The following is a 59,926-nucleotide window of genomic DNA, read 5'->3' as shown; positions in this document are numbered from 1 at the left end:
TAAAGTATCTGATATTTCATTGATTTCATATTTGTAATTTTATTTTGTAAGTTTTGATTATTTTTATTGCTCGTAAAGAATTTACATGTTAAAGTGCCCTGTAGCCTATTTGCTGAATAAATGTCTGATGTTTGAATTGTTCATCAATAACTTTACGAGGAAAAATCAAAGTCATCTCGAAGTCCATAAAAACCAAACTCAATTGTCAACAGAACCTCCTAAGCCGGAGCGGCAACCTCAACGAGCAGTTCAAATGGGAAGCCATCGCCACAGCTCGAGGGCTCTGCACACTCACCGACAACTGCGCTTGCACGGATTGCGCACGTGCTAAATATTTAGCGGGAATGGCGGACGGCGATGGCGGAATGAGCGCGGCGCCTTTATTGAGCGTAGGGTGTGTCTTACAATAAGGTTATATCACAGTTTTGATTTAAGAATGTAAAGACTACCTAACCATGAAAAGACTAGCTATGCTCAAGTACTTAATTTAAAGGAAGGTCCTTCTGATGTATTATTTTTCTACAGAAATATCTCAAACAAAGTGTCTCTCCATTTTGGGTGTGATTTTTCATGGTATTTATGTTCCTGCTTCATCAGAATCTTCTACTAAAAGAGTAGATAGGTCAGACAAGCAGAGAACTATGCACACTCATTGTCAACTGCACTTGCATGGATTGTGTTGTGTTATAGTAATTTTGATTATAAGTATGTAACATTGAAGATTTCTGTACTAAAGTATCTTGGAAGGAAGCTCGTTCTTTTTAGTTTCTTTTTTACAAAAAAAATAAATTATGAAGTTGTAATATGTTAATTTGCATTTTATATAAAGTTGTACCTACCAAATTTATTTGTGTTAGAATTGGGAATTTTTATATTATTTCTACTCAGAAACTCGATTTTTTTTCTGAGTTTTACTGACAAAAAAAGAGTTTCCAATGTTTTTGGTCCATATAGCTACGGTTTTCAATATAACCTATAACCGTAACTAAACGGACAAAAAACGTTTGTGTGTAATTTTTGGGACACTATTTTTCTCGTATTAGGATCGATAGAGCTTGTTATTCTGAGTGGGAATAATATGAAAATTCTAAAATACAACTTTGAAATGACAGTTTACGTAGCATTAGATATGACACTGCCCACTCACTGACAACTGCACTTGCACGGATTATGCACGTGCTAAAAGTACCTAGCTGGGATGGCGGATGAAGACACGGTATGAGCGCCATCGCCATCGGTATCCATTGTTAAGTGTTTATTGCGTTTTATAGTAAAGTTATGTTAAGTTATGTACAGTAAGGTACGTAACTTTATTCAGTTTTTGTTAAAATTGTAACAATAAAAACACCTTGCCTGTACGTATTTGTTCATCACCTGTTTAATGTAAGCTTTTGTAGATGTATAACACGCATTATAAAGTAAAGTTTTAATAATTCTGAAGCTATTGTGGCTAAAAGCTCAACTCAAAATAATATAACTATCATATTGTCCCTGTCACACAAAGTTATACCATAGATGGTAGGATCGTATAGATGTGCTATACCGCGTGCGCCCGTGAGGGACAGAACATACGCAATAGGACAAAATTAAAAAACACGTGTTAACATTCTGACAACATACCAAAAACCACCTACCTAATTTGGTCTGGTTCGTTGTTACCGGATATAAAAACGGCGGGCAACAAAAAACGTATACGTTACTTAGGACTTTTTAGAAGTAGGCAGAAAGGACAAGTGAGACTGACAAGGACAAACAATAATACCGCTTTCTCTGCTACGCCTGCTGAAAGATACATAAGACTATCCCGTTCTGTCAGTTCCCCCACTCATGCCCAATCCATACTAAATACAAGGTTCATGTGTTATACTTATTTAAAATTTGTTGTTCTTTATATCTCTTTTATCTCACTTGTATTGATTGATGTTATGTATTTGTTGCTTAATATTGGAGTTCGACTAATTGTTTTCTTGGATATTAGTGCCACCTATAACTGTATCTTTAGGTATTTAAATAAAAGTGAACAAACAATTTGTACATTTTCGGGTACTTATAATATTTATTGGTTAACCAACCAAATACAACGCCGCCTGGATCTGTCACTGAACGACCTGACTTTAACCTACATTATTTGATCATGTAATGTTTTCATCTACCCTCAACTGGGTTAAGGAGCCATTTGAGGGTAGATTTAGTTTACTTTTATTTAAATACCTAAAGATACAGAGTATAATTCTAGTTTTAGTTTTAGTCTTACCAGGCTTCACTGAAAATCAGCGTCACGTAGAGTGTCCTTGGACCAAATATACAATGATTGAGTAAGATGTGTAAAATCTTAGACAATTTCGAGCTTCGAATTTAACTGGTAAACGCGATGGCGCTGTATAGCTCCATACATTTTCCGGTAACTCTGAATGACAAAAGTTTGACAATTCAATGACCCAAAAATATATGGCGCAGTACAGCGCCATCTGTTTTGGATGTCAAAATAAGATGCACGTTTTTTCCTTAGACTTCACCTCTCTATTACAATCAGTTCTCTTTGCCTTGGAGTCACTTCGGGACACAAAGCTGAGGACCTTTTAGGCAATTCTCTGATCGTTTAAATAATAATTTGTGTATCATGTTTTTTTTTTTGTGCTAATAGATACCTCTTATCTTACGTTAAGAAACTGCCTACTTTTATAACTAAAGTTACCGTTTCGAAAGTAAGTCTTAATGAAATAAATGGACACCTCTCAACGTAATTAAAACTAATGAGCTCCCATTAACAGGCCTCGGGGCACTAATTAAATCTTATTAATTATTCATAGGTACCTCTAAAATAGCGCGATATTCCATTTTGTCATTAATCAGCTGTAAAAGCGCATGGCGAATATACCAATGAATTCATTCATAATTTCTCCATGCGATAGCTCACTGTTGTACATCTCGCTCGTAGTTATTATATACCAATAGGTGCGAGCGAAAGGCACTGAGACTTATATATCAATATACATTTAAAAAGTGAATTTAAAAAAACCGAAAGCGGGTATGTGCTACTAGTGTCAAGATCGTAAATTTTAATATGATGTTTTTTTGTCTTGTATAGGGAGCGTGCATGAACTGTAGGAGGCAGCACAGGAGCCGTCAGATTTTTGGCGCGAGGCGTAAATGTGATGTTTATTGTTCCGATGTAGCCCACAAGATGGCAGAACCTACTATGCACAAGAAAACACGTGACGTGTAAATGTGCATGTTTATGGTTCCGATTCAGGCCACAAAATGGCAGACCCTCCAACGCGCACGGTCCCTATAATAGAAATAAAATGTATGTTTGAACACAATCAATTAGCCTCTTGGACTTGACCTCGATATAATTACGGTGGCTACCGCGTAGCGTAGTACAGTCGGCATTATTATATAGCTCGCATAAAACAAGCGTACGGCGTAGCGTAGCTGTAGCGGCGTAGCGTAACCGTAGCGGTGTAACCCTCGCAGCGTCATTTACACATTCAGTGCCAGCCGCGTGCTACGCGGTACGAGCGTAGCCGTTAACGTTGGAAAATACGTATACGTAGCGAAAACTGACTACGGACTGAGCGCCCCCCTGGCGGGTTGCTGGCAGTGAATGCGTTAACTTGTTAAAATGACTTATCAATTCATTTCAACGAATTGAGGTAGGTACATAAGTGTTTGGATTTTAACGCATACACTGGAAACGTTTTCCCGCTTTGTAGTGGAAAGCGACTACGAACAGAGCGCCCGCTGAGCGGGTTCCCGGAACTCAATGTGTTAATACACGGCCCGATTCGAACTCTAATATACATCAAATATTAGGTTTAGATACGATATAGATCGGATATGTCAGTATCAAAACGTTTCTTCAAACAAAAACGTCACTTTTGGCACTGACATATCTGTACCCATAGTGTAAATTTATTCGATGGCGTAACGTGACTTACGCGTTTGCGTTAAGTCTCATTTTGTATGGGATTTTGAGTTTCCAAAACGTTCCGCTTGACGCGCTGTTTCTAAATCCCAGACTTAACACAAACGCGTATGTCACGTCACGCTATCGAATAAATTTACAGGGCCTCTGATCCATATCATATTACCTAATGTTAAATATCAAAACAAGATTATAATTTCATAGTTTGAATGCAGCATCTATATATACACGCGATTGATGGTAAATAAAGATATAAAGCAAGATAAGAACATTAAATAACCACGCTACCCGCATCGGTTTATTAAAATGTCGACGGAATGTTTGAATAAATACAAGTATGTGGGGAAAAACCTTATTACATTATATTACACGTTTAGGGGATTGATGATACGCTCTTCACTGGCATCTCTTCTAGGTATACAGTGGCGTGCATTAAACATACCTCGCCGCACAAATTTGGACTTTTTGTAAATTTTGGGGTCAGGTAATAGACGTGATTTATCTCAGTAATTACAAAACTCATGAAAGTATTGTTTGGTGAACTGAACCCGTAGTGTAAATTTATTCGATAGCGTGACGTGACGTACGCGTTGGCGTTAAGTCTCATTTTGTATGTGATTTAGAAACAGCGCGCCAAGCAGGACGTTTTGGAAACTCAAAATCCAATACAAAATGAGACCTAACATAAACGCGTACGTCACGTCACGCTATCGAATAAATTTACACTAGGGGTACTGGTGACTCATGGCATCGATTAATTTCTGTAGTTGCCGTTAGACCATTGTATAGCTTTTATAACAGAGGAAAGTAACAAAGATAGGTACCTCTTTTCAAAACAAACATTTTCGTACAGACAAATGGCATCGATTCAAGCATTTAATGTTCCATGTAGATAATTCTAAACACACACTTCAGTTCAGTACCCCTAGTGTAAATTTAGTCGATAGCGAAACGTGACGTACGCGTTTGCGTTAACTCTCATTTTGTATGGGTTTTTGAACAGCGCGCCAAGCGGGACGTTTTGGAAAGTCAAAAATCTCATACAAAATGACACTTAACGCAAACGCGTACGTCACGTTTCGCTGTCGAAAATATTTACACTAGGGGTACTGTAGTTGTGATTTTTCGATTATTTCTTGTTTTTTTGACTTTAAACGGTAAAACCTATTTTGCGGCATACGACCTTATAGAAAAAGCTAGCGCAAAAGCAAATTAATTACGTGCGAAGTATTGGGATGAGCGCGGGTTTCGGAAAGCAAGCAAGCGCCACATTTTGGAAATAAATAATAATAAATAAATAATAAATTTTTAGACATTATTGTTTAACGATGCGACCTTTCGGAAGTAGCGAATTAAAAAATATATATAAATTATTTGCTACTCCGTCAAGTGGACAAAAACTAACGCAATTAATGACCCTATCTTATAGATGACAAGGAGAGTGACAGAAATGACCGAATGGGATGGTCTTATGGATCTTTCGTCTGTTGATGCATCGCACTCTATGAATAATATAATAATAACCAATGCTTATAATTTACGGAGGATCGTAGATAATTTTATAAATTAGACACGACATGAGAAAATAAAACGCAAACAAATAAATCTACAGAATATAATCCTAAATAAATCAACAGTATACATTTCAGAGCGGCCACAAGTGTCTCCCATTAGCTCGCTATCGCGGCTTTGTACACAGTATCAAATTATACCATCTCAAAGGCTAATGACTCTGTAACTGTATACTTACCTCATACAAGCTTCATATTAACCGCACTAGGCTGTGGTAACCTTGTTATGATTCGTATTTACTTTTCCAACAAAATTCGGGATTCACTATCTACTTGATAAATAATTCAATGAATTTCCAGTGTGTATCTGTTTAAATTCGGTTTACGTTCCTAATGCCTACCTACATATTTGTAATTGATTAACCTTTGTTTTTAGAAATCATTTTGCATGTTTTCAAAAACGTTTTTTTTTCTAGAGTTTGAATGTCGTGGATTCAATCCACGATTTTTGCCCACCACCATGGAATATTCATTGCGCCATTTTTAAAACTTTTTTTGTCAGGTGATTCTCAGTCTTGCTTTTGCGTCTACTTAAACGTTTAAAAAAAATGTTAGGGTAAAATTTTCTGTTTCCGGAAAATTGAGAAGTTGCCGAAAGCATTTGAAAACAAGAACAGATGATGAAAGATGAAATTAAGAAGGGTGCTTTTTGTAAACCATATTTAATAAGAATGGGAATGGGTGAGAGCCAACTGATGAGAAGTTGAGAACCAACCACAAGAGTTTTTTTTACTAAAACTTAAAAGACAGTACCTACCTATAGGCACTGCTCTGTTTTAACATTGTTTATATTTCATGTTTTTTAATCAGTATTTGTTTTATAACGATTGTAACTCATTAAAACTAGCTATCTAACTAAAGAGTGATTGTGCCAATATGGTCTGAATAGATGTAAAAGAAAAAAAAAAGTATTTTTACAAAATAAAAACTTTTAGATATAAGAGTGGATGTCTAGATTCTCTTCTAGATACTTAGAACTGTGTATTACAATTAAATGTATGTCTGTATGTTATAACATAGTCTAGTAATATGATAATGGAGCAAATTCACTACCACGATGTTTTCGAAAACTGGGCTATACCTAATCAGGAACTTCAGTATTTGAAGTTCGTCTATTTCCATCTCTATCGCTCTTGCAACAATAGAAAAAGACGAATATCGAAAATTAAAGTTCGTGATAGGCTCCTTGTCATAGCAACAAGAGATAATTTACACTGGCATACTTAAGGCGCGTTATCGCGTTAGATCGTGATTAATTAAGGGGCCTACTGATTACCAGTTCGCCGGACGATATCGGCCTGTCAGTTATTCCCGAAAGCTGACAATCGCGAATATCTGACAAGCCGATAACCAGTGTCGGCAGGTAATCAGTGGTCCTTTACGGTAAGTACAATTAAGTTTTATTTGGAAGTTCCGTTTTATCAACAACTGTTTTAATAATGTTGTCACAAAACTTTTGAATCGTCTACTGCTGATATTCGATTTCAATACCAAAGAGAGAGTTTAGGCAATTAAATAATGTACAATTAGGTATGTAGTTATAGTTACCTTCTAAGTATTGTTGTAATTACATAAAAATCAGAGGATTAAGCTGCGCTTTCAAATTACTTTTAGAAATTCAAACTTTGTTTTTCATATTCATAACAGTAACATATCAATAAAGGCTTCAACAGATGTTGCAACAAATGGCATGCGATTTGAGATAATTGCTGGCTCAGTGAGAGCAGTGAATTCTATCGATTATGCCAAATGCCTCAATGTATTCTAAATCCCGTTCAATTATCAATGACGCTTGGAGAGACCATTACGATTCCTACGCGTAGTGTGTTAAACCTCATCTTAATTACCGAATTTTTCCTATTGCATCTCTTTTATTAGTACACCTCTAGGTAAATAAAAGAGTTATTAGCTACATTAGTATTTGCGCAAATACGGTGAAGGAAATTTGATAGGGTTGTATTGATGTTAAGTACTTCCCCTCAACATAAAGAATAACCGAAGTACCGTTGACACTGGTAACCATTATATACTTTACTGCAACGGCATAAGGTTTACCAATGGACCGTTAAGATTATTGCTGTCTGTACGAAAAGCCGGAGGACATTATTACAACTCACGTACTGTAAGCCATAAACATTTTATTATCTTTTTATTTGAACCGGGACCCCGATTCAGATGTAACAATTTATTACGGTTTTGATCTCATTTTGATATGGCCATCAATTCAATTCAATTTATTTATTTGCCAGTACAAAACACAACTTAATGATAGGTGTACCTGTACAGTACGTGGACCCTGACTGGGCACAGCAAAAACCTTAGGTACTACATACAACTAATTTTAATCTAATGGTAAATATGACTAGTAAAATATAATGAGAATTATTTCACATTTTCATAAACATTCCATAAAAGTATTTCATAAAAATAATTTTATCGAAAAACGATAAAAAATGATATTATGGCCATTAATTAAACTAACATAAAAATATTATAAAAATCCTTATTAATAAAAACCCTTGAAGATAGCTCGCGCTGATCGGTGTATATATGCGAAATAAAATGAAAGGCGTGGGTGAGATGCGAGTCAGTCACCAAGACGATCATTAAGGTCATATCAAAACCAGTTGAAACCCAAAACAAATTGTGAAATTGGAATCGACCTCCCGACTCGTTGCTGGAAAACGATACTGGTTGTATCTAAAGTTATATTGCAAATGAAGCTTCAATATACCATGTTTACGATCGAAAAAATGTGAATCGTTTGTAAAGGATGATCGTGTAACTATTTTATTTTTATGAAAACAACTATTTTTAAACTATAACACTACTACAACTACTACAACTATCTTTTGTAATAAAGTATATTTGTATTGTATTGTATTGTATTTTTAATAGGTAACATAAATGATAGTGTTGATGTATTTATGAAAGTTTTTATTGAAAGTGATGTAAGTTCCTAATTGCAGTACTTCGATTGAAGTTTTTCGCATTGGAATCTGTTTCGCGACACAAATTATGTTTGATATTTCTTAATGGATTGGCTTGGTCTCTACAAACCTCAACGACATCGCATGCGCATCGCATTTTTGATACATTCCTTCGGTCAATTGGATTCGTTGCACATCTGTAGTCGGAAATTTATTGATGATCGCATGCAATTATATTTATAGAACCTATGTGATGGGCGAGGATTTCCACGGCATACGTATATCTTTATTCGTAATTCTATCTATACTGCGGTCAGACTCAACTTCATCCAACTTTTCATACATTTAGTATGGTTTGACGGAGTTTAGACGCAGGCACAAATTTGGAGAATGACCCAACTTGAAGTACTTACATATTTTTTTCAATTGCAAAGCTCATTGGCAAAAATATTTCACCGACGATTTTTTGATCAGCAACGAAACTAGTTTATTTTTAAAGATCTCGATGTTAGATTACTCTAGCATAGATAGTTGTGATAACGTAATCGATCAAAAATTCGACGGTTCTATTAAACTAAGCATATGGAAGTACATTTTGATAGCTCTTAAAGAAATCATATCCGTTAAGTTATAATTTAGGTACTTGAATAAATTATATCGGTACCTATATGACATTTAAATAGAGTCAGACCAAGACAGGACTGTAACAATTTTGATAGCACACGCAGTGCAAGTGTTATTTTAAACTAGCTGTTGCCCACGACTTCGTACGCGTGGATTTGTATGGTGGTTGGATTTGTGTGTACATGAGCATAGAACATTATGCAGCAAAACGTAGCAGTAGGGACGGTTAATCACTTGTTAATAATTATACAACGCATGAGATTTGTCTGACACAACACAACCTACGAAGTTTCAAGCCCTTAAGTGAAAAAAATTCTTCTCGATATAATTCATCTCAATCCCTTAAGAAGGCTTTCAAGTCCACTATTCCAATAGAATGGAAACTTTAAACCCTTTTTCACCAATTTAGGAGATTAATACAAACTTTCAATGAACGCCACGTTAACTCCCTTGGGGAATTTATTTCTAAAAACGCTGAAATCACTTTTCTTGTTTCCTATTATTGTGTCTTTTACGACATTTTAAGATCACTATTTACAAAAATAATTGTGCCCGATGCAAACTTACAACCCTTTTTTCACTAACTTAGGGAATGAATTTCCAAAAAAGGTGATATGTATCAGTTTTCGTCTATTTGATTATAGAGGTAATGCCCGTTTACCAAGTTTCAAGTTCCTAGCTTAAAAGAAAACTCGTACCACATATAAACTTCTATCCCTTTTTTAAACCCCATAGGGGTTGAGTTATCAAGAACGTTAAATTGACTTTTAAAATCTTACATTATGTTATTCTATGAAGTTTTAAAGCATTTGTAATGGATTCAAACTTTCAACCCCTAATTAACCCTTCTAGGAAAAGAATTTTTAAAGACACTGAAATAGTTTTTTTTTATTCTAATAATATGCCCATATACAAAGTTTCAAGTCCCGCACTCAAAAAATTTTTTGACTTCTATACAAACTTTCAACCCCTTTTTCACTACCTTGGGAGATGAATTATCAAAAACGCTGAAATGAGTTTTTCTTCTATTTTAATAAAATACCTTTTTACAAAGTTTCAAGTTTCTAGCTCAAAATAAAACTTAAGCCGCATACAAACCTTCATCCCTTTTTTAACCCCCCTTAGGGGTTGAATTTGCAAAAACGTTGAAATAACTTTTAATTGTAATCGGCTATTATGCCTTTATAAGAAGTTTTAAAACATTAGTAATGGATTCAAACTTTGAACCACTTTTAAACCCCTTTAGGGGATGAATTTTTAAAACGCTGAAATTACTTTTCTTGTTTTTTAATAATATGCCTACGTACAAAGTTTCAAATCCCGCACTCACAAAAATGTTTGATCTCCATACAATCTTTCAACCCCTTTTTCACCACTTTAGGGGATGAATTTTCAAAAACGCTGAAATTAGTTTTCTTTTATTTAAATAAAATACCTTTTTAAAACGTATCAACTTCCTCGCTTAAAATAAAACTTGAACCCCATACAAACTTTCATCCCCATTTTAACCCCCTTAGGGGTTGAATTTCTCAAAATCGCTTGCTCTTGTACACTTTATAAATGCAACCTAGTGTGTAAATTTCAACTTTCTAGCATTTGTAGTTTCGGCTCTGCGTTGATGAGTCAGGACACGTGCATTTATATATATATATATATATATATAGATGTCAAACTTCTATGAAATTATGACGTAAAAATAACACTTGCTATCAAAATCGTTGCAGACTTATTTGGTCTAGCTCTAGATGCTTTTATTTCTTCCACGGCGTACCTAGTTCAAATATAAATATGTTTGAAAGTGGATTAGGTAGTCAGTTGGAAAAAGGAGTAGAAAATGTTTGCCGACTACCTAGTCTACCGACTACTTAACTCCTTTCCTATTTAAAGATAAGGTGCGCTAAAAAAAAGTAAAAAAAAAAAAACAATTATCTCCCAATAACAGAGGTATCAAAATGTAGCCCTAGACTTTGATAGGTAGATATGAAGATAAGATATGCTATAGTCAAATTTTATAGTCAGACTTATGATGTAGTTTAATCATAGGTACGTTTTGTAACAGTAATTTATAACGCATATTTTATACCTACTCTGTAGCTGTAAGAAAAAGGGACTTATGATACTATACAGCCTTTTATAATCAGTTCCTATTCTATTTCTACTGTATTATATTCACCATATGTTTTTTTCTTGCAATAACGAGTCAATTGTATTGCATACTATTTATCTTTATAAATATAGAATTATTTTTAGGTTCGCTTGAGATATTATAAGATATTAATTATGTTGCTATAGTTGGTCAAACCAATTTGTCAGTAAATAAGAACAAAAAAAACTATACTCATCCTTTTCTTTTGGATGCTAGTACTAGTGTAAGACAAAGATAGTATGACTCCCTCTGTCTATGTTTGAAATGAGATAGCCCTTTGACAAACTTATAATTTGTGTACTTTTTCTTTGTTATACCTACCTACCAAAACTACTTATAAATTGTATTGCATACTATTCTATATATCTGTATCTTTATAAATATATAATATTTTTTATTTTGAATTGAGATATTATAAGATATTAATTATGTTGCTAATTTGAGTACTTTTTCTTTTTTATACCTACCTACTTAAAGGGCTTTTCCTATTTTGTAATTTGGTACTAAACTCATAACTATACTTCATCAATATTTATATTACAGTAGGTATGAATTTAAATATTTGTCGACTGTGTCGTGTTGTATTGAATGAAAATATTGATTCCACCATATTCTGTTTGTTAAAATGTTGTTCTTTCCTTTTATACTTTTGTAAATATGATAACTGCCGATAAAATTTATGTGTACTTGTCTTCGTAGCATTATAACAGAATGTACTAAGTACTATTATTATGTTTAGTGGAAATTGTGTTAGATTCTATGTTATTCGGTGTTTTGTAGCCGATAGCATTATACACGTGTCTGATGAATATTTGCGTTTAAATAAAAATTATTGTGGTGTAATGAGTATTTTCATTTTCCATTCGTAAAATAAATGCCTATAAATACTTATAAATATGTTTTTAGAGGCAATCCTTCTATGCTGACAGTACTTTTTTACAATTATCAAATATCATATCTATTACATTGGTGACTATTAAATCACAAAGTAATTATCGCATTTCACGCTTACATGGTTTAAATTTGCCGCCTTAATTAATGAGGAAAATGCTTCTCCAAGCCATACATATCAAAATTAGGCCTTAATTGCAGTAAAAGAGAAAGATGCCCGCAATTTGCGAACTTCAGTTATTTAACTGCCCTCTGATCTAGTAATTTCTGAAATCAACTAATTTTTCATAGTCGTTTTTATTATAAACTTTTACAGACCCACAAAACCTTTTTTTTAAGTTATAATTAAGTCTACTGAAACGCTATCCCAAAATATTTCTTATCTGTGCCCATAAAAACTGCGCAACGTTCTACGCATAAATCGACGCCACTATTCGGAAACAATTTATTTTTGTAATAGTTTTAAGTCATTAATTATTTTCCGGATATTATTAATTAGTTATTTAGTATAAATTATACATTTTACTTATATTACATAAGACAAAATAAAATTAAATACACGACGAAAAATGCCTGTTACGTTCCATTTCACCCAAAACTAATCAACTTACGCATCGTTTGTCATTAATTGAACACAACAACGCGCTCAAGTCCGTGAATATTTTGATTTGATTCATTATTTTTAGTATAAATACGTAAACTGTGTGCAAAATGAGTGGCCCCAACGGCATGTTGTACGGTGGAGACGAGATCGGTGCTTTAGTGTTCGACCCAGGGCACCACAGCCTGCGAGTAGGTTATGCTCAGGAAGATACTCCGAAAGCCGATATCCCTGCTGTGGTTGGTGTAGGACCGGCTACTCATATCCCGGAGAGCGAGGAGAAAGTACCCGATGGCAATGTTACACAGAGCGGTAAGTATTTTCCGTTACAAAAAGATTAGCCATCATATACTAGCTACAATGATACTGCGGTGCTATTTTGTAGTGCATTAAAAATATAAACATACATCGGGGTTTTCGGTGTGTGATAATTTGAGTAAGAGTAGAGATAAACAAATAGGTTAGTCTGAGGAAACGTCATATTATGCCTAATGAATAACAATACAATTTTATTTACAGTACACTTTCAGTGCATATGTCGAAACTTTAAAGAGCCATATGTACTACGTATGTATGTGTGTGTATGTATGATACACATGCTAATTCGTAATTCGCAACTCATGTCAATTTAAAACACTCCCTTCGTCTTGTTTTAGTTTATCACTACTCATTGCGAATTTCCTATTTTCTGCACTTTTATTGTAAAGAAATATTTCACTACACAAGCCCATAAAGACCCTTTATATCTTTCAAAAACGGAAGAAAATTTGCATTTTACCCACAAGAGTGGCAGAGTAATTTGATGCAAATTTTGAGTTGATTTCTGATGTCAATTCTACTTGCCCACATCAGAAATTAACTCAAAATTTGTATCAAATTAGTACACGACCGAAGGGGGTTGCTACTGTCTGCACTAACTGTATATTTGATTAAATAGTAGATCATAGTACAAAAATTTTAGTGTTTAATTTGCTTTCTTTACTTTCCAAAAAGGCTCCAAATTCTTATATGTGCCCCAGGGCCCCAGCATAATTTAAGACTGCCTTGCTCACATGGGGTGAAATTTGCCCTGTGCCATAGCAAACCTGGTAATCCACCTTTGGTACATAACTTAATACACCTCATATCACATTAAATATCGGAAGATCAGTGCTGGAAGTCCCCTTTAGAAGTTATAAAAGTTAGTTTTTGGTAAATAGACCCACCTGTTGCTATCTTTATTGCACGGTATTATAAATATGTTGCTGTCAAGCTTGCACAGTAACTTTGACAACTGGCATCATGGGCAGGACAGCAAAATAAATAAATATTATAGGACATTATTACACAAATTGACTAAGTCCCACAGTAAGCACAGTAAGCCTTGTGTTGAGGGTACTTAGAAAATGATATATATAATATATTTATTTATATACTGTATCTATAGTTTTTCTTAATCTACGATAACCGATTCTGTGTGCCTTTGGGCAAAGGCCTCCCCCAATCTTCTCCACTCTTCCTCATTTTGCACTAATATATAATATATAAATATTTATAAATACTTAATTACATAGAAAACACCCATGACTCAGGAACAAATATTCATGCTCATCACATGAATAATATCCCTTACCAGGATTTGAACCTGGGACCATCAGCTTCATAGGCAGGGTCACTACCCACTAGGCCAATCCGGTTGTCAATATATTTTTATTATTTATTTATTTATTTAAACTTTATTGCACAAACAAAGAAAAATTGAAAGTGTCTTTACAAATAAAACTATTACCATATTCTATTTCTGTATGTCTGTACTGTTCCATCGTTGCAAAAAATTAATAATGAATTATGGACGTGGGAAGTTTTCCCCACATTAACTTTAATTTCCAATTTCGTAAAAAAAAAAATCATTATAGGAACCAAAGCGGGCGGTGAGCTCCGCCACTATATTGACGTCACTGAACTCCATGTGCCCCGACCGGGCATGGAGGTGCAGACATACATGAAGGACGGACAGGTCGACAACTGGGATCTGTTTGAGAAGATGCTGGACTATTGCTATGCTAAGGTAAGCCTGAATTTGTTCCTTTGCCTGTTAACCAGATAGTGAATTAATCAAGAGTGTAAACTCCAAACAATACATACCTCATAGGTGGCGCTGTTAACTATGTTTTCAGTTTAGCTTTATGTGTATGAAAACTAGACATGCAACGAATATTCGGCCACTATTCGGTATGCGGCCTATTCGGCCATAATTTCACTATTCAGCCGAATACCAAATAGTAGCATAGTTTTCGGCCCGATAACGAATAGTACGATAACACGTAGATAACGGTAAACGAGGGGTAAAAAAAACATACTACAAGTAATTAATTATTAAGATCAGTATAATCTTTCTGGCTACCATTTTATTCATAGATAGTACAGAAACATGAGAAAAAAAATAAAAAAATGATATACGACGAATCTAACGCACCACCAGTCCGCCATGTCAATGATTCAATACGCACGCAGTGCAGAATAAGCGCAATTTCTATCAGACTGCCTACAGCAAGAAACAAGTTGCAACTTGCACAGCGCACGCATGCGCGCGTTCGAATATACTTAATTTTAGGTAAAACTTCTATCCGAATATTCGGCTATTCGGCCGATGGCTCCGCCGGATATTCGTTATTCTGCCAAGCCACTGTTCTTTGCATCTCTAATGAAAACTTTGTCTGTTATTAATTTCAACCCTAAATATTTTCCCTTAAAGTTAATATTGCATGGATCGGCAAACTTTTGGGAAAAGTAACTAGCAGCAATAGAAATTGCCGATATTAGAAATCTTAAAGACCCATATTTACTTCCAAGTTCATTGTCTTCGATATATTTAGCATCAAAGTTGAACAATTTTAACATTTTGAAGTCATTTTAGGCCACTAAACTTTTTCCTCTGGTCATAACTTTTATGTTTATCAGTTTAAAATTTAAATATCTGACCAGTAGGTATGTGAGATCCTTCACAGCAATCGAGTTATGAAAAAAATATTTCTTTACACATTGTATAAAAAAATCATTAAAAAATAGGATTCATTTTTTTTCAAAATCCGGCAGACAAGAATGGAGATTTAAGGACCGATAGCCGTTTGTCTTATAGTTTTACCTGTAGTGCAAATGTAATAGTAACGGCTCAAAACTTGTAAAAAATCAATGAAAACCGCGGGGAGCCCCTTAAAAATAGATTGTGCTATTAGAACAGTTTTGGGCAATATTACTAACAGTCTTTTTTATTAATTCAGGTTATTCGCTCCCCATCCGAACACCACCCAGCACTGTTCACGGAAGCAGTGTGGACCACCCGACCAGCCCGGGAGAAGCTGGCAGAACTACTCTTCGAGAAGTACCAGGCACCAGCTTTCTTCTTAGTAAAGAATGCTGTGCTCTGCGCGTTCGCTAATGGGAAGTCCACGGCGCTGGTGGTAGATGCTGGGGCTAGCCAGACTTCCGCTGTACCGGTTATTGATGGGTGAGTTACATACACCTGTTATGTGTGTTACTACTTTGAAGTTAAACCAGGATCTGTAGAACTATGTTGTATACATAATTAGACGGCAGTTTTAGTTCAGATCGTTGTAGTGGAGTTCCTAGGCTCCTCGAAACCTGATGTTGCCAAGCTGAAAAGTGGTGCCGTTAACCAGCCAACCAGCCCTTGGAATTCTCCCTTACAATTCTAATACATTCGCTATCGAAAAAATCCTAACTTTTTCACAAATCAGACTTATTTGGGTCTTATCATGGTCACTATGAGATGTTGTTAGGTTAGATAATTACGTAATAACTTAAGACAGAAGGTCCCTTAAGTGAAACTGAATAAATGAACTGACTTGGAGCACCCGCAGTTTGCTATTACATTAATCTCACCACTTTATACGGGTGAAGAACTGAGTTGCAAGACTTGTTTTTTTTTACAAGTTATGATTTAGTTGACATGAAACGTATGATTTGATATACCTACACTTTCCTTATAAAGTAGTTCATGCATAAGTACATGTATGTATTGTTATAGATACGCGCTTGTAAACGCAGCTGTCCGCTCACCGATCGGCGGCGACCACCTCGCGGCTCAAGCGAAGCATCTACTCAGCAGTATGCACATACAGATGCTGCCAGTATACAGCATACAGGTATTACATATTATATACACAACTTGCAGGCCGTGGTTTTGGGGTAAAAACTCGCCTCGCCTGACTAGCATTGACATATATCTAAGGAGGGGTCTTACAGACAATAAGAATGGGGCCAGTACAGCGGTGTCACGTGCACGAATTGGAGCCAATCGTGCAGTCTAACGCCACAACGCGATTGTTTTTTTTTTATACTACGTCGGTGGCAAACAAGCATACGGCCTGCCTGATGGTAAGCAGTCTCCGTAGCCTATGTACACCTGCAACTCCAGAGGAGTCATGCGCGTTGCCGACCCTAACCCCACCCCCCTCGTTGAGCTCGCTGTTGATTGGTTGATGAGTTCGCATCACGCGCGGGATTGGTCGCAACTTACATTAGACTGCACGATTGGCTTGAATTCGTGAGTGACACCACTGAACTAGCACTATTCTTAGTGCCCGTAAGGTCCGTTAGTAGTAGTCGCAGACGCAGCTGCAGACCATGGCCGGTAGGCAATACTTACTTGTGTGTAAACGTTAGGACAGAAACAGCGGATGTCATTCCAGATCTAGAGCAGAGCCCAACTGGGGAAGTACCTCCACCTTACAGAAAACAGCAGCCAAATAACACTAGACCCTACTCATAGTGTTGTGTTTCTGCCGGTGAGTAAGGTTGCCAGAGCTCAACGAGGGTGGGAGGGGGTTAGGGTCGGCAACGCGCATGTAACTCCTCTGGAGTTGCAGGCGTACATAGGCTACGGATACTGCTTACCATCAGACAGGCCGTATGCTTGTTTGCCACCGACGTAGTATTAAAAAAAAAAAAAACTGCAGATGGACTGGTAATGGGCCCTTAACACTAAAATTACGTTGCTGTATTATTTTTTCAGACGACGAATCTAACGTCATTAATTATTTACAGAGTAAAGAAGTGATCAGAGAACGCGAGCGGGCCAGATATACCTTAAAGACCCTACCAGCCGGCCTCACACACTCCTGGCAGCAGTACATGCTCAAACGGCAATATGAAGACTTCTGTCACTGCATCGCACAGGTACTGTACTTAAGGTTAATCCTATGTGGAGAAGACCTGCATAATAAATTTATGATATCAATCAATCAATCAATTTATTTATTTATAGACAACAATGGTCCACACAATACAAATTAAATTAACATAGGATTAAAATAGACATTACAATAAAAATTAAATTAAAGTTTTTATAAATTAAATATTAAAATACATCCGTCAATCCGTCAGTACCTATCAATTACTGGCACCTGTACCTACGTGAACACTTATACAGTGATTCAAATAGGGGCAGTCCAGCCGGTCTGCGATCATTGTTAGGACGTTGTTGCGGCTGGCGCGCACTCTGCTGAGCATCGCCGCGCACCGCTTGCGCAGAGTGGCGTAGAAGCAATCGGTGCGCGCTTCCGCGAACATGCTCGATGCACTACAGTGGCGCGGCAGCCGCAACATCACCCTGAACGCGTTATTATATTGGACGCGTAGGGAGTTAAACGACTTTTGAGTGAAATGAGCCCACAGATTGCTAGTGTAGAAGGAAGTACAGTACGCCTTAAAAAGGGTTATTTTTACTATAGTTGAACAACGTGCAAATCTGTGGGCGATCATGTTCGCTCGTGCCGCCAACGACCTACGCTCCCGCTCCATATCTGCGTTATCTTTTAGGTCCTCGGTTAACACATGTCCGAGGTACTTGAACTGTTGAACTCTGCTAAGAGGTACTCCATTAAGGGCAAGAGAGGGAACATGTTGTGGGTCTCTGGGCCCCGCCTTAAACACCATGATTTCGCTCTTAGCAGTGTTATAAATTAGACCATGCTCGGATGCATATTCCTCACATGTCTGCAAAAGTGTTCTGAGGCCACAAACCGATGCGCTCAACAACACCATGTCGTCTGCGTACGATAAATTATTTACACATACATCATCTATGTGGCATCCAACATGATGCTTGCTAAGCGCAACGATTAGTTCATTTACATACAAGTTAAAGAGCAAAGGTGAGGATAGCCCCCCTTGTCTCACCCCGCACTCCAACCTGTATGCGTCCGATAAGCAGTTTGCCCACCTCACATTGTTTTCTTGATGCTTATACCAATAGTACAAGATATTTATAGTATCTACAGGGACATTACTTCTTTTAAGTTTATTCCATAACAGATCATAAGAAACGAGATCGAATGCTTTAGATAAATCTAAAAAACACGCGTAAACTGTTGTATTTCTGTTGGTATAGTATTTAATAGTATGCTTAAGGCTCAAAATAGCGGATTCCGTAGATAAATGCGGGCGAAAGCCAAACTGGTTATCGTGGAGTTCTATATATTTCGCTAATTGCGCATTAAGCAAACTATCGAATACTTTTGCCACAATAGTGGCCAACGAAATCGGCCTGTAGTTAGTCTTGCTAGACGCATCGCCAGTCTTATTTTTAATAATTGGTACAACTATTGTTTTTAACATGTCCTTAGGCATATAAGCATGGGCCAAACATAATGAGTAAAACAGCTAATAACCTCGGCAAATGGGGGCCCGCGTGCTGTAAATGCTCCACACTGAGACCGTCATGGCCGGGGGATTTGCCTTTCGACATATTTTTTATGGCTAGAGCAACCTCTTTTGCCGTGAACCGCGTTACCGGTTCCACGTCACTTGGCGCAGAATTGAAAACCACAGTCGACGGACCCAGAGGGGACTTAACATAAAAATGGTCTCTAAACATATTCGCAACGTCTTTAGCCCCAGACAAGCCCTCGACGCTCACAGGAAGGCTTGGCTTAGTATTCAGCTTATTTGTACACTTCCAGAATGACCTAAAATTATTTTTGGAGTGATGTGTAGCTAGCATATCCATTTTTATTTGGTCTTGGTTGCTCTGACACCACCTAAGACGAGACTTAAAAATTCTTTTACTCGTGATCATGTTATTATAAATTACTCCACTGTTAGGCTGGCCACAGCACAACCAAACCTGAAAGTCTTCTTTAGCCTTTCTATGAGCGTCGCCGACGTGCTTGTTCCACCCCATCACCTTTTTTCTTCGACTACGTCTAGCGGTACACGAATTAGTACAGGTAGCAGCACTACAAAGCGCTGTGATAATGTCTTTATACAAAGTATCTAAAATATGTCTATGACTATAATCATTACACCTGTGATCCCCGCAAGAGATAAGGGCTTCAGGGAAATTGATTAGCCGTAAACTCTCATTACAATATAGTTCATAAGCTGAAATCTGATCTGGTTTCCTTTCGCCCCATTTCACAGTGTTACTGATAATCGTGTTACTAATCGCGACCTTTTCCCTAAGTATGTTAAGGTTACATTCCAACACAAGCGGAAAATGATCGGACCAAAACACGTCCAACTTAACGTAGACATTCACCACCGAGTCAATGGCAGAATCCGTAACGAGACAATGGTCCAGCCACCTCCGCGATCCGTGAGCCTCACTTATAAAAGTGTATAAGCCGGAATGCACACCCAACATTTCCACATCAACACACGTCCACGCGTGATCACGCGAAAAGTCTATCATTTCACTAAAGAACGGTTGACCGGGGTGAGCATTAAAGTCTCCGAGTATGAAAACCGACTCAATGTTATTATTGTTTACGATAGCACTTACCGCACCGAGACAATCCGTGAACTCCGGCAGATTCTCCGAGCAATCCGTAGGCATGTACACGCTCAATATTAGCATCGACCTATTCCCTAACATTACCTTAATAGCACACACGCGCGGGTTATCGCACTTGATCACTGACACGTCGCGAATCGTATCATGACACCGTTATGATTTAAAAACATATAAAATATAAAGATTTTTTTATTCCTGTTCACGTTTTAACTGCTGAAACTAATTGGTTTAAATTCGGTATAGATAGATATGGTTTCAGTCTCGGGGAAGAACATAGGATAATTTTAATCTCAAAAATTATCCATCCCGGGTGTGTAAAGGAAGGTGTAGGTTTGTATGGGGAATCAATAACTGCTGAACCGATTTAGATGAAATCTACATATACATCTTTGATTTAGTTGAAAATGACACTAAACTGGTACCTACTAAGACTTAAACAATTATTATCCTCTGACAGAGACGGAGGTTTTATTGGGAGCCTTGTGAATATCTCCGCTCCGTTGTTTTTGAACTATGCAAACTTTAGAATTTATAGTTTGGCCCAGGACCACAGAATAAATAATGATACTACAATACAAAAATGACACTTCGTACAAAACCGAAGTTTGACAGCGATTCAGGGACAAATCATGCTGTCTCTTTTCGTGATGTGTCAGTGGTGGAGCAATGCTGAGCTGAACGGAGACTAGAATACACGAACGCTCTAGTTATGGAGTGTGGAATTAAGAGGAGTGGCATCTCTTATGGTAGAACAGTTGCAAAAGTGTCCAGCTGTCAGCTATAAATAATAGTTCCAAATCTCTCCAGAGTAGCGCTAGAGTAGCTAAGAACCTAGGCGTTATTGACGGAGTGAATTGCGCTGTCTATGATTTGATTTTTTTGTTCAAGTACTCTAGGTATTGTAGTGCACCTATTTAAAGTTTTTTGATGACACTTTTTGGTACATGGAGATTTTGTTCCTTATCTCCACCTTCCGTAGCTCTAGTGGGTCCCTACTGCCAGGACTGTCTCATTTCAAACGTAGAGAGAATCATACTGTCTTTGTCTTATGCTAGTACTTGCGCCCAAAAGAAAGGGATGAGTATAAATTCCCTCGTTCTTACTGTCTGACAAGTTGTGTTTGGCTGGTGCCTGGCTATAATTTATATAATTGTTGCCTAACAGGTGTCAGAATCAGCATACGACGAGAGGGTAGCGAGTACAATTCCGGGCGTGCACTACGAGTTCCCCGGCGGCTACCACCAGGACTTCGGCGTCGAGAGGTTCAAGATGGCGGAGTGTCTGTTCGAGCAGAGTCTGGGGGCGCCACATTTAGGTACGAGAGGGTACAATCCTGGGCTTGCACTGCGAGTTCCCTAGCGGCTACCATCAGGACTTCGGTGTCACAGTCTAAGAAATAATACAGTCGGTCGACGAGGACAGGGCAACCGTGCGGGGTGCGAGGGGCGGCGGGCGGGAGGGCGGTCCCTGAGTTTCATACACGCCATTGTTCGTATTCAGGGATATGATTTTGAGGGCTGACACGTGTCTTGTAATTATTAATAAATTTGTGCACAGTTAAAATATTGCATACGACATGTGCTAATTGTTTGTTTCAGTGTAAACAAAAATATATCATATGATATCATTATTAAATTCAAAATGGCGGACATGTTTTATAACTTATTTTAAGAAATTACGAGTATTAAGACTTTAAAAAGCAAGAAATAGTTTCTTGCTTCTGTTTGTATTATGTATCATGTAGTATTTGATGTTTTCATTATTTTAGAATGTCTTCGGGGACTTTTAGAAAGTGCCGATTACAAAAATGACATCCATCTTGGAATCCAAGATGGCGGACATTAATTTTTCTTAAAAATCGGTATGGGTGTCATCTCCGAGATTCTTCGGTGTTCCGATTACGAAAATGACGTCCATCTTGCAATCCAAGATGGAGGACATTATTTTTTCTTAAAAATCGATATGGGTGTCATCTCCAAGGTTCCTCGGGATTCCGATGACGAAAATGACATCCATTTTGAAATCCAAGATGGCGGACTAAATTTTTCTTAAAAATCGATATGGGTGTCATCTCCGAGGGTCCTCGGGGTTCCGATTACGAAAATGACGTTCATTTTGGGGGTTCTTGGGGCTGCAGATTTCAAAAATAGAGTCCGTTTTAGAATTAAAAATGGTTGACATCACTGCTACACACATCGACACCCATTTCAAAAAGTGGCGTCCCCCATCTTTATTTTCAAAATAGATGCCATTTTTGAAATCTACACCCCCAAAAACCCATAAAACAACACCCATGACGACTTTTTCAAAAAAGTGATGTCCGCCATCTTTATTTCCAAAATGGACGCTATTTGTAAAATTAGTACACATACATGAAACCTAAAAACATTTCCATCCTCTTTTGGGCAGTTGTGTAAGTCTGTGACAACCCTAGGTAGGTAAGGTGACCTTGAGCGGTGTCGGCATTTACGCAAACATCAAAGGCGTCGGCCCACTGTTACTTTTTACACTGTGTCGGTGTCGAGAGGTTCAAGATGGCGGAGTGTCTGTTCGAGCAGAGTCTTGGGGCGCCACATTTAGGTACGAGAGGGTGTCGGGTACAATCCTGGGCTTGCACTGCGAGTTGCCTAGCGGCTACCATCAGCACTTCGGCGTCGAGAGGTTCAAGATGGCGGAGTGTCTGTTCGAGCAGAGTCTTGGGGCGCCACATTTAGGTACGAGAGGGTAGCGGGTACAATCCTGGGCTTGCACTGCGAGTTGCCTAGCGGCTACCATCAGGACTTCGGCGTCGAGAGGTTCAAGATGGCGGAGTGTCTGTTCGAGCAGAGTCTGGGGGCGCCACATTTAGGTACGAGAGGGTAGCGGGTACAATCCTGGGCTTGCACTGCGAGTTGCCTAGCGGCTACCATCAGGACTTCGGCGTCGAGAGGTTCAAGATGGCGGAGTCTCTGTTCGAACAGATAATACGGTATAATGTCGTATACTTATATGTAGTTAGTTTTTTTAGCATTACAAAGAAGGTAAGTGATCTTGACGTGTCTTTTTATTTAAAAACACTTTTGAAAAAGAGGTCACAGCAAATATGTAACAATTATAAATCATGAACGATTACTTAAGGCGCAGGGTAGGGCAAGGCATTCTCCATACAAACCTTGTGCAAGTTTTATTTAATTTCATTTTTTGCTTGTATATATTGGATATACGCAGAACTTGATGTAGAAAATTTTCTTTATTAAAAAAAAATAAAAATACAAAACTACAAAAGTTAAAAATAAATAATAATACATCAAGCCCAAGCTAACAGGAAAATAAGCATATTTACCAAAAATAATAACTGTAGCGCAAACACAAACGAAGAAAAACGCGCACAAAGTTTGTATGGAAAGAGCTTGCCCTACCCTTCGCCTTAAATTATTTTGCTCGGTAAGTAATATAAACTAATTTTTAAAATTAGTTATTTAATAATTTTCAATGAATGAGGCGAAGCCGAAAATTGTTAATAAAGACGCCACGAGTATTTTTTGACTCAGTTAAACAACCGTTGCATACAATACTTTTTTTACGACCAAGCATTTATGTAATTTGAAATAAAATTGTAAATTTAACAAATATTTTTCATGTCATCTATCACGATTTTGAAGACAGCAAATTTTTAGTTCTTAGGCCATCACTGATTGACAAATGTTACTACTCTGTTAAAGATTTTTTAAATGATATTAATTTATAGCCTATAAAAAAAGATATTATATGACATGTAATAACTGACCTATAGTATAAGTTTCTCGTTCTTGTAATTATTTTGTTAGTTAATTATGTAGGTACTGTTATTAGCTTTAAGTAATATTGTATGCCCCTACGGGGTGTCATGTTCTGACTTGTTCATATATATAACATCTTAATTGAAATGTACATGACTTCATCAATCATCAATGAATAAATGAAATGATATGTGACATTATCTATGAAAAGGGACCTTATTGTCGATGGCGCTTACACCGCACTGCGTCGCGCAGCGTTGTATTTGTATCGGAGCATCGTTTATAACGGCGGAAGCGCCATCGACAATAAGGTCCCTTTTCATAGATAACGTCACATATTTCTTCCGGCGTAGACACTAAATTTTCGTTTTCATCCATTTTAACTTGAAAGACACACTGTTTTTAACACAAAAGTTTTTATTCGACAACCACAAGTACCACATTCAAGAAGTAGCAAAGAATGGAGGGTACGGGCGGGAAAATGAATGAATGAAATAAAAAAAACTCTCAGTAGTGAGAATAACTAAAAGGTTAAAAAAAATAACATCAAGTAAAGTTTGTATTCCTGTATTCATGGCCTTCACTAAATTAAAAAGCTACTTTGTCTTACTCCCTGGAGTGAAGAAAGTCGTACTTAGGCTTGTTCGAGCTGCTGAGGTGAAAAAATATTTTTCATAAATGAGGGCTATGTTTATATGTAGAAGCGGTAGTCCAGTGTGGTGTATATGTGTTTATGGTATTGTATGTTGTCAGCGTGCGCGGCGGCGGCGGCGTGCGACGCGGACGCGCGGCCGGCGCTGTGGGGCGCCGTGGTGGCGTGCGGCGGCGGCGCCAACACGCCCGGCTGGCTCGAGCGCCTCGCCAAGGGTAACCTATACTGTACTCATATTGTCAGCGTGCGGCGGCGGCGCCAACACGCCCGGCTGGCTCGAGCGCCTCGCCAAGGGTAACCTATACTGTACTCATATTGTCAGCGTGCGGCGGCGGCGCCAACACGCCCGGCTGGCTCGAGCGCCTCGCCAAGGGTAACCTATACTGTACTCATATTGTCAGCGTGCGGCGGCGGCGCCAACACGCCCGGCTGGCTCGAGCGCCTCGCCAAGGGTAACCTATACTGTACTCATATTGTCAGCGTGCGGCGGCGGCGCCAACACGCCCGGCTGGCTCGAGCGCCTCGCCAAGGGTAACCTATACTGTACTCATATTGTCAGCGTGCGGCGGCGGCGCCAACACGCCCGGCTGGCTCGAGCGCCTCGCCAAGGGTAACCTATACTGTACTCATATTGTCAGCGTGCGGCGGCGGCGCCAACACGCCCGGCTGGCTCGAGCGCCTCGCCAAGGGTAACCTATACTGTACTCATATTGTCAGCGTGCGGCGGCGGCGCCAACACGCCCGGCTGGCTCGAGCGCCTCGCCAAGGGTAACCTATACTGTACTCATATTGTCAGCGTGCGGCGGCGGCGCCAACACGCCCGGCTGGCTCGAGCGCCTCGCCAAGGGTAACCTATACTGTACTCATATTGTCAGCGTGCGGCGGCGGCGCCAACACGCCCGGCTGGCTCGAGCGCCTCGCCAAGGGTAACCTATACTGTACTCATATTGTCAGCGTGCGGCGGCGGCGCCAACACGCCCGGCTGGCTCGAGCGCCTCGCCAAGGGTAACCTATACTGTACTCATATTGTCAGCGTGCGGCGGCGGCGCCAACACGCCCGGCTGGCTCGAGCGCCTCGCCAAGGGTAACCTATACTGTACTCATATTGTCAGCGTGCGGCGGCGGCGCCAACACGCCCGGCTGGCTCGAGCGCCTCGCCAAGGGTAACCTATACTGTACTCATATTGTCAGCGTGCGGCGGCGGCGCCAACACGCCCGGCTGGCTCGAGCGCCTCGCCAAGGGTAACCTATACTGTACTCATATTGTCAGCGTGCGGCGGCGGCGCCAACACGCCCGGCTGGCTCGAGCGCCTCGCCAAGGGTAACCTATACTGTACTCATATTGTCAGCGTGCGGCGGCGGCGCCAACACGCCCGGCTGGCTCGAGCGCCTCGCCAAGGGTAACCTATACTGTACTCATATTGTCAGCGTGCGGCGGCGGCGCCAACACGCCCGGCTGGCTCGAGCGCCTCGCCAAGGGTAACCTATACTGTACTCATATTGTCAGCGTGCGGCGGCGGCGCCAACACGCCCGGCTGGCTCGAGCGCCTCGCCAAGGGTAACCTATACTGTACTCATATTGTCAGCGTGCGGCGGCGGCGCCAACACGCCCGGCTGGCTCGAGCGCCTCGCCAAGGGTAACCTATACTGTACTCATATTGTCAGCGTGCGGCGGCGGCGCCAACACGCCCGGCTGGCTCGAGCGCCTCGCCAAGGGTAACCTATACTGTACTCATATTGTCAGCGTGCGGCGGCGGCGCCAACACGCCCGGCTGGCTCGAGCGCCTCGCCAAGGGTAACCTATACTGTACTCATATTGTCAGCGTGCGGCGGCGGCGCCAACACGCCCGGCTGGCTCGAGCGCCTCGCCAAGGGTAACCTATACTGTACTCATATTGTCAGCGTGCGGCGGCGGCGCCAACACGCCCGGCTGGCTCGAGCGCCTCGCCAAGGGTAACCTATACTGTACTCATATTGTCAGCGTGCGGCGGCGGCGCCAACACGCCCGGCTGGCTCGAGCGCCTCGCCAAGGGTAACCTATACTGTACTCATATTGTCAGCGTGCGGCGGCGGCGCCAACACGCCCGGCTGGCTCGAGCGCCTCGCCAAGGGTAACCTATACTGTACTCATATTGTCAGCGTGCGGCGGCGGCGCCAACACGCCCGGCTGGCTCGAGCGCCTCGCCAAGGGTAACCTATACTGTACTCATATTGTCAGCGTGCGGCGGCGGCGCCAACACGCCCGGCTGGCTCGAGCGCCTCGCCAAGGGTAACCTATACTGTACTCATATTGTCAGCGTGCGGCGGCGGCGCCAACACGCCCGGCTGGCTCGAGCGCCTCGCCAAGGGTAACCTATACTGTACTCATATTGTCAGCGTGCGGCGGCGGCGCCAACACGCCCGGCTGGCTCGAGCGCCTCGCCAAGGGTAACCTATACTGTACTCATATTGTCAGCGTGCGGCGGCGGCGCCAACACGCCCGGCTGGCTCGAGCGCCTCGCCAAGGGTAACCTATACTGTACTCATATTGTCAGCGTGCGGCGGCGGCGCCAACACGCCCGGCTGGCTCGAGCGCCTCGCCAAGGGTAACCTATACTGTACTCATATTGTCAGCGTGCGGCGGCGGCGCCAACACGCCCGGCTGGCTCGAGCGCCTCGCCAAGGGTAACCTATACTGTACTCATATTGTCAGCGTGCGGCGGCGGCGCCAACACGCCCGGCTGGCTCGAGCGCCTCGCCAAGGGTAACCTATACTGTACTCATATTGTCAGCGTGCGGCGGCGGCGCCAACACGCCCGGCTGGCTCGAGCGCCTCGCCAAGGGTAACCTATACTGTACTCATATTGTCAGCGTGCGGCGGCGGCGCCAACACGCCCGGCTGGCTCGAGCGCCTCGCCAAGGGTAACCTATACTGTACTCATATTGTCAGCGTGCGGCGGCGGCGCCAACACGCCCGGCTGGCTCGAGCGCCTCGCCAAGGGTAACCTATACTGTACTCATATTGTCAGCGTGCGGCGGCGGCGCCAACACGCCCGGCTGGCTCGAGCGCCTCGCCAAGGGTAACCTATACTGTACTCATATTGTCAGCGTGCGGCGGCGGCGCCAACACGCCCGGCTGGCTCGAGCGCCTCGCCAAGGGTAACCTATACTGTACTCATATTGTCAGCGTGCGGCGGCGGCGCCAACACGCCCGGCTGGCTCGAGCGCCTCGCCAAGGGTAACCTATACTGTACTCATATTGTCAGCGTGCGGCGGCGGCGCCAACACGCCCGGCTGGCTCGAGCGCCTCGCCAAGGGTAACCTATACTGTACTCATATTGTCAGCGTGCGGCGGCGGCGCCAACACGCCCGGCTGGCTCGAGCGCCTCGCCAAGGGTAACCTATACTGTACTCATATTGTCAGCGTGCGGCGGCGGCGCCAACACGCCCGGCTGGCTCGAGCGCCTCGCCAAGGGTAACCTATACTGTACTCATATTGTCAGCGTGCGGCGGCGGCGCCAACACGCCCGGCTGGCTCGAGCGCCTCGCCAAGGGTAACCTATACTGTACTCATATTGTCAGCGTGCGGCGGCGGCGCCAACACGCCCGGCTGGCTCGAGCGCCTCGCCAAGGGTAACCTATACTGTACTCATATTGTCAGCGTGCGGCGGCGGCGCCAACACGCCCGGCTGGCTCGAGCGCCTCGCCAAGGGTAACCTATACTGTACTCATATTGTCAGCGTGCGGCGGCGGCGCCAACACGCCCGGCTGGCTCGAGCGCCTCGCCAAGGGTAACCTATACTGTACTCATATTGTCAGCGTGCGGCGGCGGCGCCAACACGCCCGGCTGGCTCGAGCGCCTCGCCAAGGGTAACCTATACTGTACTCATATTGTCAGCGTGCGGCGGCGGCGCCAACACGCCCGGCTGGCTCGAGCGCCTCGCCAAGGGTAACCTATACTGTACTCATATTGTCAGCGTGCGGCGGCGGCGCCAACACGCCCGGCTGGCTCGAGCGCCTCGCCAAGGGTAACCTATACTGTACTCATATTGTCAGCGTGCGGCGGCGGCGCCAACACGCCCGGCTGGCTCGAGCGCCTCGCCAAGGGTAACCTATACTGTACTCATATTGTCAGCGTGCGGCGGCGGCGCCAACACGCCCGGCTGGCTCGAGCGCCTCGCCAAGGGTAACCTATACTGTACTCATATTGTCAGCGTGCGGCGGCGGCGCCAACACGCCCGGCTGGCTCGAGCGCCTCGCCAAGGGTAACCTATACTGTACTCATATTGTCAGCGTGCGGCGGCGGCGCCAACACGCCCGGCTGGCTCGAGCGCCTCGCCAAGGGTAACCTATACTGTACTCATATTGTCAGCGTGCGGCGGCGGCGCCAACACGCCCGGCTGGCTCGAGCGCCTCGCCAAGGGTAACCTATACTGTACTCATATTGTCAGCGTGCGGCGGCGGCGCCAACACGCCCGGCTGGCTCGAGCGCCTCGCCAAGGGTAACCTATACTGTACTCATATTGTCAGCGTGCGGCGGCGGCGCCAACACGCCCGGCTGGCTCGAGCGCCTCGCCAAGGGTAACCTATACTGTACTCATATTGTCAGCGTGCGGCGGCGGCGCCAACACGCCCGGCTGGCTCGAGCGCCTCGCCAAGGGTAACCTATTCTTCAATAAAATGTAAGGAATCGAATGGTACGATTTTCTTTTCTGTTTTTGAAAGACAATTTTTTTTTATCATCTCAATATAATTTTTTAAATTCCACTTTTTTATAATGGATGGCTCATTTTCTATCCATTTAACTAAATTTTGTTATAATATTCAGCATGTGTCAAGTACCCAATTGTGCTGGACTAATATTTTGATGTAACATCTGTGTTAACCATTATTCTAGCAAATATAGAAATACATATATATAGTTGTTAGCTTTGTAGCTGCGCCGCAACGGCTTATCATTTGTCTATTGTTAACTAAAACCGCGCGTGCCACTACCTGCAAAAGAAAGGGTCGTATAATTCTAATTGGCACCTGAGCGCGGGCTAGTCCAACGCTCAAAAAACAGTGTAGGTGTGATCTCCGATAACGCGCCTTTGTTGCGCATATCGAGGACACATTTTAGGCTGGTTCGGTTAGCGTTCGACTCGCTGGCACTCAGTAACCGTATTAGGGACCACACAAGAAATCACAAATTATTTTTCCATTTGTTCATTTTGAATCTTATTTCAGTTACCATAGGAGTTCTAATTAAATAACCGCTTAAAGTTACCCGGCCCTTTTTTTGCAGGTAAGTGGCACGCTCGATATTAGTTAAATAAATCAATAAAATAAAATTAAAAAAGCCTTTATTATTCCAAATCTTGATTACATCATGCAATATTTCGTTATGATAAATTATAGTTTAAATTTCATTTTTCAATAATGAATGCATTTAAACGGAAACGAAAATATATATATATTGTGTTCTAATTAGTTAAAAAATAGACAAAGGATAAGCCGTCGGGGGCCCTACAAAACGAACGACTATACATACATGAATATTCTGTACCGTCCCCAATATACAATCCGTCCGGCAGAGCTGGCGGCGCGCGCGCCGTCCGCGCACCGCCTCAAGTCGCACGCCGCGCCGTCGCCCGCCGAGCGCCGCTTCGCCGCCTGGATCGGTAAGCCCACTACCGAGCCTCGGAAACCGGTTCAATTTACAAACCGTTATGTACTACTACCGAGCCTCGGAAACCGGTTCAATTTACAAACCGTTATGTACTACTACCGAGCCTCGGAAACCGGTTCAATTTACAAACCGTTATGTACTACTACCGAGCCTCGGAAACCGGTTCAATTTACAAACCGTTATGTACTACTACCGAGCCTCGGAAACCGGTTCAATTTACAAACCGTTATGTACTACTACCGAGCCTCGGAAACCGGTTCAATTTACAAACCGTTATGTACTACTACCGTTATTTACTACTTAAAGAACATCACCTATCTCTCCCTTAGTGTTTGAAATACATAGTTATTTTTTACTCTGTGGTTGATATGTTGCTGTTATATGTTGGTATATTTTGGTTTGTGTCTGATATATTTATTATGTATGTTTATGTATGTCTGTTTTATTTTCTTCTACGTGTATGTTTATTGACCTAAATTGTGTATATGAAAGTAGGCTTCACAACGTTTTTATTTGCAACACCTACTCTTTTTGATTAATTGTTTTTGTTTCCGCTACCCAAAGGTTGTCTGGAAGAGATCGCTCTTTAGCGATAAGACCGCCTGTTGTCTGCCTCTATCATACCATATGTCTGTATCTTTTACTGAGGTGTGCCAATAAAGAGTATTCTATCTATGTACTTGGCGCAAAACCTTCTAATTTCGATTTCGTACGTAAAACCCTTATTTTTAAACAGATTTTTAGGAGAACATTTCTATTAAGTTCTTGTCAGATTAACCGGTTTAGAACAATAAAAACCGGTTTCTTACGCGGCACACCACGAGGCTGGGTGACCGTCTCGTCGCTCGTCGAATAAACCGGTTTATTTAGGTTGCAACAAAGTTCTTAAAACGTTTGCTTTCTTATGAGAGTTCGGAGTAAAGCGAAAATAAACCGGTATTTACTGGTATTTTTAAAACCAGGTCCGAGCCTGGCGCTCTACTACCCGTTCGCTACAAGTTGGCCATTACCTCCCGGCCCACTTCCCCGCATCTCCCCCTCTGACGTCTTATCCACTCGGCTACCACAGCTATACGACTACTTTTATTACTTATACATGTAATGAAATATTTTTTTTTTTTTTATTAAAAACTGATGGGCGATTGGCCTTAGTCACACCTGATGGAAAGTGAAGACAGGGCCTAAGATGGAGCTCACCGGTTCAGTAGTAGCCTATTCACTGTTGCTTTAAAGAGACCGAGGTCGTATTTATCAGGGAATACAGATGGCGGGAGCGCATTCCATTCTTTAGCCATCCGTACCAAAAAGACTTAATTTCTTGTCTTTTAATTATTTATATAAGAATTCAAGACTTGGAGACCCTTTACATCTCTAAGGATAATTTTATGATTTTTTTTATTATATTTTATCTCTGGCACTTAGAGACATACATCTCTAAAGAATTTTATTATTTGTTGTTTTTTTTTTATCATAGTTTTTTTTTTTATGTAATTCAGCATTTAGAGACTGTAAACATCTCTAATAAAGTATATATTATTTCATTGATTCCATATTTGTAATTGTATTTTGTTATTTTATTGTTTGTAAAAAATTTACTTGTATAATTGCCTCTGTGGCCTATTTACTGAATATATGTTTGATTCGATTCAATTTGAATCACATGTCCACGCTAAAAAACACTCTTAATAACTTCCTTCCTGGGCTAAAAAATACTCTAAAATATATTTCCAATTATCAAATTAACAAAACACGCATCAAAAAAAAACCGGTCAAGTGCGAGTTCGTTTTACTCGCGCACCGAGGGTTCCGTACAAACTTTGAATTGTCTCGTGTAAATATAATGGCGAAAGACTTTTGAACAGAAGTACCTATACTTATTATAATTGTCTACAGCGCCATCTATCGGCAAGTAGTCTAACTAATTTCCATTGTTAATAAAAATAAAATAACAAAATAATACTTTCAATGTGTCTGGGTTAGTGTTGTTCATACCTATTCCAAATTTAAAATCAATAGTGGTTCTCGAGGTATTTAGCGTTGTGACAGACGGACGAACGGACAGAGTCGCACCTAAGGGTTTCTTTTGTACCTTTTTGGTACGGAACCCTAAAAACGAGTTTTACAAAATCGTATACACATTTTTATTGTCACAGGCGGGTCCATCCTAGCATCCATCGGCTCGTTCCAACAGATGTGGATATCATCACAAGAATACGACGAGGGCGGCAAGGGGCAGCTCGAGAGGAAGTGCCCCTAGGAACTGATCTACAGTCGCTCCATGTAGGTTAGGGTAGAGCTCGCTGATTATTAAGTATTTGATTAAATTAAGTAATGCGGTGTCCAGACGGGACAATGGGGTTGGCTGGTTGAAGTTATGGAGTGTGGATTAAAAGGAAAGAAATCTCTTATGGTAGAACTGTTGCAAAACTGTCCAGCTGTGAGCTATAAATAATAGTTCCAAATCTCTCCATAGCAGCGCTAGAGTAGCTAAGAACCTAGGCGTTATAGAAGGAAGTGAAGTGCGCTGTCTATGATTAGATTTTTTTGTTCAAGTACTCTAGGTATTGTAGCGCCACCTATTTAAGGTTTTTTGATGACACTTTTTGGTATATGGAGATTTCTTTCCTTACCTCCACATTCCATAGGTTGAAGTATTTTCCAGGTGGCGCTACCATGGGATTTATCTGTCAATTCTATCAAATTCTTTATATGAGGAGGAGCTAGTTTTGTTCTTAAAGGCTTCTAGCCCTTAAGAACAAAACTAGTGACAGATAACTTCTGCTAGCGCCATCTAACTATCTTTGACAATGCCAACCCCAATTTTGCGCACAATCTGATAAATTGACAATTTGATAAAGACGTGTGGACGCAAAAATTAAATCGGCGAGCCGTAAGAAAGTGGGATCGGCGCCCACTTAATTATGGCTCGCCAATCCAACTTTTTACATTGTAAGACTGTGTCCGATCAGGAGGTGCGGAAGCAAGAATGACCATTTTTTAAATTATGAGCGCGCGAATGTCACTATAAATCTAAAATTGGTGATTAAATTGTGTATTGTGGACGCTTAATGAGACTTGACGCCAATTTCATTTCTGATCAAATTGTCGATTTCATTGTCTCGTCTGAACAGAAATACTAGACCCGATTGAGACTACTTATGTATGTGAATTTGTAGAATAAATGGAATAGCTGTCTTGAAGTTTATGAGGTGTAATGAGTTCGCTGAATATTATGTACATAAAATTATTAGACATGTGTACCGTCGAGTTAAAACATCTTTACAAACTAACATTCAAAATAGTACATTACGATACAAGTGCGAAAAATAGGAAATTGGAAACGAGTGGCGATAAATTAAAACACGACCGAAGGGAGTGTTTTAAATCGACACGAGTTGCGAATTACCTATTCGCACGTGTATCGTACGTTTTTCAGTACATATGGCCCTTTAAATGTTCGTTGTAAAATATTTTTACGGTACATATGGTGCTACTTTTTCACCGCACTAGTGCGATAATTAGCATACGTTACTGTGTCGAACATTTAAAGGGCAATATGTACTGAAAAACGTTGTACGATACACGTGCGAATAGGTAATTCGCAACTCGTGTCGATTTAAAACACTCCCTTCGGTCGTTTCTTAATTTATCGCCACTCGTTACGAATTTTCTATTTTTCGCACTTGTACGTAAATAACTATATTGAATGAATGTGTTTTATGCCTGAAATAAAGTTTTTAATCAATTCCTTACTCGTTTTCATTACGATACAAAACCTTAAATAATCTAACGGAGACCGACCACGCTAGGTTTCCATGCCAAGTGCTGAAGACTCGCGTTCCATATAATAAGAAGCGTGCATAAACTATAGGGCGCAGCACAGGAGCCCCCTGTTTATTGGCGCGAAGCATTAATGTCAAGTTTAAGCTTCCAATTTAGCCCACAAGATGGCAGAACCTACAATGCACAATAAAACGTACATGAACTATAGGGAGCGTGCATGAACTGTAGGAGGCAGCACAGGAGCCGTCAGATTTTTGCGCGAGGCGTAAATGTGATGTTTATTGTTCCGATGTAGCCCACAAGATGGCAGCACTTACTATGCACAAGAAAACACGTGACGTGTACATGTTTATGGTTCTGATTCAGGCCACAAGATGGCAGACCCTCCAAAGCGCACGGTCCCTATAGAAGGCACCGCTTGCTTTGTCGTGAAGTGTCAACGTAGTTTCCGATTCAGGCCACAAGATGGCAGACCCTCCATCGCACACGGCCCCTACAGATTTTCGTACATTGACCCCCCCTGTTGACATCTTTGCACTCATATTTTCGCATTATTAGAGTCAAACCAAAGAGAATTTGAAATAGAGGTGGATTGTCAAAGAAAACTTTGTAGCCAACTATATTTACTGCCATCTTTCGACACATGATTAAAACTTAGAACGCCATTTGACGTTGATCCTTATTTTTTCACTGATATGAGTTAAATTTATAAAAAGTGGCGCCATCTAATACATCAAAGGTCAAAGGTATAGCATCGTTTCCAGCGATGGCGACATAACCTTTCGGTTATGCCCAGCAAGATGGCGCCACTTTTTGATATTTAACACTTAGGGGGCGTGCATGAACTGTAGGAGGCAGCACAGGAGCCGTCAGATTTTTGGCGCGACGCGTAAATGTGATGTTTATTGTTCCGATGTAGCCCACAAGATGGCAGAACCTACTATGCACAAGAAAACACGTGACGTGTAAATGTACATGTTTATGATTCCGATTGAGGCCACAAGATGGCAGACCCTCCAACGCGCACGGTCCCTATAAGGGCTAAGTCAAATGGCGTCCTAAAAAGTTTTAATCATGTGTCGAAAGATGGCAGTTAGGTACGCGGCTTCAAAGTTTTCATTGACAATCCACCTGTTTCAAATTCTCTTTGGTCAAACCAAGTTTGTAGCGATTTTGATAGCCCAGACGGTGCACGGGTTATTTTAAACGTCAAATTTCAATGAAATTATGACGTTTACTCGACACTTGCACCGTCTGGGCCATCAAAATCGCTGCCAACTTATCTTGGTCTGACTTCTATTGCTGTCACGCTCGCACAGTGACAATGACAAATGGTATCATGGGCGGGATAGAAATATAATTATGCGAGTGCAATAGGGACCGTGCGCGTTGGAGGGTCTGCCATCTTTTGGCCCGAATCGGAACCATAAACATGTACATTTACACGTCACGTGTTTTCTTGTGCATAGTAGGTTCTGCCATCTTGTGGGCTACATCGGAACAATAAACTGAATAAACATCACATTTACGCCTCGCGCCAAAAATCTGACGGCTCCTGTGCTGCCTCCTACAGTTCATGCACGCTCCCTATAGAAGTGTTCATATTGTTTAATAGTTGTATGTAGTCTATTAGTTAGTGGTAATTTGTATTTCTTTGCAGATCGGACACTCCACCGAACACTGTCTATGACCGTAATATGATAAGATTCATATACTAGCCGTGTCTTATCCAACTTCGACATTGGCAGGACATCAACACCTTGATGGAGCCATAACACGAAAAATTGGTTGATTGAGTGCAATAGAGATAGCAACAGGCGGAAATCTATATTGAAAGCGTCTCTGCTTTACGTAAAATATGAAGGTTATAGGAATATATACTTATGCGTTCTTATTGCCAACTTTATTCAAAGGAACTTAAATAAAAATCAATAATAATTTGTATAATTTATTTTCCTAATTAAATGACGTAACATTAAATTTCCTAATACGATACAGTCATCAGCAGGGTGCGTAGCCAACATGCCAATCGTTTAAGCTCCGTAGCGAACGAAACGAAACTGTTGCACTAATATGGAATAGTGATAGAGATATAATTATGCTATGGAGCGTTAATGATTGGCACGTTGGCTAAGCACCCTATTGCTAAACTAAGACCTAGTTAGGGATCAGGGGGCTAGCCAAGATTACAATCATTTGCGCTACAATAACGAAACGCTTTCTGCCTCTATCGCACTAATATGGAATATAGCGTTTCGTTGTAGCGCAAACGATTGGCTTCTTGGCTAGGCCCCTAGAGGCCCTACCGTGAAACACGAAAATCGCTCGAATATGCAAAGGGGCGATAGAGGCAGATAGCGAAAAATTTTCGGCATAAGGCCTCTGATAACTTGAAACCGCAATCCATTTCGTGATTGGCACTGACATATATCTATACGGGCCTTACGGGCAATAAGAATGGAGCCAGTACAGCGGTGTCACGCACGAATTCGAGCCAATCGTGCAGTCTAACGCCACAACGCGATTGGTTGATGAGTTCGCATCACGCGCGATTGGTCGCAACTAGTTGCGTTAGACTGCACGATTGGCTCGAATTCGTGAGTGACACCGCTGACCTAGCACCATTCATAGTGCCCGTAAGGCCCGTCCCTAGATATATGTTGGTTATTGGTGGACCTTCGTTGCCTGATAATAGATATTTGATTTGATTGCGTCACTTTCGTTTGACGTGAGGAAATAAATGCAAAAAAAACGTCGAACGAACTACGAATTGAATTCGGGTTAAAATTTTCACGTTTCATTGATACCGCGGCTAAGAAAATATGTAAATCAAAAGATCCCACAGTTAAACTAATAATTGCCTTGATTGGATCCTGACGTGGCATTAAAAATAAAATATAAAAAAGTTTGTTATACTGTGTATCTTTAGGTATTTAAATAATAGTGAACAAAATCTACCCTCAAATGAGTCAATTGGCTCCTTAATGTAATGTAGGTTAAAATCAGGTCATTCAGTGACAGATCCAGGTTTTGTATTTGGTTGGTTAACCAATACCCGAAAATGTACAAATTGTTTGTTAGAATAATCTAAAGATACAGAGTTTAATTTTTTCCAGTTGTACCTGCCAAAAATAAAATGAATTTTTTGACCCGCGAAAATACCTCTACACGTTTAGCGCGTCTACTCGGCTGAGGTGAGTGATGTGAATCCATAATGTAAAGCCTCGCTTAATGTATATTGTATTGAAGTATCGCGCGACTTTGGCCAAGCGCGCACTACGACTTTTTGTCGCAGAAATGCAACGTATGTGTTTATATGTCAGTGCGCGTATATACGAGAAAAAAATCGCAGCAATTTTAAAATTGTGATTTGTCATATTTTACCGCGACTGCTCGCGACGCGAAAAGTGAATTGCAGCCATTGACATATATCTAAGGACAGGCATTACGGGCACTAAGAATGGTGCTAGTTCAGTGATGTCACTCACGAATACGAGCCAATCGTGCAGTGAATGATATATGTCAATGATTGCAGCATACGGAGTTGTATGGCCCCGCGCGCACTGCCATAATAAATTCCGCCATCTTGTATTTTTGTATTCAATATTATTTCCAACATTTTTCATGCAGTAATTTTTCAAACATTTGAATCTGCATTCTATGATAGATTTTTTTGGGATATAGGCGAAATTCATTCCATTTCAGATTAAAAAACCTGTAAAAGGACGGGTCCAATATTGATAATTTATTTTTTTCTACTCCTCCGAAGATAAGATAACTGACTGGTACGAAATCCATATTGAGAATGAACAAATCAATGATTTTTCATCGCAGTGCGAGTGAATTTTCTGCGACATATTACAACGCGATTCTAAAATCGTGTCGCAAAAATTAAAATCTTTGACAAGACATGCTAGACATGAGAACCTTAAAAAAAGTAAAAAAAAAAAAGTAAAGTGTAAGTTAAAGTTTCAATTGACGTTGAGCTGTGCCTTTTCTACCTTGGGTACGCTTACAATCTCACCCATTTAAATATATTTAGAAAATTAGAAGGGTACCTTCTCCTACAGAAAGGATGCGTACCATGAGTTCGACAGCATTTTAGTTACGCGCGTGCGAGATAGGAACAGGCGACTCGATGTACGAAATTCTCGTGGTAAGCGTCCTTTCTTTACCGTCGATGTGATGCTAAATTATGTGTATGTGATCATTTGGGTTCAGTACCCAAAGGGTAAAAACGGGACCCTATTACTAAGCCTCCACTGTCCGTCTGTCTGTCTGTCACCAGGCTGTATCTCATGAACCGTGATAGATTTTCGCTCGGGCGAGGAAAACGCGCGCGCCGCCTCGGCCGAGGCACGTCTACACTGGCCGGTTTGTGCGTGAGGAAATTGCCTCGCGCGTATGCTCGCTCTGTGTGGACCGGGCTGATGATGTATTTCTGTTGCCGCTATAACAACAAATACAAAAAGTACGGAACTCTCGGTGGGCGAGTCCGAGCACTTGTCCGGTTTATCTTTTAATCTCAATGGTCGGTGTCTTTCAGGCACGTATGCGTACATTTATAATATATTTTTAATCATGATCTTTATTTTTCCAAACTGCTAATACAAAAAGGAGGGTAATAATTACCACAGATATTAAGCAAGTCGCTTTCATCCAGACGCGTCTCTTGACTATATTAAAGATGTGTTTAAGATTATTCAGAGCAGTTTTCATATAAGTTCAATCGAAATGGAACCATAACTCAAAGTCTTAAGACTCAAAATCCTACTTGACGTTGATAAAACTCCTCTGCCTTAGACTAACAATAGTAGTCTCAACTGACATTGACATTATGTTTGTCTTCAATATGGCGCCGGAATTCAGGTCTCGACGCGGACTCGAACCCGCACGCTCCGCAGACTAAGACATCCGCTGCTTCCGCTTCCGCTGAATTCAGGTATACTTCCGCTGAAATTAAAGAAAATAGTTATTTTAGGTTTTCTAAGGAAAATTTGCCATGGCCGTAGGCAGGTAGGAACAGGGGGCAGCTACGTTCAAACAGGAAGAACAGGCCTAAAGTAACGTACGAAATTATTCGTGCTTAGCATCCTTACTTTTCAAGAGGATCTTGTCGGACGTTGTATTCCTGACATATTTCTTTCGTTCAATTTATTTTCGTGGTATATACAGGGTGATTCTGGGGTCGTGGAGCAAGAGAACTATACATCGTACAGAATTCAAAGACGAGCCTAATGATGTTGCTAATTATTTATTATCACCAATAATGATGATTATTTTTCAGATGACCAGTAGAAAAAAAAAATTGCATACAATTTGGTCACCCTACTCAATGTGACGTCTTGTCGCTTTCCATACAGCGTATGTCAAAAGTCATAGGGTGACCATGATTACTTAGTATAAGATTAATTTTACTTAAAAATAAGAACAAAATCACTAATTATATTTTAATCAAATACTACCATATGATAATGTGGATCATTTACAGAGTCAGAAAAAGTGGTTCTGGATCACGACCCAGAAATCAAAACTATAATTTTAGATCAATTATATTAGATCTTTATATATACTACTTGGTTTTTCATGGGCGGCAGCATCATTTAGAGCTTGAAGCAAACAAACAAAACCAAGATTTGGTCAAAAATCAACAACAAAGTCCGCATGATGGAGCACTTGTACACTCTGCGATGAAGATAGTTTTGACGACCGGTTTGGCCTAGTGGGTAGTGACCCTGCCTACGAAGCTAATGGTCCCGAGTTCAAATCCTGGTAAGGGCATGTATTTGTGTGATGAACATGGATATTTGTTCCTGAGTCATGGGTGTTTTCTATGTATTTAAGTATTTATAAATATTTATATATTATATATATCGTTGTCTAAGTACCCTCAACACAAGCCTTATTGAGCTTACTGTGGGACTTAGTCAATTTGTGTATTAATGTCCTATAATATTTATTTATTTATAGAAGTTTATTTTTTTCTGGATGACATGGGTTTAGATGTATAGCTTTGATTGGAAATAATAGGCAAGTTACTGAATTACAATTTTAGTACACAATTGTAAGTTTTTCGTAGGGTTTTACGTTTTTATAAGAATTTCCGCAACTTAGTAAAAAAGTTTCATGACATTTTTTTTTACTTCCAATATTATTTAAACAAAGGTTATAATTAATTTTAAAATTGTCATATAATGCAGAAGAATTATATAAAAAGATCCAATATTATTGATCTAAAGTTATAGTTTGCCTCTAATTTACAATTTCTTATGTACTGCTATTATATTCCACACAACTGCACATCGGCAAGGTGATATGGTTAATTATCTTTTGAGTCGAAAATGTTTCTAAAAAATGTGTTTTTTTTTCTTGTAAGGTAAAGGTTTAAATAATAGGAATAATATATATTTCACTTACCATTTGTGTCTTTTAAATGTTGTTCCTGCACGTGCTTCATTAACTGAAAAGTAAAATTAGAATTCATTATAATTTACTATCAGGTAACGAAGGCCCACAGATACATACCTTACAAACGAACTTATATACACCGTGTTTTTTTTGATTTGCGTTAATTTCGAGGGTGCATTCCTGAGCTTAAATTAAGTAATTTTCTCAAAGACACCGATATTCTAATTAACTCCATTTCGGAGATAATCAATCATAAATTTTTATATTATAAGGCCCTTACGAGCGTGTACACTTGCCTTAGGGCCTGTTTACTTATTGATTAGTGTTTAGTGCGAGTACATACATTTGCTACTAAACGTACGTACTATCTCGGACGATCGATGTTAGAAATGACATTGATATATCACAGTTTTCAATTGTTTGGTTGAGTTAAATGTAATGCCCATGTTACAACAACGCTATATGCAACATTTAGTTACTTTTTATAAATATAAAAATTGTAAAAAAAAAACAAAAATTTTTTTTTTTGAAAATTAACTGTACCATTTAGTTTCCTTAAACGTACTTACCGAAACCCCGGAGTTAACGCAATTCAATAAAAACACGGTGTATAAGTCTTAAAAACTGAATCTCATTTCAGCGCAGTTTTCTGTATAATTTTAAGTCAGGGCCTATTTCATGTCTAATTAACAAATTAATTAATTTCCCGATAAAACTTCCTGCAAAACTTAGCACGTAATCTACCATTTAAGCTTATTTGAACATTGTGAAACGCCAACGATGAGATTATTCGTTAGATAAGTGGCTTATTCAGGAGTTTACTTGGACATTGTGCAACAATCAATACAACAAGTATTACACACAGGCAGCCTCCCTACAGTGAGCGCGGTACCTGCGAGTGCGAGCCGCCGCGGAAGGGGCAGCGCGCGCACTGCAGCGTGGTGGCGGCCGCGCGCGCGCCCTTCATGCGCGGCCCGTTCGGCCCGTGCTCCGCCACCTGACGAGACAATATCATTGTTTTTTTTTATACTACGTCGGTGGCAAACAAGCATACGCCCTGCCTGATGGTAAGCAGTCTCCGTAGCCTATGTACACCTGCAACTCCAGAGCAGTTACATGCGCGTTGCCGACCCTAACCCCACCCCCCTCGTTGAGCTCTATTCAGAAGCAGATTCGTTTCTATTCAGATATTTCTATCAGAAAAATATTATGCGCACCACGGGAGGAATCGTAGGACAATCCATCGCGCGTTTGTCACCCTCGCCTTCGGCCCGGCGACAATTTTACACGCGGCCCGCAATGTCCTACTTTTCCTCCCTTGGGACACAAATAACTATTTTCTAAAACATGTTCGAAAATCGGTCGCATTTTGTTCGTAAATCGAAAACGCAAAACCTAATTTTTGTCCCAGCGACGACAACGCACGGCCGCCGCGCACCCGGCGCGGACGGAGCGGGCAAAAATGACATTCGTATGATTAATTGTATTCCTAGGGAGTAAAATGTCCGCTGCGCGCCGGGCTCCGGCACGTGGCCACTACGCGGAACGAACATGAACATAACGTAAGCCACATTCGCTATAGTACATTACGATACAAGTGCGAAAAATAGGAAATTCGAAACGAGTGGCGATAAATTAAAACACGACCGAAGGGAGTGTTTTAAATCGACACGAGTTGCGAATTACCTATTCGCACATGTATCGTACAACGTTTTACAGTACATATGGCCCTTTAAATGTTCGACACAGTAACATAATATGCTACTTCTCGCACTAGTGCTATAAAGTAGCCCCATATGTACTGTAAAATATATTATATATTTGACGACCGGTCTGGCCTAGTGGGTAGTGACCCTGCCTATGAAGCCGATGGTCCCGGGTTCAAATCCTGGTAAGGGCATTTATTCGTGTGATGAGCATGGATATTTGTTCCTGAGTCATGGGTGTTTTCTATGTATTTAAGTATTTATAAATATTTATATATTATATATATCGTTGTCTAAGTACCCTCAACACAAGCCTTATTGAGCTTACTGTGGGACTTAGTCAATTTGTGTAATAATGTCCTATAATATTTATTTATTTATTTCAGTATTTCCTAACATGTTTGAGAAAAGCACTATGGGCGGTGGAAACAGGTACCTTTTTTCTGACTCGGACCTCGGATCTAGGCACCTCGTCAGAAAATGCATCTCATACTCGTAAATTTCAACTGGCTAACTATCACGGTTCATGAGATACAGCCTGGTGACAGACGGACGGACAGCGGAGTCTCAGTAATAGGGTCCCGTTTGACCCTTTGGGTACGGAACCCTAAAAAGGAAAGCATGCATTTATGTTTGAATGATTTTATAATTTATGTATGTATCTATTTATATAAATATTGCTATTTCATTACCTTTTTGATTCGGACTTATCGTTAACTAACCTTTTTTTTATGTATGTATGTTTCCAATATCTCAATTTTTAATTTTCTTACACATTCACTGCCGGGAACCCACCTGGTGGGCGCTCGTGAATTTTGTTCAGATGCCGGACAACCCGCCGGGCGGGTTGTTTTGTACGCAGCTATAGACCACCGGTTTCTGGGGTAGTGCGCCGTTTTTTGTCTGGCAGTGAATGTGTTAAAAGCTACTTTTGTAATATTCACCCTGTATGCACATCTGTCACCTTGGATATTGATCCGCCTGTCACCCTGTATATTTATTCCGTCACATAGATCTATGAGCATAACTAATTAGCACATATACTGGCATCAGAGCTAGTTAGACATATTCTCTCATTCTTTGGCCTCAGTCAAATCAAAACTAAAAGTTATATATATTTTTTTTTACTTAAAGCAATCTCTTTTTTTTCTCAATTTTGTTCATATTTTATTAGTAAGCTGTTTATTTTAAGTATGAAAGATAATTAGCTGTTTATTTTTCATGCATGTTGTGTCTGCTATTTTAAGGCGCACACAAGTTTTTGTTTGAAAATGTATATTATTTATGAAAAAAAAAAACAATAAGACCTAAGTACATAGTGTAATTTAAAAAATCGGCTAAGAGCATATCGGGCCATGCTCAGTGTAGGATTTCGTAGTTACCATTCTGTCAGAACAGGCTAAATGGAGGTTATTATTTAGTAAGTATCATGTAGGTACATTATAACCTTTACAAGCAAAAGAGGGTACCTTAGCAGCGCTTTGTACAGAAGATTGTTTGCAATAACTCAAAAACGGCTGAACCAATCATGTTGACTATAGTTTTCATTGAAAGTATTTACCGTTTCACAATGTTTTTCATATTTTTTGGACCTATGGTTGAAACTTTAGAAGGGGGACATTTTTTTTCTTTTGGAGCGATTATTTCCGAAAAATATTGACTTTATCAAAAAATGTTTTTTGGAGACCCGTATTCGTTTTGAAAGACCTATCCAACGATAACCCACACCCCATACTATTGGGTCAAACCAAAAAAAAAAACAAAAACTTTTCTATTGGAGGTACCCTAAAAAGTTTTTTTTTGTAATTTTTATTTTACCGTCCAGTCGCCATGCATGAATAATGTATTCATGCCAAATTGCAGCTTCTAGCACTAACGATCACGGAACAAAGCCGCGACAACTATAAGGGTTTCTATGCGACTACGAAACCCTAAATACCTTAGATGACGTTTAAAAAAAAACAAAGAAACTCCGTACCTTATGCGCCGTCAACTCCTTGATGGCGTTGCACTTGAAGGCGCACAGCTTGCAGGAGTACAGGAACAGCTTGAAGTTGGGCGACGACAGCAGCTCGTGCGGCGGCGGCAGCGCGCCGCGGCGCTTGCGACCGCGTTTTTGGCTCTGCATTTGTGCCCTGAAATAATACTATTTTTAACCGACTTCAAAAAAGGAGGAGGTTCTCAATACGACTGTTTTTTTTTTATGTATGTTACTCGATATCTCCGAGAATCGTGAACCGATTTTCAATTTTTTTTTTCGAACGTGTCACCAAGTCGGAGTCTGATGATGGGATCTTAGGGAAATCGAGGGAACTCTTCAAATGGTATAGGTACATCTATGGCGCTTTTGGTAATTTCTGAAGTCGGTTATATTTTTTTGTTAATTTTTTTTATTATATCTAAACACATATTAAAAACTTTATATGATATATTCACTAACCCAAATTACAGCCAACTTTGGGGCATCGTTGCTCTCTTGGCGGAACTCGCGTGGCGTCACAAAAATATTTTTATCGCGTATATGTAATAATTAGGCATTAACACTCGTGTGATCCTATTAAGAATCTCACTTCGTTCGTTTCTTAAACCCACACTCGTGTATTTTAATGCCTTTTATTATGTAGCAGTCACATAAACTACTATTATACAATGTTGATATAATACAGAGCTTTCGAGTCGAGTACCGTGTTTAGGCAACGAAACTTGCTAAGTTGCCTAAATAAGGTACGAGATTGAAAAGCTTGATTATATCACTATTGTTTACAATACTGTTCTACGAGTCATCTAAAATAATATTTTTTTTACTATAAAACCTAAATAATTAATGAAAATTGATAAGTATCTCAGTAGACCAATGTAGTTCAAAATACATGAACACGCGACTCCCGCCCCGCAGCCCGCGCCCGTTTAGTCTTTTATATGAGAGCGCGGAGGCACGTGATTGGTCATTTTTTTTTAGTTCACTACAGCGTATCGAAATGAATATTACTTATTATACATGAAAAGTGTACGCAAGTATAGTTTGGTATACGAAATCTTAATTCAATCATTACAGTCGATGAGGAGAAAAAGCGCTGGTGGCCTAGCGGTAAGAGCGTGCGACTTGCAATCCGGAGGTCGCGGGTTCAAACCCCGGCTCGTACCAATGAGTTTTTCGGAACTTATGTACGAAATATCATTTGATATTTACCAGTCGCTTTTCGGTGAAGGAAAACATCGTGAGGAAACCGGACTAATCCCAACAAGGCCTAGTTTATCCTCTGGGTTGGAAGGTCTGATGGCAGTCGCTTTCGTAAAAACTAGTGCCTACGCCAAATCTTGGGATTAGTTGTCAAGCGGACCCCAGGCTCCCATGAGCCGTGGCAAATGCCGGGACAGCGCGAGGAAGAAGAGTCGATGAGGAGAAAAAATATGATTAGTTATTTCAAGGTACTGGTATAGGTATAGTAATGATCGAGTTAATTTCGTCAGGTGACAACCAAAACTCACTAATTACTGCCACAAGTTCAGGGCCAGAGTGAACCGTACAAGTACCAAAAAAGGGTTTTTTTTTTCAATTTGTGTTTTTGACTATTGCACCCGGAAATCTCGAAATCTCTAGAAGAACAGTCCAGAAATTTGGTATATGTAAACCATATAATTGTATTCAGAGTTAAAGGCGAATTTCTTTCAGTAGGCTTAGCACATGATTAGAGCGACAACATCTCGCGGCGAGATAGTTATACTTCGAGTCTTTTTGTGTTAATTAAAAAGGGACGGGTAGTCTATCTCGCCGCGAGATAACGTCGCGCCAATAATGTGCTAGCCCGGCTGATGATAATTTTCAAAATGGCGGGGGTTCCTCGAGGTCCCCAAACGTCAAGTGGTGTAGACATGAAAAGTAACCTTTACTTATGATACATGTCAAATTTCAGTACTGTTCTAGAGATTTCGAGCTGAACAACATTTCGAAAGCCCTCTGGTCTCACTTTTCTACAAGTAATGGGTTCTCACGATATTAAATTTGTTGTGATTAATTTCTTGATAAGAAACTTACTTGGCTTTTTGAAGGGCTTTCGCTTTTTCTAGTAACTCCACAGCTGTCAATGGTTTCTGAAAAAGAAAATTACTGTTATGTTCTCTAGCATAGCATATTTTTATTTGGCTTTATACCTTACTCGTACGGTTTTGTCCCAGATTGCCCCAGTGGATAGTACCGTAGCTAAGATTAAACTATACATGCCCATAATATACAACAAGAGCCGAGTAACAACTTATTAGCTAGTCTGAAGTATGACAAAAACTGGCGTATATTACCTTTTTTTTTTTATACCACGCTGGTGGCAAACAAGCATACGGCCCGCCTGATGGTAAGCAGTCACCGTAGCCTATGGACGCCTGCAACACCAGATGCATTACATGCGCGTTGCCGACCCTTTAAAAACCTGTACACTCCTTTTTTGAAGAACCCCATACTGTAGGCCCTCGGGAAAACCTCGGCAGGAAGCTCATTACCTATAATATATCTTAACTGGCTTCTCAGACTTTGCGGGTGGCTTATCAGTTTCCTCAACGCCTTCTAGTGAAGATTTGAGAATGACGACCGGCCCATCTTCCCCGTTAACCATGACGTATTGATCTCGCTAATAATAATGACCAGTTAAAATTAGTGTTTTGTACCTTAGCCGGCTTCTCAGACTTCGCGGGTGGCGTATCAGTTTCCTCAACTTCTAGTGATAATTTGAGAATGACGACCGGCCCATCTTCCCCGTTAACCATGACGTATTGATCTCGCTAATAATAATGACCAGTTAAAATTAGTGTTTTGTACCTTAGCCGGCTTCTCAGACTTCGCGGGTGGCGTATCAGTTTCCTCAACTTCTAGTGATAATTTGAGAATGACGACCGGCCCATCTTCCTCGTTAACCATGACGTATTGATCTCGCTAATAATAATGACCAGTTAAAATTTGTGTTTTGTACCTTAGCCGGCTTCTCAGACTTCGCGGGTGGCGTATCAGTTTCCTCAACTTCTAGTGATAATTTGAGAATGACGACCGGCCCATCTTCCCCGTTAACCATGACGTATTGATCTCGCTAATAATAATGACCAGTTAAAATTTGTGTTTTGTACCTTAGCCGGCTTCTCGGACTTCGCGGGTGGCGTATCAGTTTCCTCAACGCCTTCTAGTGAAGATTTGAGTATGACCACCGGGCCGTCTTCTCCGTTGACCATCACATACTGGTCTTGGTCTTCTCCGGTTAGGTATACTTGCTTCTTGCCGACATAGGCGTTTTGGGCGTCTGAAACATAGGGTACTAAATAAATACACAAATAATAATTATTAAGCTATTTTTATACAGACACTAAAATGTCAGTTCGATTGTCTAATTTACTATCAATATCTGGGAGACCGAGCTTTGCTCGGGAAACATATAAAAACTCAAAATGCGCGTTTTCCCAGAGATAAGACCTATCTAGATTGATTTTTTGCCCCACAAATATGACAAATTTCATTGAAATTTTTAGAGCCGTTTCCGAGATCCCCAAAAAATATAAATATGTATACATATATACAAGAATTGCTCGTTTAAAGCTATTATGAATGTATGTCTGTATATACGTTATTGTACATAGAAATAAGAAACGAAAAACACAGTAACAGAGTAAATTAAAAACAACAAAGGCGAAGTTATCCCTGTATGGGATCTCTTCCAGATTGTAGTACAAAATGATTCAACTCAATCTAACTGACGTTTTACACCTGACGTACAATTGTCAATTACAAAATTGACAAATTTTCCGTCAAATTACTTGTAAATAGTAATATTTTGTGATACGCGTAATTGTAAATTTGTCGTGACAATTTACATATATGTATAAATTTACCATTACAATCTTGTCAATTGTAAATTTTGTGGCATATCACAAAATGTACATTTGACAAGATTGTAATTGTTGTATTTTATACTTGTAACTTGTAAATTGTAACGTGGGATAGAGCCCTGGCATATGGAAAAAAAAATAGTACTGTGGAGACATTGCCCTTTGAAGGGTTTCAGACTCAGACTCTGCATCCAGTCCAGGAGCTTAGCATCAGATCCTGACGTGATGGCACTGATGGCAATGGGGCTACCGGTGGTAATCCCTTACAAACAAATAATAAATTTTCAAATAGATCTAGCTACGAGAAACACCCGAAATTACATAAAAAAATTTTTTAAGTCGGTTAATAAAAGAGTAAGCGCTTTTCATGTTAATTTTTTGTTAAAAGTTTATCAGTTAGAAGTTTAACTACTCTGTATAAAAGTTTGGAACAGTACCCCTAGTGTAAATTTGATCGACATCATAACGTGACGAACGCGTTTGCGTTAAGTCTCATTTTGTATAGGATTTTGAGTTTCCAAAACGTCCCGCTGGGCGCGCTCTTTCTAAATCCAATACAAAATGAGACTAAACGCAAACGCGTACGTCACGTTTCGAAATCGAATTTATTTACACTAGGGGTACAGGACTGTCACATTTAAACCGTCAACAAAGAGAATGAGCACCCAAATGATACGGATGAGTATAGTTTTCTTTGTTCTTACGTACTGACAAGTTGTTTGCCAGAGTATAGTTTGGTAAATGTATAATCTCACCTTCGCCCTCGCCATCACTGGACTGCAGGACGCATGTGACAGTCTCCCCCAACTCCCCTTCAGCCTCTTGGTTGGTGACTAAACGGTATGATTCCTCGCCGTCAGCACACCTATTACAGATAACAATAAACACATTCAAATAATAAGTTTTTGTCAAAAATTTCGTTTTTGGTACAAGCTTTTATCGCTGACTGTACTTTTCTTTCCACAATAACCCATACTCATCGAGACAATTCTAAAAACCCCAAACACAATTAGGTTACGCTGTTTTATCACAGAGTTCCTATGGCCACCTCCTGTCTCCATCATCAGATCATCTCGATGGTACCATAATATTGCATTGTCACCCGACTTACATATGTATGCAAATATTGAGCTTCATCGGAAACCGAGAAGTGGATCAAATTTAACTTGCAAGATTTGATTACAAACAGACAACGGTCAGGTGAAAGTAAATAAAAGCTTGTAAAAATGTTGTAGATCCTATATTGTTGGTAAGATTCGCTTTTGAGTGTTTTCAAATAAGAAATTCAATATTTGTAATATACATTACATAATTGGCATGTGTGAACTTTAGATATAGTTTTCGATCACCCCGCTAAGGAACCATTTAAGACCCATAAGATACTAACACTGCCCGCCGTTTATATATTAGAAGCATGCAAATACGTTAGAACCAATTTCAAAACACATATAAAAACCTGTACCCGCGATGAAAATAGCCGCAGATTGCCCGTACCAGTCGCTCCTATTCAACGACTCGCGAAGGTCCGAAAGTCACTCAGTGTTATTGGTCCCAAAATATTTTTTTTTTTTTTTTGTTTTTACTCTTATCTGCCATCGGCTTTCTTAGCCATAATCAGATTGTATCTATGTATCTAAAAAAATGTCTTTTTCCAGGTGGTGGTCCATTAACCACCATTCCTTTATTATGTGAAAACAGGGGGTGGATTATTCTCTCTGGTCTAGTTCCAAGATCTGCCACCTTTTGAGTCTTGTGATGTTACTGTTGTTTAATAGGTCTCTGGCAAGTTCGTTCTCATGATTTGTGAGCCTTTCCTTATATTTCTTTGAGAAGCTATTTACTTCCTCTTTGATGGTTGGTATATGTAGGTAGTCATGTATTTCTTTATTACGGATAAACCAGGGTGCACAAGATATTGTTCTGAGAGCAATATTCTGGAATCTTTGAAGGATCTCGAGGTTAGAATTGCTCGCTGAACCCCAGAGTTGTATACCATACGTCCAGATAGGTTTTATAATACATTTGTATACCAAAAGTTTGTTACTGAGCGTCAGAGGGGACTGTCTTCCTATTAGCCATAGTAAGCGCTTGAATTGTATGCTAGCTTCATTTTTCTTTGCTTTGATGTGATTGGCCCAAGTGAGCCTCCTATCTAGGTGGAGGCCTAGGTATTTAACACAGCATTCACTGGGTAGTGTCTCTCCTCGTAGGGTTACAGGCGGGCAGTCTCCTTTTCGTAAGGTAAATGTTATTTGGAGTGACTTTGATGTGCTAGCCTTGATTCTCCATTTTTCAAGCCACTGGTCGATTTTTTGCAGGTGTCTTTGCAGTTTTTGTGATGCTGCAACGGGGTCTTTGTCAGCGGCAAGGCACGCTGTGTCGTCAGCATATGTTGCTGTAACGACGTCTTCTGTACATGGAAGATCTGCGGTATAAATTGAGTACAACACCGGGCCAAGAACGGAGCCCTGGGGAACTGAGGCCTTGATGTCATAGAGTTCGGAGTATTCATCACTGAATTTAACCTGGAACTTTCTTTCGAGTATATACGATCTTAAAATCATATATAATGAGTTTGGTAGTAAGTTTTTCAGCTTGAATAGTAGCCCCTTGTGCCAGACGCGGTCAAAGGCTTGTTGTATATCAAGAAATGCGGCTGCGCAATATTCTTTGCACTCTAGAGATTGTCTTATCTTAGCTACTACACGGTGTACTTGTTCAACGGTAGAGTGATTTTGACGGAAACCAAATTGGTGGTCAGGTATTATGTTATTCTCTTCCAATACTGGTTTTAACCTGCACAGCAAGATTTTCTCAAAGGTTTTGGATAATATTGGCAGTAAGCTGATGGGTCTGTACGAGCTTGGTTCTGTTGGAGGTTTTCCAGGCTTTGGTATCATGCATATCTGGGAGACTTTCCAAAGCTTAGGGTAGTACTGTATTCTTAGTATAGCGTTGTATAGCATGGTAAGGAATACCACTGGTTTTCTTGTAAGGTGTCTGAGAATCTCAGCTGTTATCAGGTCAAACCCTGGTGCCTTCCCTTTGCCCAGATTTCTTATCACCCGGTAGAGTTCTCTGGGTGTAACTGGTTTCAGCGGTAGTGATAATTGTTGTTCGCTATTTAATCTGGCTTCAATCTCATTTTCAAAGTCCTGCATTGTTGATGTATTTGGTGTAAAGACTTGGCTAAGATGTTGTGCAAACAGTTCTGCTTTTTCTTGAGGCTTCTTAGCCCAGGTTCCATTATGTGATCTTATAGGGGGCACCGTTTGTTTTGGTTGTTTAAACTGCTTAGTTATTTTCCATAAGGAATAATTGTCATGTTTTGTGGATGACAAAGAACTTAATTTTTGGTGAAATGTTTGGTTTTCATGATCCTTTATCATTGCTTTTAATTCTCTGGCAGCTCTGTTAAATGCAATTTTATCTTCCCTATACCTACTTGTTTGCCATCTTCTTCTTAGTTGTCTTTTCTCTTTAACCTTGTCTCTTATTTCCAGGGATATATTTTTTGAGGAGCTTCTAGTCTTAATGCATGGAGTTGACTGCCATGCAGCTTCTTGTATCTTGTTTGTTATGTAGAAGGTTGCCTCATCAATATCTTCCTCAGTCTTTAGCTTAACCCTCAAATTTACATGTTTTTCTAGATGTTCTGTGAAAGCAGTCCAGTTTGTTCTATGATTACATAATACTAATGGCTGTTCTCTTTGAATTACATTTGCACTAAATGTCCCTATGACGGGTGAGTGATCAGAGGAACTATCAAAACAACTCCCAATATCAAAATATGTATCAGAAAAGCCTTTGATGATGAAGAAGTCCAGCAGGTCAGGAACTTTATTTGTATCAGTAGGCCAATATGTAGGTTCTCCGGTTGATAAGGTCATCAGTTTCAGGTTGTCAATACATTTTTTCAATTCACGACCCCGGGTTGTTACCAGACGGGAGCCCCAGTGAGTATGTTTACTGTTCCAGTCGCCTCCACTGATGAACCTTTTGCCTAGACTCATAAAATAGTTGTGAAACATTTCTTCCTTAATAGAAAATCTGGGAGGGCAATACACAGCACTTATATTTATTTCTCCAATTCTATCTTGCACAGTTATAGTGGTACTTTGGAGATAGTTTTCTTTGTATTCACTATGTGGATAGTGTTTTATACTACTCTTGATTATTATTGCTGTTCCTCCATGGGAGGTCCCATCAGGGTGATCTGTATTATAAACATTATAGTTTTGCAATTTGAATTGTTTTTTGTTGTTCAAATGGGTCTCAGACACCAACATGATATCTATTTTATTTGTTTCAAGTATGATTTCTAATTCCTTTTTATTGGACAATAGCCCGTTTATGTTCCATGTAGCAATTCTAAGATCCATCACGGCAATTTATTAATGAGCGTTGTTATTAGTGAGACAAGAGCTCCCACTTGTGTCACGAGTTGGTCAATTTTTTCTGCTTGCTTATTTAGTGTTTGTAGTAACATTGTTTGGTATTCATTATAATTTGAATTAACATTAGTTTCTAACTCATTGAGTTTGTATGGCTGTGGCTTTCGAGAGTCCACTTTGTTTCTCATCTTTACCTGTTTTTTAAGAGCATCACTATATATATGTTCTGTTGTTCCTAAGGGTTTTGTTTTGTGAATTGTCTCCTGTGGTGCTGTGGCGTGATTTGTTTCATTATTGTATATTTCTATATCTTGATCAGGTATGGTTTGTGTTGTTCTGAAGTCAACATTGATAGCCTGGTTTGTTTCACTTTTATGTTTTTCTGCTGTCTCTGGGTTTTCCGTAATTTTTCCCCTTGTACTATACTTTGTTTTTATTTTTCTACTTAAGATCTCCCGATACACTTTGCACCCTTTGTAACTTGCCGGATGGGATCCTCGACAGAAATAACATGTAGGTGCAGTTTCCTTGTCTTTTGTACATGCAGTAGTATTGTGGGCTCCAGCACATTTACAACACACAAAAGGGCGCATGCAGTAATTTTTAGTATGACCGTATTGTTGGCACCTTGTGCACTGGACTATATCAGTTACTCTCCTTGGGTCTTCAATTTTGACACGTTGATTATAAATATATTGTATTTCTTTTGCCAATTTATTATTTTCATGCGGATCCAGGTTTACAAAAAACACATTGTATGGTTCTTTTGTATTTTTCTTGCGGGCATTGACAATTTCTCCCATGACTCTGTTACCTGTATTTTCTATGGCTTCTATAATAGCTTCCTTTGGGGTGGTGTGGCGAAGGTTCTTGATGACAATTTTTGTCCACCTCTCCCCTTTGGGCTTAAAGGTATGACCAATGAGTCCTTTGGCACGGATGTGATCTATTAGTTTTTTGTAAATTGGCACAGTTTTAGTAGAAATTATCATCTCATCCCTTGACACTATTTTATATGTATAGTCCTCTTTTTTCATTACTTCAAGCAGGCACTTTGTAAGCTCCTCCACATTGTCTATTCCGTATAAATAAGTTGAAGGTGGCTTGGTGATGTTTAATGTTTTATCAACTATTTCCTTGTCTTTTTCTCCATCTTGAGACTTATCAAGGTCTAGTAACTGGAAACGGTTCTCAGTGGGTATTTGATTTGCCACTGTGTGGTTAATTTGAGTCTGGATATTACTTTTTGTTTTTTGTATCTTGTGGGTAGGCATATTTTGCTCAGGAGAGCGGATTCTTTTTTGACCTGGGGCTCTTTGCCAGGGAACTGTAGTGAAGTCTACTGGTTCAACTACGGAGAGCTCGGATTGGCTCGGCTCGCATCTCTTTTCATCAGGGTTCGGAGGTGTTTCGTTTATTTTTGGAGGAATTCTGTTTGACCCTTCCGAAAAAAAAAAAAAAAAAAAAAAGGGATACTATAAAATAGATGACTACTTGGGAGACACGGAATCATGAGAGGCATATGGCGCTGTTGTTTCTAGCTGTTCAACCTTATGTATTAATGTTTGTTATGTTTTAGTTATTTTGATGATGACATTGACATATTAAATACATAGTAGTTATGTATTCTGTAGAACTAGTTTTAAGATTGTTAGCTTAACAGTCTCTTGACGTGAAATATGTATTTCATACAATTTTTTTTTTTTTTATTCTTTGACATTTGGAGAACCTTTACACCTCCAAATCTTATTATTGTGTATTATTATTTTTCTCAGACCGTGGGGACCTTATACATCTCCAAACTTAATGTATTAACCGTGGAGACTATACGTCTCTGTCATATTGTATAATATACTTGACTTGGTACATACTAGTTATGTACAGAATGTAGCATTAGTTTATGAGACTGCTAGTTTAACAGTCCAGACGCGGTTTATTTATTTAGTATAAATTTTATTTTGACACTTGGAGAGACTTTACACCTCCAAATTTTATTAATATTAGTACTCTGACATTGGGGACCTTTTACATCTTCAGATTTAATGTGTTTTTAACCATAGAGACTATACATCTCTATTGTATTGTAGTAATTATTTATTTTAAGATTATTATAATGTAATGTTTACCCAGGTATTGGCTGTTGTATTTATAAAATGTTGTTGTGTATTTTTCATGTCACTATATGATGTTACTATAAATGTTGTATTGACTTGTAAAAGAGCCCTTGAGGCCTACTTGCAGAATAAAATTTTGAATTTTGAATTTTGTATTACATCTTTGTCTGGGGTTCGCATGGAATAGTCCTTTATGGAAGACTTGTTGAACAAGTGGTTTATTTTGTTGCATGTTTTTTGTTGTTTCAATGGTTTCACTGTTTTCTTTTGTCATCATCTATTTGAATTCGTATAAACGTTACACATATTATCCGTTTTCAATCAGTATTTGGCCGAACATTATGAATTACAAGAGTTTTTTGACACAAATTTTAAATTATTTGAGGTTAGATTTGACTATGAAATTTTGTCCGTTAGTATCAGTGTTATTTCGCACTTTTTTGAGGAATTCACTGTTCAATCACTTTACAAGGGTTTTGCTAACAATTAATTACTTATTTTTGGAATAATTCACGAAAATACACAGTAAGATCGATATTAATTCGCAAGTTGTAACTGACGCGTTCGCGTTCCGTTCACGTACGGTCCCAAAATATACAACAAAATTCCTAATGACATTAAATTGACTGAAAGCGACTCAATATTCGCTAAAAAACTTACATGTTTACTTTCAGACCAAGCATGTTATTCTGTCGATGATTAAATTTAAGAAACCGTACATTTTCACCTATTCATTTTTATCTAGAATTATGTATAACTAGCATAATTTCAAATGTACCTGTGCGACCTGTAAATTTTTTTACCAATAAAGAATCTGAACTGATTTTATGTCGCTACTGTTGAGGACTAGTCACTTACTTGACCAGGGTCAGGCTTAAGAGGTCCAAGTGGATTAGACCCTGCGAGCAGTCGGTGAGGATCTGGTAATTAGGCTCCTGGTCTGAGACTGCTCTCAAACATGGTGATGATGATGACTTACCTGACCAGGGTCAGGTTTAAGAGGTCCAAGTGCATCAGACCCCGCGAGGAGTCGGTGAGGATCTGGTATTTAGGCTCCTGGTCTGAGACTGCTCTCTGAGATGATGATGACTTACTTGACCAGGGTCAGGTTTAAGAGGTCCAAGTGCATCAGACCCCGCGAGGAGTCGGTGAGGATCTGGTATTTAGGCTCCTGGTCTTCACTAGTCTCCGTCATTGCCATATCGGGAAGAATAGTTTCCACTGTATTAGACTGTAATATAGATAAGCAATTATTTAATATTACAAGATTACGGAGCACAGACTTGGTCTTTGACAAAAGTTCAAAAAACCAAACTCAAGGTTTGTCAGCGAGCTATGGAGCGTAGTATTCTGAGCGTGAAGTTAACCGATCGCATTAAAAATACAATACTACGCTCCAAAACTGGAATAACTGATGTAGCTGAAACTGCCGCTAAGCTCAAATGGGACTGGGCAGGGCACGTCTGCCGTATGCCGGATGACCTGTGGGCCAAAACAGCCACCTGTTGGGTCCCACAGGTTGTAAGGCGTCACGGTAGACCTCGTCGGAGATGGCGGGACGAACTTGATGCCTTCGACAGAGACTGGTGGGAGACTTCCGAGGATAGGGACACGTGGAAGAATAAGAGGGAGGCCTTTGCCCAGCAGTGGGACAGTATGGGCTCATAATAATAATAAAGATACAATAAATAAATAATGAGAACATTAAACATTTTAGATTAGTTAAGTGTAGTAGTCCACGGATTATCGGAAAAAGGGGCCAAGGTCGCCCACGTACCACCTGTAGGTGCACAGTGGAAAAGGACGCTGCATCAGTTGGCCTCGGCTGGGCGGAGCTGGAGGAAGCCGCGCCGCGCTGGACCGTGAAAAATGGAAATCCCTTCTGAGAGCCCTAAGTCTCTGATGAGGGATAACAGGATACCATCATCATAATAAATAATATTGATGGGAGTTGAGTTAGAGACAGTTGAAGTACAGTCAATATCCAAAACTCCATTGTAACAAGACGAAAAATGTTAACAAGTTTTTGACATACTTAGAGATGGGAGTTCAGTGAAGGATAACAGATAGAAATATCCTACATAAAGAAACTTCTAACTAGTGGTATAAAAAGTGAGAGAAAATTGTTAATAAATAATAATATTAAGCATTAATGACGACCGGTCTGGCCTAGTGGGTAGTGACCCTGTCTACGAAGCCGATGGTCCCGGGTTCAAATCCTGGTAAGGGCATTTATTCGTGTGATGAGCATGGATATTTGTTCCTGAGTCATGGGTGTTTTCTATGTATTTAAGTATTTATAAATATTTATATATTATATATATCGTTGTCTAAGTACCCTCAACACAAGCCTTATTGAGCTTACTGTGGGACTTAGTCAATTTGTGTAATAATGTCCTATAATATTTATTTATTTATTTATTATTTATTTATTAATAGCATGCCTGCTGCAACCGTTCATGGCTGTCTATTGTTGCGCCTGTGAATGGGTTCCAGCAGGTGTTCTACATGATATTAAAGCAGTGAAATCCAAGGAGCATTGGTAGTATATTTCTCAGCAATTAAATATTGATTCAAGATTTACCTCATTATTGTCAAATGGAGTCACCTCCACGATTTCAAGTTGACCTGAAAATTTGATAAACAAGGCTTATTAGCAACTAGAGAGATAACAAACAGATACAATTCAACTGATCAAATGTTTCTTTTCAAACATTGATATATATCCAAGGACGGGCCTCACGGGCAATAAGAATGGGGCCAGTACAGCGGTGTCATGCACACGAATTCGAGCCAATCGTGCAGTCTTTTAATTTTTGGTACAAGCTTTTATAGCTAACTGTACTTTTCTTTCCACAGGCAGCTAATACTGATCGAGGCAATTCTTAAACCGAACACAATTAGGTTGCGATTGTTTTATCACAGAGTTACTATGGCCACCTGTCTCCATCGTCAGATCAGCTTGATGGTACCATAATATTGCATTGTCACCCGGCTTACATATGTATGCAAGTTTTCAGCTTCATCGGAACTCGGGAAGTGGGTCTTTAACTTGCAAGATTTTACCCATACAAATATACATACATAGGTACATTGCAAGTTAAATAAAAGCTTGTAAAATGCAAATTAAATAAAAGCTTATAACAAGAATTTACAAATTGGTTTAAGCAATTAGGAAACATTAAAAAAAAAGCACTCAACAAATTGAGCAGATGTACTGTATGCACTAACCATCCTTAAACTCTGCCGTGAGCACCTGTGTCTCCGAGACCACTTGTTCCTCGTCCGACATGATTCTTCAACCCTGAGAAATCAAAACCAAAACATTAAGAGGCAAATGAATGATGAAACTATCTAAAGAAGCTAACAGTACACAACTTAAGTAACATATCAAATTATTATATCAATTATGTTGATTTATTGATTTGTGTTGGTTAAGTAGTCACACTATAGTTTTTCATTAGGCATCGGATTTTTTATCGCAAGGTAAGGGGTCATTCGTTAATTACATCACACGAATTTCTAGATTTTTTGACCCCTCCCCCCCTCCTTGTCACAGTTACACTTACAGTCCCACAGTAAGCTGACGAAGGCTGGGGTTGTGCGTACTCTGACAATGATATATATAATATTTGAATATTATACTTAAATAAATATAAAACACCCATGACTTCGGAACAAATATCTATGTTCATCAAACAAATACATGCCCTTATTACTGGGAGCCCGGGATTCGACCCAGAACTATCGGCTTTATAGGCTGGGTCACTGCCCACTAGGCCAGATGGTCCTCAAAATTATTTATTAGTTACATTTGAATTTTCTACTGACTGATTGTGAATATATATAAGCAGGGCCGGGGGTTAACCATATCAAAACTTGTAGGCAATGGAAATCTGGAGATCTCTTTTTCCTATTCCTATTCCCAGGCCCCTAGGCCCTTGCCTACTGTGCCAAAAGGATTATCAAACCTTTTTTTAAAGTTTGTAATTTCTAGTATCAAATCTGATGAAGATCACTAACAGCAACAACAAATATATTATGTAGTTTTCAAAAAAATATATGTACATATTCTATTTTTAGGCCTTGAATCTATAGTCATGGCATATTTGGTTGACTTGGTACATTAACTATAGTTAACTAAATTTAGTACACAAGACAAAGCATAATTCAATAATACCACAAGCTTACTCTCTCATACACACAAATGTTCGGTAAACATACATACATGGACATCTTGGTTAGGTACTGATAGACCAACTCGAGAACTAGCAAGGCTTGAAACCTTCCTGATGTTCGGTAATTATACAGAAAATGTAATAAACAATAACAAAATATCACTGCAAAAACTTAATTCTGCTTTACAAATGTCAAATTCCCTTCCCTCAAAAAAATCTTGCAACACCAGTGAAATCGGTGTTTCTACATGACGGTGTTTTTAATTTTATTATTATTGCAACAATCCAGATCCACTTACTTTTGATGGCAACAATTGATTTGTTGATATTATCCTTGAACAACACCCATATGAACATACAACAGGTAATGAAATAACTTCACGACACGAAATCAAGAGAACTACGTGAAAATCGACGCCATTAAACGCCTTTTCAAAGTAAAATCATATCATATTCTATTCTATGTAGAATGAGTTGTAGCAAAATGTCAATGTTGCCAGTATAAATATTTTACCCCATTTATTATTTACCTATAATTAATTTATTTAAAACTATCCCATTAAAAAAAAATTGTTGTTAGTGTGATAATTACTTTTTTTACAATATAGTTCACTTCATCGCAAAATATAATCGATTGGGTTTACATTTTGTTTAAATAATTTTATTCAGATAGTACTTTGGGATATCGACCTTATTATATGGTAATAGGGTTCAATTTCTAAAAAACCTCAAGAATGATTAAAATAGCTTCTACTTGAATGCGGCACACTTTGGACAATGACTCATCGGAGTTACTACGAGTTCTATTATTCACCTCACTTTCCTTTCATTTCATTGCGTTGCATCTCATTTCAACAGTCATTATAAGCTCTTTTAATTTGGTTAATATGCAAATCGTAGGTATGCTAATTAAAGTAAAGTAAAGTAAATTT

At 39.8% G+C, this 59,926-nt stretch overlaps 3 protein-coding genes across 5 annotated transcripts in view; 2 read left to right on the top strand and 1 right to left on the bottom strand.

The window, feature by feature from the left end:
* LOC133531897 (uncharacterized) overlaps positions 1 to 698 on the top strand; it is a 20,768-nt gene extending 20,070 nt beyond the window's left edge. The window contains exon 6 of the mRNA XM_061870309.1: positions 213 to 698. Within this exon, the coding sequence (XP_061726293.1) occupies positions 213 to 410 (198 nt within the window). The 3' untranslated portion in view covers positions 411 to 698. The remainder of the gene's footprint in view (positions 1 to 212) is intronic.
* Positions 699 to 12,589: 11,891 nt separating this feature from the next.
* Positions 12,590 to 34,298, top strand: LOC133532208 (actin-like protein 6A). The gene is made up of 9 exons (XM_061870775.1): positions 12,590 to 13,003; positions 14,587 to 14,738; positions 15,952 to 16,178; positions 16,719 to 16,836; positions 17,738 to 17,869; positions 21,651 to 21,801; positions 24,998 to 25,111; positions 30,452 to 30,538; positions 32,700 to 34,298. Exons 1-9 carry the CDS (start codon positions 12,802 to 12,804, stop codon positions 32,801 to 32,803), a joined length of 1,287 nt encoding a protein of 428 aa, XP_061726759.1. The 5' UTR covers positions 12,590 to 12,801; the 3' UTR covers positions 32,804 to 34,298.
* A 1,966-nt stretch (positions 34,299 to 36,264) lies between these two features.
* LOC133532203 (uncharacterized) lies at positions 36,265 to 59,487 on the bottom strand. Of its 3 annotated transcripts, none has more exons than XM_061870762.1 (11): positions 59,294 to 59,487; positions 58,048 to 58,120; positions 57,401 to 57,444; positions 55,911 to 56,047; positions 49,064 to 49,173; positions 47,556 to 47,725; positions 46,480 to 46,535; positions 44,422 to 44,578; positions 41,630 to 41,734; positions 40,747 to 40,789; positions 36,265 to 39,282 (listed from the first exon to the last, which is right to left on the bottom strand). In XM_061870762.1, exons 2-11 carry the CDS (start codon positions 58,106 to 58,108, stop codon positions 39,149 to 39,151), a joined length of 1,017 nt encoding a protein of 338 aa, XP_061726746.1. In that variant the 5' UTR covers positions 58,109 to 58,120; positions 59,294 to 59,487; the 3' UTR covers positions 36,265 to 39,148. The 3 variants fall into 3 exon arrangements, with proteins under 3 accessions (XP_061726746.1, XP_061726747.1, XP_061726748.1); XM_061870763.1 differs by lacking the exon at positions 59,294 to 59,487 and adding an exon at positions 59,008 to 59,226; XM_061870764.1 differs by lacking the exon at positions 59,294 to 59,487 and adding an exon at positions 59,045 to 59,226.
* Between the last annotated feature and the right edge of the window lie 439 nt (positions 59,488 to 59,926).

This window comes from Cydia pomonella, chromosome 26 (assembly GCF_033807575.1).
Source record: "Cydia pomonella isolate Wapato2018A chromosome 26, ilCydPomo1, whole genome shotgun sequence".
Taxonomy (NCBI): domain Eukaryota; kingdom Metazoa; phylum Arthropoda; class Insecta; order Lepidoptera; family Tortricidae; genus Cydia; species Cydia pomonella.
Note: the sequence above shows the minus strand (reverse complement) of the source record. Positions and strands in the feature narration are given on the sequence as shown.

What these genes read in the sequence shown, in the direction of transcription:
- LOC133532208 (XM_061870775.1), top strand. Translation starts at nt 12,802, where the DNA reads ATGAGTGGCCCCAACGGCATGTTGTACGGTGGAGACGAGATCGGTGCT. An exon ending in GCTGTACCGGTTATTGATGG is followed by an intron (nt 16,179 to 16,718) that starts GTGAGTTACATA and finishes GTATTGTTATAG; the next exon opens with ATACGCGCTTGTAAACGCAG. An exon ending in CCGCTTCGCCGCCTGGATCG is followed by an intron (nt 30,539 to 32,699) that starts GTAAGCCCACTA and finishes TTATTGTCACAG; the next exon opens with GCGGGTCCATCCTAGCATCC.
- LOC133532203 (XM_061870762.1), bottom strand. Translation starts at nt 58,108, where the DNA reads ATGTCGGACGAGGAACAAGTGGTCTCGGAGACACAGGTGCTCACGGCA. An exon ending in CAGTGATGGCGAGGGCGAAG is followed by an intron (nt 47,726 to 49,063) that starts GTGAGATTATAC and finishes CCTATGTTTCAG; the next exon opens with ACGCCCAAAACGCCTATGTC. An exon ending in GCGGCGGCTCGCACTCGCAG is followed by an intron (nt 40,790 to 41,629) that starts GTACCGCGCTCA and finishes TTTACTTTTCAG; the next exon opens with TTAATGAAGCACGTGCAGGA.